Here is a 72,089-nt window from a genome sequence, read left to right as displayed (position 1 = left end):
TGTTGTTAATAGGGGCTGTGTCCACTACTTCAAAGTCCATAGGGGCTGGCTGGACTGTGTTGTGCAGTCAGTTGTCCATAGGGGCTGTGTCCACTCCAAAGTCCTGTGCAGTGTCCCAGTCCTAAAGGGGTGCTGTAGTGTTGTCCAGGGGGTGCTCTGTTCGTCAGGGGTGCTGTAACCCATAAAGTGCACAACTCTCCAGCAAAAATAAAAAAATATTTTCTGTGTTTGTGTGCGCCTTAGCCGCGCGTATTTATCAAATCGATATAACATAAATGGAGGACCAAACTTTCTCCGATAAAAATAAAATAGAGAAAGATCAAGAACCACTTCCTCCTAGTGCTGAAGCTACTGCCACTAGTCATGACATAGACGATAACATGCCATCAACGTCGTCTGCCAAGGCCGATGCCCAATGTCATAGTAGAAGCCACATACAATCCCAAATGACAAAGTTCAGGAAAATGACCTTAAAAAAACATTTAAATCATCTGAAGAGAAACGTAAACTTGCCAATATGCCATTTATGACACGGAGTGGCAAGGAACGGCTAAGGTCTTTCCCTATGACTAGTGTGTGTCATACTAGTATGACTAGTATGTTCATGACTAGTGGTTCAGCTTCACATGACGATGGAAGCCCTCCTCCCGCTAAAAAAATCAAACGAGATAAGCTGGCAAAAGCACAGCAAAGAACTGTGCGATGCCTGACCTTCCCAGCACTGGACGGGAAGAGGTGGCTCTTTCCACCATTTGCACGCCCCCTGCAAGTGCTGAAAGGAGCACCCACAGTCCACTTGCTGATATGCAAATTGAAGATGTCACTGTTGAAGTACAACAGGATGAGGATACTGGTGTAGCTGGCGCTGAGGAGGAAGTTGTCGAGGAGGATTCTGATGGTGATGTGGTTTGTTTAAATCAGGCTCCGGGGGAGACAGTTGTTGTCCGTGGGATGAAAAAGCCCATCACGGTCATGCCTGGGCAGAAGACCAAACATTCCACCTCTTTGGTCTGGCAATATTTCTATCCAAATCCGGACAACAACTGTCTTGCCATATGTACCATATGTAAAGGTGGAATAAGTAGGGGTAGGGACGTTAACCACCTAGGAACATCCTTCCTTATACGGCACCTGCAGCGCGTTCATAATAAGTTACTGTCAAGTTCAGAAACTTTGGCTAAGACCGTAAGCAGTCCAGGGACACCTAAATCCCGTTGTCCTGTTGTATCCAAGCGCCTGCAAACCACACCGTCAACTCCCTCCTCGTCAATTTCCTCCTTAGTCAGGATCGGAAGTAGTCCTGCAGGCCATGTCACTGGCATGACTGACTCTCCTATCCGGGATTCCTCCGGAGGATCCTGCATTGCTACGCCTCCTGCTGCCGCTGCTGCTGTTGCTGCTGCTGGGAGTCGTTCATCATCCCAGAGAGGAAGTAGGAACACCACTACTTTTACTAAACAATTGACCCTCCAACAGTCCTTAGCGAGGAGGATGAAGTACGACAGCAGTCATCCTGAAGCAAAACGTATAACTGAGGCCTTGACTGCTATGTTGGTGTTAGACGTGCGTCCAGTATCCGCCATTAGTGCAGTGGGATTTAGACAATTGATGGAGGTAGTGTGTCCCCGGTTCCAAATCCCGTCTAGATTCCACTTCACTAGGCAGGCGATACCGAGACTGTACAGAAATGTCAGAAAAAGTGTCCTCAGTGTCCTGAAAAATGCCGTTGTACCCAATGTCCACTTAACCACGGACATGTGGACAAGTGGAACAGGGCAGACTAAGGACTATATGACTGTAACAGCCCACTGGGTAGATGTATCACCTTACGCAGCAACAGCAGCAGCGTCACCAGTAGCAGCATCTCAGAAACGCCAGCTCGTTCCAAGGCAGGCTACGCTGTGTATCACCGGTTTCAGTAAGAGGCACACCGCCGACAACCTCTTAGAGAAACTGAGGGAAATCATCGCCCAGTGGCTTACCCCACTTAGACTCTCCTGGGGATTTGTGATATCTGACAACGCCACCAATATTGTGCGGGCATTACATCTGGGCAAATTCCAGCACGTCCCATGTTTTGCTCACACAATAAACTTGGTGGTGCAGAATTTTCTGAAAAGCGACAGGGGCGTGCAGGAGACGCTTTGGGTGGCCCGAAAAATTTCTGGCCACTTTCGCCATTCAGCGACTGCATGCCGAAGACTGGAGCACCAGCAAACACTCTTGAACCTGCCCCGCCATCACCTGAAGCAAGAGGTTGTGACGCGGTGGAACTCAACCCTCTATATGCTTCAGAGGATGGAGGAGCAGCAAAAGGCAATTCAAGCCTATATATCCACCTATGACATAGGCAAAGGAGGGGGTATGCACCTGACTCAAGCGCAGTGGAGAATGATTTTCGTGTTGTGCAAGGTTCTCCAGCCCTTCGAACTTGCCACACGTGAAGTCAGTTCAGACACGGCCAGCTTGAGTCAGGTCATTCCCCTCATCAGGCTTTTGCAGAAGCAGCTGGAGAAAGTGAAGGAGGAGCTAAGACGGAGCGATTCCGCTCAGCATGTGGGACTTGTGGATGAAGCCCTTCATTCGCTTTGCCAGGATTCCAGGGTGGTCAATCTGTTGAAATCAGACCACTACATTTTGGCCACCGTGCTCGATCCTAGGTTTAAAGCCTATGTGGTGTCTCTCTTTCCGGCCGACACAAGCCTGCAGAGGTGCAAAGACCTGCTGGTGAACACACTGTAAGCTGAAGCGGAACGTGACACGTCAACAGCTCCTTCTTCATTTTCTCCCGCAACTGGGGCTGCCAGGAAAAAACTTAGCTATCCTAAGCAACCCGCTGGCGGTGATGCAGGGCAGGCAGGACCAAGTTTGGACATCTGGTCCGGACTGAAGGACCTGGCAACAATTTCTGACATGTCTACTGTCACTACATATGATACTGTCACCATTGACAGAATGGTGGAGGATTACATCGGTGACAGCATCCAAGTAGGCATGTCAGACAGTCCATACCTGTACTGGCAGGAAAAAGAGGCAATTTGCAGGCCCTTGATCAAACTGACTCTATTTTCCCTTAGTTACCTCCCCTCCAGTGTGTACTCTGAAAGAGTGTTTAGTGCAGCCGGGAACCTTGTCAGCGAAAGGCGTAGGAGGTTGCTTCCACAAAATGTGGAGAAGATGATGTTCATAAAAATTAATTATCAACTCTTCCAGGGAGACCAGCCTCCAGAACGTACAGAGGGACCTGTGGTGGTGGATTCCAGTGGGGACGAGTTAATACTCTGTGAGGATGAGGATGTACACAACACTGAAGAGGGTGAGGAATCGGTGGATGAGGAGGATGAGGACGACATCTTGCCTCCGTAGAGCCAGTTTGTGCAGGGACAGATTAATTGCCAGCTTGTTTTGTGGGGGCCCAAACGAACCAATCATTTCAGCCACAGTTGTGTGGCAGACCCTGGCGCTGAAATGATTGCTTTGTTAAAGTGTGCATGTCCTGTTTATACAACATAAGGGTGGGTGGGAGGGCCCAAGGACAATTCCATCTTGCACCTCTATTTTTTCTTTGCATTATGTACAGTTTGGGGCCTAGTTTTTCAAACTGCCATCCTGTCTGCCACTGCAGTATCACTCCTAGATGGGTCACGTGTTTGTGCCGCCCACTCGTGTCGCTTAGCATAGTCATCCAGCTACCTCCATGCAACCTTTTCGACATAAAAACACTATTGTGAGGTGTGAGGTGTTCAGAATAGACTGGAAATTAGTGGAAATTAAGGTTATTGAGGTTAATAATAGCATAGGAGCAGAAAAACCAACACATTCTGTGATTTTAGCTGTTTTTATGCTTTTTAAAAAAAAAATACAGATCCAAAACACAAAACCCAGAACCCAAAACACGGAAGGGTGGTTTTGGCAAAACCAATCCAGATCCAAAACACAAAGAAAGATCCAGATCCAAAACACGAAAAGTGGCCGGTGCTCACCCCTAATATATATATATATATATATATATATATATATGAAAATAGGTGCGGCACTCAGGGCTAAGCACAGTAAAGAAGCTACAACACCACAGCAGGTTGCATACATTTCAATCTTACTATGATTCTCGTGGGAGGTGGCCTGAATTGAATGCAAACCACGGCCGTCTCATGCTATAGGAGTGTCGAGGATGTGTCAGTAAACGTGGCTGTTTTCCCAAATACAGAGCCGCAGCCACAGAGGCCATGTTTAGTTGGAGTTCAGAAGGAGATACTGTGCCAGCTGGTGTAAGTGTTGATGGTGAATACCATGGTGTGCCAATGGTAGAGTGTTTGGAATGAGCGGCACCATCCACAGGCATTGAAAGTGGGCATCTCAGAACTTGCACTGTCCAGCGCACACTAGTGCACAAGGGGAACACTGAAATTAGCATTTGCATATTACCGCCGCTGCGCTGCTGTAGATATATATGCTGTCCTGACCAGCTCCATCTCCTTCCACTGATGCTGGGAGGAGGCATGGCCCTGCTGGAACATCCACACTGCTAAGAAAGGAGACATCACCCACACAGCTCAGGAGGTGAGCCCCCGGCTCACACTGAATAGTGCATGGCAGAAGATGCCCATGAAAATTTTGCTATGTGGCCCATAGAGATCGAGTTATGCCTCTGGCCCAAGTCTTGGAATTGTCAGTATGCTAATCTAGCATGGACTTCTACAATATGGCAGACCGCAGGAAGCAAGATCAGCAGTAAAAGCTGACTCATATAAAGTGAGCTAAAAGCTTCTTTTTAGGGGCAGTGTAACACAAGGATCCTTAGAAAATCAGAAGTCTGTCTCTCACCAGACTTCTGAACTGTTCCCCAGGCAGTGAGAGAGACTGACTACAGAGACTGACACACCCTTTATCAGCCTCTCATAGGTGGTTTAGCAATAAAGTTAAGTTGGGGTTTTAGCAAACCTCTGCCCATGGTGTATCCAGGATACTTCATCTCTTCCATCCCTAAGCAACACTTTTTTGGGATGACTGTCAATCCTGCCTCACGGATGGAGTCCAACACTGCTTGTACCGTGGTTGAGAATGCCAATCAGGACTATAGATGACTACATAAGCAGCAGCATACTGTCTATGGGGCTTTAGAATTGTGTCCATCGTCCTCTGAAATATGGTGGGTGCCCCATGTAATCCAAATTGCACCATCTTATATATTGGAACAGATCCTCTGGTGCAGAAAAGCTGTCTTTTCTTTTGCCTGACTGTCAACGGCACTCCAATATCCTTTGGTTAAGTCTAACGTGGTTAAGTACCCTGCTGTTCCCAGCCTTGCAATTAGTTAATCTACAAGAGACATGGGTAAGCATCAAGCTTAGACACACAATTCAATTTATGAAAATCATTGCAGCAGCGTAAGTTCTTGTCGGGTTTCAGAGTGAGTACAATGGCACTTAACCACTCACTATGTCCCACTTCAAGTATACGTAATTCCTACATTATTTTAATTTCTTTAGACACCAATTTACTATTGTAGACCCACTGCTGTGCCTTCTGGGCCTGTTCCAAGTGCTCTCTCCATATCGGCAGCACTGCAGCTATTCTTTCCTGCATCTGAGGAACATGCTCAGAAACTATCTTATAAGGACTGGGTTGCCCCTCCCATGTCTCCTTTGCAATATCCAGCAATCCCCTTGGGTGTCTCCCATACAACTAATCAAAAGACAAGAACCCCGTGGAAGATTGTGGAACCTCTCTAATGGCCCGCAATGTCAGAGTCTGTATTTGTTGTGGACCCGGGGTGGAAGCAGGAGCAGACACAGGTTTAACCTGAAAGGTGGGTTGTTTAATGTGACTGTTAGAAGACATGAATAATGATTAACTAAAGTCCAGTAATAAGCAAATTGACATATGTGGCTGAAGGGAGCTGTAGTAAATGGGAGTAACGAATGTTCAGATCAGTGACAGAGATGAATCCAGATAAACTGAGAGTGAAGTGGGATTCCTGGTTTGCTGAATAGTGGCTGAAGGGGATATCCAGTACTGAGGTGATGCAGGCTGAAATGGAAATCCGGAAATGCTGTGATGGGTTGACTGAGGAAACAGGTTCAGGCAGGAGTGGGTTAACTGTGGAGACCGGTTCAGGCAGTAGAGTGTCTGGTGGAAGGTGCAGGGCTGATCTCAGCAGGAAGCAAGGCAGAGTGGTGCAGGCTATGCAGGGAGCCAGAGGCTGACAAGGAGCTGGAGCTAGCACCGGCACACGTCTAGGTCTCAGGAGCGTAGAGAAGTCTCTCTCACAGCTACGTTGTGAACATGTTGCACTGACAACTACAGGGAGCTCTAAACACCCTTAAGTACCCAGTAGCAGAAGGTGATAAGCCAGAGAGAAGAGGTGACCTACAGACGATTAGCCTGCTATGTCACATGGCCAAAGACAACATGGTGGCGCCCAGACACCTGTGACACAGAGATGCCCCTGGACTTACCCTTGCCAGGACCTCTGCGTACAGCCAATGCCAGTCTCCACATGCCAGCCCCCTCGACAGAAGGACCGCGCCACAGCGCCCTCACCGGTAAAGGCCGCAAACCTCCACGCCGCGAAATCCTGGTCATGACACGCAATATAAAAGGTAACAAATAATCCAAATCTTTCCTATCTTTATCCACAATTTTCTTTAGAATATTCTTTAAAGTTTTGCAAAACCTCTCCACTAAACCATCAGTCTGAGTGGATGTAGTTATCAGACCGGCGGATGGGATGCCGTCGGTCTGAATCCCAAGGCTGGAAGTCCAACACGGGACTTAAGATAGGCATTGAAATACCGACGCCTACCTTAATCCCGGCACCTGAACACAGAAAGACGCCAGCCCGAACCAGGTAAGACCGCGGCGTCTTAGCTGTTAGGTAGCGTAGCAGGGTTATCGTTTTGGGGCAGGGAGGTTAGGGTTAGGCACCCCTAGGGGGAGGGTTAGGCACCACTAGGGTGGTTAGGGTTAGGCACTAATGGGGGTTAGGTTTAGGCACAAAGGAGGGATACTTAGGTTTAGGCACTAACAGGGAGGGTTAGGGGGAGAAGGGGAGAGGGTAAGTATACTTACCCAACCCGTCGGTATACCAACCATTGGGATGCCGCTGTCGGTATTTTGACAGGAGGCATTCTGACAGTCGGCATTGCATACTGATTTCAATCTGAGGGTGATACATGGAGGTCCTTAAATAGGCGGCACAGCTCACAATGATTTGTGACATAAATGGAGTACCCTGATCAGTTAAGATTTCCTTAGGTATTCTCACTCTGCTAAAGACTTGCACTGGTTCCACAGCAATTGTCTTTGTTGACTTATTGTGCAAAGGTATTGCTTCCTGGTATCTGGTAGCGTAATCCATTATCACCAAAATATACTGACCCTGGGCTTTATTAGAGGTTCGACCAAATCCATAGCTATTCTCTCAAACAGGACCTCAATAATGAGTAATGGGACAAGCTGACTTATATAATTTGGCCTGGGAGCATCGTACTGATACTCAAGGCAGGATGCACAGGTACATCTTTATGGACACCTGGCCAGAATAAAGTATTGAATTAGATGTTTTTTTCTACCCTAAGATGTCCTGCAGCTATGTGACCATGAGCCAGGTCTAACACCATTCTTATATATGCCCATAAATTGCACGATATCTTCTTTTTTAGACATTTTTAGACATTTTATACAACAAATCTCAATGTACTGCCATGTGAGGGTATGACAATCTATTAGAAGGCTCTACTGGGTTTCGATCAACCACATTTACATTTTCTGTAGCCTTCACCAGAGTAGGGTCTTTTAATTATTCTGATACAAAAATATATTTTTTCACTTCAAGATCAGTAAACCCGGTCAACAACATTTTCTACTGTAGTAAGGGGGTACATCATTCTGCGCTCCACTGCTGCTCTTGTAATTTTCTGACTCCCCCATCATGCTTGGTAAAAAGGAACTCTTTTTTCGCACTCTCAACGGAACGGGTCTGCAGGAGCCATATACTGCTCTTTCAACAGCAGAAGCACTCATTAAAGAGTAATGTGAGGTTTTCCATATGTACTGTCATATTTCCTCTGCACGGACATTGGACGCAAAAGACATGAAAGCAGATGCATAACCTCATCAGTTTCTCTCTATTCTTTACATCTGCTACTTACTGTATTTTTCTCACTATTATAACTGCTACAGGGGATGTGGAGCACTCATTTATCATAAGATGCATTTAGCAGATGATAGAAACTAGAATCCTGCTCCTCTGGATAAACAGCTCTTTTAGACCATGCTTATCTTATTATTGTGTCGTATCTGTGAGAGACATTATTGAGCCGCCATTGTATTCATATTAGTAAATGAAGAAAATTATGGATAATCGCTTATATTTACGGAACCTGTAAGGACTGATCAACATATGCATGCTATTCTATGATAGATAAATTGATTACATCTACTATATTTCACCCTTTGACTATTATTGTGATCACATTGATTATTATCTCCAGAGATAAATTAATACAGATGTATAATTAATTATGAGAATGATATCCTGGAACTTTGTGATGATGTACTTATGAAGATTTTTATGTTTTTTTTCTGTGTGACTTAGATTATTTTGAATTTATTTGTTTTTAATGTAATATAATAAAGACTGTTTTTAACAGCAATTATTAAGTTTGTGCCCCCAGAAAAAAGAATTTGTAAGTGAACAATTAGCAGCAATAGCAGCAACATGGCCCAAGCCAACACATCTAAAAGATCTGATCATATTTTTATCAAGTCTTATACACATACTTACCGACTTTACTAATCTGCTCCCTGGGAGACGCTCGGGGAGCAGACAGTGGTGAACGCTTAGGGGGGCGAGGCCGGCTTACTACATCATTAGGCCCCGCCACGGCAAATTGCTGTCAATCGTGGGAGCGTGATGAGGGGGCAAGGCTAAATTATGCATTTTTTTCCCCAGAATTTAGCTCTGCCCCTCTATAAAGAGTCGCGAGTCATGGCATTTATCTCCCCATCCTGCCCACTTCACTAGAAAGTGGGAGATGTGGATACTCTTCCTGGGGTGCGCGGGCTCCTCGACATTTCTGGAGCCTCCCGACCCTTCCGGGTGGGTAGGTAAGTATGCTTATACGAGGCAGGAACCTCCCAGTCAAAGCTGGCCAATCTCCAGGTTTTAAGCCTACAGCATACTTGCCAACTCTCCTTCATTGTCAGGGAGACTCCCTGAATTTGTAGCAATCTATATGTCTCTCTGAAGAGTCTAGCAATCTCCCTGATTGCAACTTACCCCAATTATTAAGCTAGTATATAAAAAAAACAGAGATACATACATTCAAATTGGATCATTAGTATCTATTCCCTGCATTGGTTATAATAGGCACAATGATCCCTATGGCTACATGCATTTTCTGAAAAGTGTCAGTGTGTTTTCATCAACAAATCTTACTAACTGCTTTGGGGCTCATTTACATATGGATGTAAATCAATTTTATGACACACCTCTCAGATGTAGCAGTACACTCTCACTTTACCAAAGTGCTCATAGGTGTTGCTTTCACAATCTTCCTGAAATACTTTTTCAAAAGTAGGCAAGTATGGCCTACAGTCTCTGAGTGTTTAAGTTCATTCCACCGTCCAGCACTATTTTCCCCTGGAACAGTCTTACCAGAAGCGACTAGAAATCGCCGTTGCAGTACTAGGGGCAGTTGGGGTAAACTCAACAGTTCCTCGGCCTCCACATACCACTCCATGATTTCCACAAGCTGGTCTGCTGTTTTAGGGTCCCTGTGGCTCACCCAGATGCACAGAGCTGCAGGCAGAGGTCCATAATTACCCTTTCCATGATCTGTGGCCCTGTTAGAGTCTCTAGCTGTAGCCACATTTTGGTGAGATGAATGAAGTCATGTATTTGAGACCGGGGATGTTTATCCACTTGGTGTCCCCAGCAATTAACTCCTTGTGCTTGAATAGACATTGTAACCTCCAAATCATTTAAACTTTCGGTTTTTCATTTCTCGTAGTCCTTGGCATCAGTAAGGCTCAAGTCAATATATGTCTTTTGTGGTTCCCCTAACAGGAAGAGTGCCAAAAGGCCTGCCGACTGATTTTTAGGCCAAAGTTTCCTCTTAGCTGTTCGTTCAAAAGTTGTTTAAAAGACTTCAACATCATCGCTCTTTGTCATTTTTTGCAGAAAATGACTAGCCCGCATGGAGCTGAAGCTATTTGTGACATCAGGGAATCATTTCCAGACAAGGCTGCTAGATGCTGCACCACCTTTTTTTAAGGCCTCTCAGTGTTGTAGCACCTGGATCTCCTCAACATCAATTTGCTGTTGCCTTTGGCCTCCTCAATAGCCAATTGCTTCACCCTAGTGGCTTCCTGCTGAGCCCTAATGGATTCCTGCTACACCGATCTAGCCTGCAGCAAGGCCTTATATATGTCCGTATTATCTCTCATATTATCTGCAGGTGAGAAGCAGAATATGGCTTCCCTAAGCATCTGCTGATGACACCACGAAAACGTTCACAAAATATAGCAGAGTTTTTCCCAAAAACAAAACAGAAAAAGGAGTAACTTTAAATGTTTCAAATTGATTTTTGTTCCTGCAATTAAAGTGCTTGCATTCCCAACCATGTGTGGCAAGATCAGGGTAAGGGTGTCGTCTCCTTGGGTAAATTGTTACACTTGTCATGCAGCATCCAAGTAGTAGTACACCAGTTCAGGGCCTTGCATCTGCAACTAGATTTTTATAGTAGCACAAAATTAAACAAACATCAAAGTAAATCCTGGCCTCTCCGGAGCTAACTAAACAAAATGATTCCCCTTTCTCAGAGTTGAAGGACCTAATGTCTCTCTCACAAAACAAGTGTTTAGCACAGCACTTACATTCAGTAATCACAGTGTCTCTCAACAGGCCTCTGACCTGTTCCCCAGGCAGTGATATAGCCTGACTACAAAGACTAACACACCCTTTATCAGCCTTTCATAGGAGGTCTGCCAACATGGTGGTCACACCATTCATCAGAACTCTCCAGAATGCTCCTCGAACCAATTCTGGTCAACTTGGGACTGATGACACAGTGCATTATCCTGCTGCAATATTCCATCGTTGTGAGATATATGAAGTCTATGACTGGCTGCAAATGGTCATCTAGCAATGCAGCTTTTGGTTACCAGACATGTTCAGGCGGTCCAGGGCACATAACCCTGTGGGGTGAACACAGCCCACACCATTATGGAGCCACCACCAGCCTGGACAATGACTGTTGACAACTGTTGGGACAACAACTGGAACTGTGACTCATTGGACCATGCCACATGTTGCCAATCTTACAGGGTCCAATTAATGATGTCAAAAAAGTCCAGGTGAGACACTGTGTCTGATGTCATAGTGTTAACAGGGGCACTCTGGTGAGTCTTCTGCTCCCATATCCCATGGAAGCTAAACAACACTGCACTGACCTGCTGGAAGTGTGTCTGGTTCCTCCTGCTTTGAATATGGATGTAATTTGAGCCAGTGTCCCTAGTCTGTTACCACAGACAATTCTGTCCAGGCACCGCTGGTCACGGTCATTAAGCACCTGTGGTCGGCGACTGCACTGTCCACAGTGGGTGGTAGTGCCTTCTATTAGATTTCCCAGTACACACGTGACACCGTAGAAGACAAATATCTGGCAATCCTCCTATATGTTTTTGATTCAATCTGCATAAGATTACTGTGACTGGATGATCTTACCAGGCGATCACAGATTATTTTGATCCCACTGGATCTTGGGGTATTAGGGATTCCTTCTTAATGTCAATAACTGCCTGTTACTGATTCTGCCCACTGTGCTGTGTAACTTCGCTGCTACCACCAAGTTCCTTCACTGGCACTTGGAAAAGCTTACTTCCACCCAGGCTCCTACCATCAAAACCTGGAACCACTTACTTCTGGGTGTGGGCACACTGCTGCAATACTTCCTTGATAGTGTCAGCTAGCTTCCACTGGTCCCTCACCATGGACCAGTCTCTGCAGGACCCAGGCATTGATTGCTGCCATGTCCACGATATTGTAGAAAACTGCAACCTTAGTGACGTATTTATGAGTCATATGGTCAATCACATCTACCCCATACTTTGTGGAATTATAGAAGGTTACAGTTTCTGTTTTCTTCTTTCTTTCTATGCTCACTGACTCTTCAGCATGCAGTGTACTGAGAATAGTGTTCTTATTTTTCTTTTCTTGGTATACAATAAAGGTGTAGTCTCTTTGCATGATTCCGATCTGGGCACAATTGCATTTGTGATTATACTCTCTCTGTAATTGAATATGCTAATGACTCAGAAGTTTACCTAAGCTGCCTTCTCACATCCATTTTATGATGTGCAATAATGTAAATATCAGAAATATTGATGCACATCGGTCGCCCATTGACCTTCTGAGTAAGTCTGACCTGTCTCAAACAGAGCAGTTCTCCTGACATGCATAGGGCCCTCCAGGTGCAAGCCAGATCGCAATGGCTAATATATACACTCTAAAAAACAATGTTTAAATGGACCCGACATGCCTTCGCATTTGTAGCCAGCCCCCGTTACCTCCCCCAAACGCCGACTACCTGTCAATCACTTTGCGTGTAAATCCTCTTTGTGCCCGAAATTGTAATTCAGTGCGCAGTGTGGATTATATGCATGCACAATGAAGGACAATCACTCAATCTGCATAAAACTTTGACTTAGCGTCCAGATTGTAATCAAGCCCTCTGTTGCAAGATGGTAGTGGAGTATATTTCTGCATTGGGCTTCTTCACCTCATCAGAGATTTCACAATGAATTTGTTTACTGATTTCACCAATATGTTTTCTTCTCTTACAGCTTCTTGGCAAGTTAACGAGATGTGAAGAAGTTGTCTGTCATCACGTTTCTTCCATGGTTTAGGAATGGCTCTATGAGAACTTCGTATTCCCCCTGGGGCTGCCTGTCTTCAGCGTGACTGGCAGGTGGCGCTTCCAATGGGAAGTCACCTCCAGTCATAGTGGAGCTGCTCACTGAAGTGACTGATTTTACTGGGGGGGCTGTAGCCTCACAGCCCCTAGGTATAATCCGCCACTGCTCCTTACCAAGGTACAGGAAGGCATTGCAGACATACTTTATCAGTATGTCTGCATTGATCCAGAATTTGAGTCCATATTTGTTGGGCTTCTGTCACAGACAAAGGGATTTGAGGCTGTTTCCGGGCTGGGACTTCAATCTGTTTTGTTTGATTCAGGTGCACTCAGGAAAGATCTGGGCTTGATGAAATTCCTGCGCATGAAGTATTAAATTGGTAGAAGTAGTCTTGGGACCTCATTCAGAGGCGGTCGTTAGTTGCAAGCGGTCGCCCTGAATCAGGGCGGCCGCTTGCATCCTGAACGACCGCCTCCTTGTCGATTACTAAGCTGTGGGTTAACACCCACAGCTATAGCAACCAACATGGGTGATGGTCGCGATGGTCAAGACCATCGCCACCATCGGGGCTTACGACTAGACCCTAAGGTTGGGTCTGGGCACTCGTAAGCCCCAGGAAGCTGCCCACTGACATCAGCAATGATGTCAGTGGGGCCGCTCGCAAATGTCAAGCGTTCCGGCAGGAACGCCTCCGTTTGGGCAGGCACGCCCCCTGCCCGCCTCCCAAACGGGGCGAACTGTCACTCACCATCGACAGCTCGCCCTGTCTGCTGCGAGACCCCTAGCGACGGAGCGTCCATCACTAGCCGGGTCTCGCGCATGCGCACAATGGAGCCGGCTCCATCATGCGCATGCCCAGTGGGGCAACATCGAGTCGGTTGCGAGCGCTCAGCGATTGCGACCGACTCTGAATGACCCCCTTTGTGTGGATACTGAAGGACGGCTGAATTCTGGTTAGGACCGAAGGGTAACTGAACTCCAGGTGTAATGGAGGATGGCTGAAACTCTGGTTAGGACCAGAGGGTAACTGAACTCCAGGTGTAATGGAGGACGGCTGAAACTCCGGTTAGGACAGGAGGGTGACAGAACTCCAGGTATAATGGAGGATGGCTGGAACTCCGGTTGGACACTAGTTAGACTAAGAGTCCTGTTGCACTGGCAATTTGATACAGTAACAGGAAGTCCTTTTATATGAACTGCAGAACGCTGATTGGGTTAGTGCTGAGGGGAAGCTGTACTATTGGTGGTCGTGGGGGCATGTAACACTGTACAAGATGGCTGTGCCCATCTTCCCTGAAGCAAGCCAGCCGGACCACGTAGGATGCCGGGCCTGCTACTGCCGAGAGACTGCAGACACCTATGAGGAGAGACACCAGAGTGAACCGCCGGAGAGGATGGAGCCGCTGCAACACGTGAGTGCCTGAAGACGCCGCGGGTGAGCGCCCGCAAAGGTAAGTAGCGGGATCTCTGTAGGGAATTGTGAGAAGCTTCTTTGGCATGCATTGGAAAAAATGCACCTTCTTATGCTTGGAAGTAGTTGCTCATCAATAATAATATTTTTACCTGGACGGTAACAACGAAGCAGTTTCCAACACACTTCTCCCAAATTTCATAGACAAGAGCGTTCAGCTTGAGTTGATCTCTCATCGAAATGGAGAATCTGAGAAGCTCCTGAAATCTGTCCTTTGGCATTGACAAATTTTGGACCCCAAGAAAGCAACCATATCATCCACAGAGATACTACCTTTCATAAGGGATGTAGTCAGCTTGCCTCCACATGGCATGCCGACTGACTACATCCCGGTGCCGGAATTCCAATAGCAGTCGGGATCCTGGCTCCAGAATACCGACCGCCGGCATCCCAAAGGTAAGTATCGGGGGGTTAGGTTTAGGCTCTAGCGGGAGGGTTAGGCACTAAGGGGGGATGGTTAGGCACTAAGGGGGGAGGGGGAGGTTAGGTTCAGGCATTAAGGGGGACGTTAGGGTTAGGCAACCAAGAGGGAGGGATTAGAGTAGGGAGATGGTTAGCATACCGACCAATGAGTGTTGGTATGTTAACCCTGTCGGGATTCCGGCTTCGGGATCCCAACTGTTGGCATTACAAACCCAACCCCTTTCATACAAACACCCTGGGCGTACACAATGGCAATCATTGTCTCCAACACCTTGGCGTTCTCCCACTTGGTTCTATCTCTGGCTACCATCTTCACTGTTGAGGCATTTGACTGAGCCTGCTGAGACGTTTGAGGAGTTCGTGTCCTCCCCCGCTGACACCTCCTCACTAATAATACGATCTTTATCCTCAATTGTCTCTGGCACAAAATAAATATCTGAATTGGATATGTCACTTTCTGGTTCAAGATCTGAATTCTCTAGAAACTCAATAGAAAGGCCAAGCTGATGCAACATGATTGAAGATGCCCATCATCTAAATAATGAGGTGAATACAATGAGAGCAAACTCAGACAAGTTTGAACCTGCGCATGACAAGACCCAACATGCACCACTTTTATATTCAAATCAGCAATCTAAAAGTATCATACTATCTAATCAAATCTTTGAATATAATATATCAATTCCAAAACATAATGTAAACTAAAATAAAGTAATTATGTAAGTTGAATGTGGACATTTTTAATGCATTTCTTATGGGGGGAGAGGTGGTGTCAAAATGACCAGTTCCCGCTGTTCTTGGTATACCATATGAAATGTCAATGCTGTGTTATATAAGAAACTGTTAATAAATAAATGTCCATGAACACATAAATATTTTGGAGATTACAATACATCATCGTAAAAAAAGAAAAAAAAACAAGGAAAAGGAAAAAAGTACAAAACTGGATAAATTAAAAGCGCTTCACACATTATGAAGTTTATAAACATCAGGTATTGCATCCACTGGCAATTTCACGGAGTAGATACCAGAATGCCACAGCCAATTTAAAACAGGCCAGCAGTATAGCGCAATGATGCTCGCGTATCTTTGTTGGGACCTCATGTGTCTGTGTACCATTGTTCCCACACAAGAGGTTCCCAAGGAAATGTATTGTGTATATAACAACTATGTGACCCTAATTGGGATACTGACCAGATTTTACATCTCTGGTACGAAGGTCCCAGAAAAATTTTGCATTGACAATTGAGTTCACCAATTATCAGTGCAACATTTCCTGGTACCTCAAAAGAGGTGATTCCTATTAAAATGTACTGCATATATTTATTTATTAACAGTATATATATGTAAAGTGTACAACCATATTCTGGACACCGGTCCCCGTCTAACCCACAGACTGCACCATGTAGTTCAACACTGCACTCTGAAATGTTTGGTAATACTGGTGGAAAATGATTAGTCGGGACTGCATCTTTTTACGCAGCATGAGTGCGTCTTTATACTAATGCCGTAGCCGATGGACTTCCAACTGAGACAGCCACCGGCTGCAGTGTTTAATCGCCACTATTTATACAAATAAGCACTATTAACATTGCAATAGCCCTATAGAGGCATGTCTGTCTGAACATGGCTGTGAGTGCCAGTGCAACTGCAGAAAAATTTGCAGTCGCTGGCCACGACATGCCCACATATGGCTAGCCACCCCCCTGCAACCTCCCAGAAATGCCCACAAAAACTGCCTCTCTCTGCGTCTCAATTTGTTCTACGTCTCCTGACAGTAACCACTGGGGAACATGCACAGTGCGGCTCAGGTACATGTGCAGACTGAAAACATAGGCAACACCGTCCACCTCTGAATGAGGTCCTTTATCTTCACATATCAGAATTCAGGGTCTGATTCAGAGCCGCTCGTTCGCTCCAAGCGATGTTCGCACATCTGTGCATGCGTATGGGTCGTAATGCACATGCGCCAACCAGTCAGTGCGGTCGGAAATCGTGTGTTCGCAAAATAGCGAGTGCCTGCTAATTTGAGTGACAGGATGAGGCGTTTGTGGGTGGTAACAGGGGAAGGTGCTTGAAAACGGGGAGTGGAGGTCCGAACGCAGGCGTGCCAAACGGTCAAAACGGGCGTTTTAAGGGTGTGCATAATTAACAAAGCAGCGTCATCAGCCATGTCACTTGGTTGTCTCTTAGCCTGAACTGTTCGCATGATTGCGATAGGAAAATCCTACCACAAGCACTGTGAGCAGTTCAGACGCCTTTCGATGTACTCGATTAATCTAATAAATAGCAGAGATGACGTAGGATGCGAGCGGCCAGGGGGCGTTTTTACAAAATAGCGAGCGCATATTTCGTTCGCTCGCTCAGACATAGAGGCGTCAACAGACCGCAAAGAGCGAGCGCTCAATTTAAATAACCAGCCCCTTTTTCTGAAAGAGCGAGCGCAAATAGCGTCCGGCTCTGAATCAGGCCCTCAGTTATCAGTAATGTCAATGAGGTGCTGACATTCCGTTTCTCCGGGACCTTGCGGCCAGCAACATTGCAGATTATTCCTCACAACCTGTATTCCTTCCTTAATCACTTAACTGACGTAGTCGTATGGGATGTGAACGCAGCCAGCTGTGCTTCAGCTGACAAGGTGAGACCACACCGCCTGCTCTGTTTTTGAAGAGTAAATTTGTTCTACATGTGTGCAGAATGGATCTCCTCTGACCGCCCAGACTTTCCTGCGGACCCAGCAGTTTCTGACCGGCTTTGCTGGAAAAATTAAAAAAGTGGTTAAAAGAGCTCCTCTGAAAACATAACATTTAGGGCCATGTCCAATTCTCAGAAGATGAGCAGTCTCAGGGCCTGTCAGAGGTGGTCACAAACATGGCCGCCTCGATTGGTGGTGACAAGTTTGCAACTTCCACTACAGCAAATGCCACTACAAAATCCTTTCTTACTATAAGTAAGAAAGGTATCCATATTCGTGGTAGGGATGGATATCGGAAGCCGATGGTTAGCAACCATCAATGTTTACGATTCAATGGAAGTACTTTTTCCATCGAATACCGGTAATTTGATGGTGGCCAGCCATCGGATGCAGCTTTCCGATGCCCATCCGATGGCTGGTTGTTTTATTGCTCAGCTAAAACATGGGTAAGCAGGAGAATAGATGCCGTGCGCTATCCCGTTTTCGCAATGGTTATACTATCGAATGGTTGCGATGGCTTGTTACCATCGTATAGCTGGATTTGCTGTCAGAAGCCCAGCAACCTTTCGATCCCGGGCTTCCGATGTCCATCCCTAATTCAGGGCCAATACTGGTCATGGACTAGGCCGTATTGGCCATCTTGCACTTCTGGCATTTGCCAGGAAGAGGGGGGCATGCTGTGAGGCCAGACCGCCGGTAGGGTAGTGTTATTCCACCGCTACTGAGACTATGGTCACAGCACCCCAGGGTAGGGATGGGAATCATTTGATGTTTCATCAGAACATCGGTCAGATGGTTTTGATGTTCGATGTTTAACCCTGCAATGTTTAGCATCCAATGTTTCATTACCATCGCTAGATTTCTCCCCCGATGTTTTTCCCTACTTTTCCAATGTTTTTTTTTTTTTTTTTGTGACAATGTGTGGTGCAGGACTGCTGTGTGACAATGTGTGGTGCAGGACCGCTGTGTGACAATGTGTGGTGCAGGACCGCTGTGTGACAATGTGTGGTGCAGGACTGCTGTGTGACAATGTGTGGTGCAGGACTGCTGTGTGACAATGTGTGGTGCAGGACTGCTTTGGGCTGCCAGCTGACTCTCATGTTTTTTAGTCAATTGCAAAGTAAGATAAGAGTGTTCAAAACACACTGACTGGGTTACTGCTGGTGGGGGTTGTGGCTGACAGAGTGAAAAACACTCTGATTAACCAACTAGCAGCAGCACATAGGACAGTCCCACCCCTGGCTCACTGTCACTGGTGCTACTCTCAGTGAATACGGATTGTGTGCTGGGGTGTCTGGCTGCTGCAGCTATTGGCAATATGGTAAGCAGCAGTGAGATGATTAAAGTTTCATTAGTTAATGCATCACATTTTATTTCTTTAAAAATATTGATTAACCACAAAACATGTTTTACTTCTACAAATGCATATATCCTACTTTTTGCACCATTTGTGTGTGTATGTGTGCACCATTTATGTTCTCTGTTTGCCTCCATGAAGATAGACATAGTAAACCAATTATTTTAAATGTTTATTAGCCTATTTTATGTTTACGTACAGACTTTGCATAAAAAAAACAGAAACATCGTTAAACATCGGTTCCAGAGAACCAATGTTTATATCTAAATAATGTTTTGGATTCAATGTAAAAAACATCAGTACTTCCAATGTTTTGTTTCGATGTCTCATCCCTACCCCAGGGGGCGCCACTGCGAAAGCTGCGCCGCGCAGCTCGCTCTCCGCCATATAGAGCTGCTGCTGCTCTAAATAAACCCCGTGACATTACAGAACTTCAGCCTCATACCTTATTCAAGCCAATCAGTAAGAGCAGCTCTGACGTGTGCTCAGCCAATCAGTTTACAGCTTTTAGTTTGACTCGTCCGCTCAGCCAGATAAACTTTACGCTGGGATCGGCCGTGGGGGACCCGGGGATGGGGCGCTCGGTGTGACGTCACGGAGGCTGCATCCAGTCGCTGTCCTTGTCGTGCTAGATTGATGAGTTCGGCAGCCAATAGGGAGCAGCCGCTGGTATTTCCTGTATAGTAGTTTTTAATATGGCGAAGACTTACGATTATTTGTTCAAACTGCTGCTGATCGGTGATTCGGGGGTCGGGAAGACGTGCGTGCTGTTCAGGTTCTCAGAGGATGCCTTCAACTCCACGTTCATATCCACTATAGGTGAGGAGCGACAGCAGTGTGGGGAGCAACTGGTGGGACTGGGAGAGGGGACTGACAGGGAGGAGAGTGCCGGGGCCAGTGTCAGAGTGCAGGCTGTAGTACAGCACAGGAGGCACACACCCGGCTCAGGCATGACGTCAGGAAGTAACAGATCATTAGTTCGTGTCTGGGATACTGGATACTGTATGTGTATACGTGTATGCAACAGCTATAGTTACTTCTAGGTTTTGATTGTAACCTATCACATGCTGTTCTTACGCTATTTTGTGCTAAACTTTGGACTTGGTTTAATTGAGGAACATCTGACACTGTTTTGGGGCCAGTTGTTTGTATGCTGCACTGATCATTTGTTATATGTCCTTGATGCTATTTAGCTTGTAACGACTAATGGTATGACATAATAGTACATACATGCAGGTCCGACGGGCGACATGGTCAGCGAGGGCCATGCTGGAGAATGCCCGCTTTGCGTACTATGATGCTTACACCATACCCTTAAATCTGTACTGTACAGACAGAATGACAGATCAGGTGTGATTTGTGCTAACATTTGTTATGTCTTTTTCTGTTACTCCAATGCTGGGTACACACTGGCGGATATATTGGCCGATCAATTGTGCGTCGGCCAGTGTGTGCCAGCAATATGTCTGTGAACGTCATTCACAGACATATCGCGTCAGCTGTGTTGCGCAGCCGACGCCCAATATATCTGCAGATATATTGGGGCAGACTGACCGCTCGTACACTTGCAGCAGGGCCGCAGGGAGGGGGGCGCAACACACCCTCCGGCCATCGCGACCTGTGGCCAGATGACAGATGATGGTTGTTCAGTGTGTATGAACAACCATCATCTGCAAATCACTAGATCTGCAGATATATCTGTTAGGTGTGCACACACTGGAGTGACAGGCATTCGTTAAGCCATCGGAACGAATGCCCGGGAACAGTGATTGTGCGTCCAATACTTTTTCTTAGCTTCTCTACATTGTTGAATACATTTAGCTCATCATGTTCTTTTTGGGTTTTGCTTCAAACTAATGTACATTACAGCATTTATATATGTGCTTTGTCATTTTTACTTTTACTGGAATCTTCCAGCTGCCTTGACCAGCATCATTTTAGTAACAATGACTAGTTTCTTTTTGTGGTCTTGGGCCGGGTGCACATTTGACCAGGGTTTCCCAAACTGTGTGCCGTGGCACCCTGGGGTGCCTCAGGTTGGTGGTCCAGCACCAATTCAAATTATTTATGATCAATGTAATGTAAATATGTGGACAAACACAAGTGCAAACCTATCCACCACCACATAACTGAGCCTAAGGATGACAGGTAAGCACAATTTACTTCACTTTACTACATTTTTTCCAGAATTTTTCAATAACCAACTTTTGGCTTAGGGGTGCCGTGAAGACAAAGCTGATACTCTAGGGCGCCGTGATTCAAAAAAGTTTGGGAACTAGACAATATATTGGATGATACATCGTTCCGATGTGGATCGGAACGACATATCATCTAATATGTACGCACAGTCATCGTCAGTGACGTCGTCCCATCAGCAATGGTGCACGTCTGATGGGACAACGGCATGCAGGTAATTGGAGGATGAAAGGCTATATCGTGTGGTTGTACACCGGATTGTGCAGTGTATATGGCCGACCGCTATATCATTCCATCAGGCCTCAGGTCAGCTGTGATACACAGCGTTCTGATAGGCAACATGCTTTATTATTTTGCTGTGTTTATATCGCAATAACATATTGCACAGCACTTTATAGAGAATGTTTAATCAATTACATAAATCCCTACCACAGTGGAGCTTACAGCATAAATACTCTACCACAAAGCCACACAATAACAATAATTAACCAATATGTTTTTTGGCTGAGAGACGAGCAACAAAAACACATACAGACATTCATATAAGTAGTACCCTGGTCAGAATAGAGCCCATGCCCCCACCAAGGCAGCAATACCAATACTGTGTCATTCATGCTTTCTAACCTTTTATAAACGCAACCATACTAATATTTTAAATCATTGCAGAAGTGGCTTATGCTGTATTTGAGTGCTTGCTTGTTATATGTTGGCAATCCGGTTTGAATTTAATGGGTCTAAATGTCACAGTTTTTGCATACCCACAATAGCATAGATCAGAAGGCTATAGGAAAAGTGTAAATAAAGATAACATGCAGATTTCAATAACATTAATTACAGAAATGAGGACCATGCAGATGTGTCCTCCTACATCTAGCCTCAATACGCCACACAGCGTGACTTGCCTGGCGTGAGTGAGCCGCCCGGTCCCATGCTACTCTGCTAACGCCTGGCGTCTTTTGGTTTTGCGAAAATGCATCTAAGTCGCAATGCGATTAGAACGCACCAGCAGTCTATGCTGATTAATTTGATTTGTGACACTTGTATATCTGTGTGCATCTGAGTCGTCTTTTTTTTTTTAACGCATAATGGAACTTGGAATGCGAAAAGCTTAGGCCGCTACATTGTAGCACTTCGTATACGGATTAGAGACTCGGTCACAAACAGATATATAAGTGTCGCATATCAAACTAATCAGCACAGTCTACTGGTGCATCCTAGTTGCGTTGCATGTTCAGTGAAAAAGACTCCAAAAAGACGCCTGGCCCTAGCAAAGTTTCACGGGACCTGGCACGCAGAGAGGGCCTTTTCAGTGTGACTGCAGCAAAGATGTGTAAGGACACATCTGTACATTAATTGTACTACAATAGGGTGGGTATGATGTCTATGTAAATGCAGTATCGAGTTAGTGACCTTGTACATCATTTCTGTTAATAACTAGCCCAGATTGGTTTTAAGTGATCTTTAAACATGTCAGTACAGTACACACAAGCTGCCATTGCAAATATTACATCGTTGGTTAATTTTAGTTTTGTGTGTAATGCCACTCACGCAAATATAAAATGCTGGAAGGCTGTGGATACTTCCTCAATAGCTGCATTGTCAGCAGGAAGTATACTGTTATCTGAAGCTGCAACGTGTTAAGCGAGCAGCAAGCATCTACTCGCCTGTGTACCATGTCCTGCCTATAGCTATGTGTAACCGTATACATTTTCTGCTGAACTTTTGCTGTTACAAAATGCATTAATACATTTATTTACGTTGTGTTGAAAACCATAATGATCATTTCTAAAGGGTTTAGCATTGAAAAATGTGTAGGGTAGTTTTTGTTGTGGGCATACAGGTGATCTGCTAACTATAAATTTAAAAGCAGAAGTACATTTTTTAAAGTTTGCTGTGTTTTTTTAATAAACACATAATAGGGTGAATCGTCCAGTTAATGAACAATTAGGGTAATTCTCATATTTAAGGGTATGGTGTATGTAGAAAATACAACATAAAACTATTTTGAGACATGTGCCATCATTATTACAATGTATACTTTTAAAATACATTTTTGGTTTAAAGATTGTAGGAATAGAGATTTACAACCAAAAAACAGGAGAGATGTAGAAATTACCAGTGAATGAACGCACAATGCTAGCAAATGAACAGACAGGTCCAGTAAATTAATAATGACTTGCATCAATAAAACATTGTCAATAGATCTAATCTTAAATTTTGTATACTAAAATTTACTGTTACTGCAATAAACCTGAAAATGTGAATTCGCTGGTAGTGTTCATTCTCTGGCTGATTCACCCTAATGCATGTTTTATTTCCAGGAGATATGCAGCCTTCTCTTCACATCCAGTAGCATATTGGAATAACCTTTTTTTTTTTTCCAATTATCAGTCCATTTTTGCGGCACACCCAGCCTAGTGTGGCAATATACCACGTCACACTTGTTGTAAATCTCTGTATTACATTCATTTAGTGAATCAACACCTTATTGTCTTTCATGCCATTGTGACTGTCTACAATAAGGGACAGGAAAGAAATGACTGAAATGTAGTGTGTCATCATATATGGACTATTCGTTGTAGGTAAAATACAAATGTCACACAGTATTAAAGGGACACTATGCTGCAGAATCACCCTCCTTACCTGTTTCTATAGCCTCTACCCCGTGTTTCTCCAGGTTCATGCGCCCCCTTTCATGTTGTTCTCCAGCCTCATGGCCCCCCTGTACCCCCCCCCCCATCCCTTTCTGCCCATCCCTATGTTTCTCCAGCCTCATGCCACCCCTGTGTTGGCTGTTTTTTTTTTTTTTTTGACACATTACTTTCACCCAAACAACTTGTAGGACTAGCTTTGGCAGCAATAATTAAATAATTTTTTTTCTGTATGCGTGTCAGGACCTCCTGTAGCGTTGGATGCATTTTGTACAAAAAAACGGTGTAAAATGTACCTTTTATAAAATACACATTTATTGTAGTTTGTAGAAATAAACAAATGTCACGATGCGTCCTGCTCAGCAAGAGTTGCATATATGCCAGGTTTATTCCAGACTCATTGCTCCCAAACACCGGAAAATGGTTGTTTAGGCAAGTCGGCTAATCAAATTTGTCTGATTTTGTTTTTGTGATTGATTTTTGTTTTTTTGTTTTTTCTGGCGTTTCTGAGCAAATGGCTGATTGTCATTTACTCACATACATTACCAGATTTTCGTCCCTGTTGCAAAGATAATCTTTAGTTGTGTGGCCAGTTTTATTCTCGGAATTTCATTAAATGTGTTCAAAAAGTTTATGTCTGTGATTAATTTTGACATTGTTTTTACTCTAGGTATTGACTTTAAAATCAGAACTATAGAATTAGATGGCAAGAGAATTAAGCTACAGATATGGTAAGTAGTTAGCATCTCAATCTTGTTTTGTCCCACTCCTGTATTTCCCACATAAATAATGGTGCTGCACCTAAGCTATGTAGGTACACACCCGATGAAGCGGCTGACTGAGCTGCCAATTGGTAAGCTATATGCACTTACCAATCGCCTGCTCAATATGTCTAGCCAGACATCACAACTGAGTGGGCATTTAAATTTGCCCGCCCAATTGTGATATGTGTCGGTTGTTCCTGTGACAAGTGTATAAGCTGTCGGCGGGTTGCCCGTACCAACATGCAGTTTCACTGATATATCTGCATTGACTGGGCTATAGGGCCGACCTGATATGTCTGTGAACGACATCATTCAGACATATGGGGTGTTCACACCTGCTGATCCGCTACTGATATATCGTTCGCCGTTCGAACAAACGATACTCTACAAGTGTGTTCCCAGCTTTACAGCCTCATGTAACAATTTGTATAGTTGCCTGTGCTTAAAAAATTAATATAATTGTTCTGTGGGTCATTTGTCAAAGATAATACTGCAACGCTGTTTTGTTTACTGATTTTTCTGTTTAATATTTTTCTTTGTGGTAAGATACTTTTGAAATAAAATGTGTAGCCGCTAGCATAATCGTATGGCTGTCTTCTAAGTAGAGAAGGAAGGGCAGCAGTCAAATACCACACAACCCTTACTTTTTAATTTTTTATGTGGTTGAATCCTGGAATACAGTATGTAAACGGCAAGCTTGATTTAGAGTCAGACCAAAGTGCTTGCAGGCTTCAATTTAGTAGGGAATTTATTTTCCTTCTGGGCACCACATGTGTAATCTGCTACTTTATGCATTAGAGGACTACATATTTTATACTATGCAGGTTGAGTATCCCATATCCAAAATGCTTGGGACCAGAAGTATTTTGGATATCGGATTTTTCTGTATTTTGGAATATTTGTATACCATAATGAGATATGTTGGATGGAACACAGTCTAAACACAGAATATATTTGTATATCAGTGGATCATTGTATAGAGGGGAGGGCGAGGGAAGACAAACTGGGGTAACGGAGCCAGGGAAGAAGCAACACGGCTATAAATGGGTCCCTTTACCTAGTGTTACATACAAATGTAACTAGCATTCTCGCTAGGCTGTTTTAGTGGGGTGCTGCACCCTGCCCAATTTTAAAGGGGCAAAATGTTTCCTGCCCTGCTAGTGGGCGTCCCGCTAAAACATCCTGCCATCTTCCTTTCCCACCCGCGGACCGCAGTGTACTACGGGTGGAAAAAGCTGTGGTAAACGATCACCACTGGGTGAATAGATGCCGTACGCATGCACACGGCATCTTTTCACCGTGAGGGGAGAGCTTGGGAGAAGCCTAGGACCTCCGTAAGTGCTGAGCACGCCCCGAAGTGTGACAAATTGTGGGCGTGTCATAAGGACATGCCCCTCTGCTTGGCCATGCTCCCTTCCTGTAGCGTGCGCACCTTAGGCGTGCGCAGATACTGCATTCCTGGACCCTTCGCGCCCTGCCCGCTGGCTAGCTGGAACACTAATAATCCAACACATCAGCTAACATGTCTACATGAGTCATAAACTGCTTGAGCATTACCATTCATTTAGTGATAACTTCGCACTCTTTACACATGCGCATCTAATCGACAATAGAATTGTACTTTACGTAATGGCCGCACTATATTGAATCTGACCAATAAATAACCATATTTATTTACATAGTATTGATTGGTATGTTTTCCACATACATTTTTAATCAAGAATGTTTCAAACGTTTACTAGACACTTTCACATATATGAAACTGAAAATACTACACTGTGTAATAATTTTTTACGACCCCAAGTGTCAGATTGCCATTATTTTTGGATTCCAAAAGCTGTTTTTACCCATGTGCCTGATTCTGAGTTGGAAGCAGCTCCAGCTGTGGTCACTTCTCACTATAATTAGCAGACGCAAAAAGCAATTGCAGAGTGTGCATTCGCCGCACCATGCAAACGACCATTGACTGTGGAAATGAGAGCAACCACATCTCTCCATAAAATGGGCGCTTCTGGGTGGCAACTGGCCGGTCACCTTGCGAATGCTCAGAAAATATTCGTCTTGTGGGATTGTCATGAGCAAGTAGCTAGACTTCCATGCTAGTTTCAGGAGTGCGTATAGAGAAGGGACTCTTTTGCACCCAACATGTGACTGGTAAGTGCAGACCAAATATATGTTGTATACCCATATGCCAGAAGCAGATGCTAGGACCCTATTTTATAATTTCCAGTTATTTTTCTTTCTATAAGCTGAGGTATGTCTAGTGGTTTTTGAAGTAACAAAACTAGAACTGTGTAAACATTATTTTCTATTTCAATAATCCTATGCCTGTCCCAAGATAGCAGAAATGATCTGGTGGGCACTTGTCACTACTGGTGTCTCACACCCTGGTGTGTTCCTGGACCTGCACAGAATGGTATTTTAGGCGCTACTTAATCCCTGAAAACTGCATTAAAAATAGGATGAATCGTCCGAACATTGCATTCTAATGTAGGATACACATTTGAATGAAAAATCTCCAATTATTTCAGGAACATGACAAAGAGTTCAAGGCGTTGACTTGGCTTCCAAATTCCCCAGATCTCAATCCGATCGAGCATCTGTGGGCTGTGCTGGAAAAACAAGTCTGAGCCATGGAGGTCCCACTTTGCAATGTACAGCTCTTAAAAGATCTGTTGCTAACATCTTGGGACCTGATTCAGAGATGTACGCCAACCCAGATGGTTTGTATACATCTCCGATGGTGGGGGGACTGTGCACATGGCCCAAGCAAAAGCATGATTGACATGCTATGGTCGTTTGGGAGCAGGGACAGGGTGGAAATATTTATCGGATCCCAAGTCTTTGGGCGAAGGCATCAGATCTAATCCTTCAAATGCCTTTTGCAGGCGTTAGCATGTATATGCACAGCAGCTGCATCCAAAGATGCTAGTAGTTGGTCCATTCACTTGTGTTAAAGTTGCCAATTTGCTTAGGCAGTCAACTTGCAACTAGTTGAACGCTCGTCAACGTGTTTCATTCATTCATACTTATCCAGTAACTTTATCAGAACAACAATAAAACTTCAAACCCTTGTCTAAAACAGCAGAAACTACTCTCTTGTCTTTGTATCTTGTACAACCAACTAAAAAAAAGAAATAGAGATAATATGCACACACAAGCATAATAAATGCTCAAGAAGTGAAGAAATAGCCAATCATAAGGGTTCACTAGTATTTGCTATGGTCATCATCCGCTATTTGCACCTGCCTCTGATCACCTGATAATATAGCTTTGTCAGGCACACAGGAGACTTTGGGCCTGATTCAGAGCCGAACACTCTGACCAGAGCGCTCGCTCTGAATCAGTGCCCTCCTCCATGAAAATGGAGCGGCCTCCTGGCCGCTCGCATAGCTGTGGGTGACCACAGCTATGATGATGGTCGTGATGGTCTTGACCATGGCGACCATCGGGCTTGCGACGGAGAGCCTCCGGTAGCGTCTCGCTGCCGCAAGCCCAGGAGTGATTTTGGCTCTATCAGAAGGTCAGATATAATAGGAAGATGAGAACAATGACGATATTGATCATATCGTCATTGTTCATATGGTCCTGTTTTTGGGCCCTTCCAACCCCCAAATGATGGTCGATGCGCAGGCACGGATGGTCGCTATCAACCATCGCCCATGCATGCAGGCCAACCTGGTCGATATCAACCAGGTTAGCCTGGTTACGATTGTGGGTCGTTATAGTTGTTTGGGGGTTGGTGCATGTGCTGGCTGTTCGATATCGAACATCCAGCACATGCAGGACGATCAGACAACGATATCTGATCGTTGTCTGATCACTCCGTGTGTACGGAGCTTTAAGCCTCGTATCCACTACGCGATATTAATGGACGACTGAACGTTATCGTTCAGTCGTCCATTAATCGTGGTTGAATCGAGCAGCAAAATGTCATCAATGACCAGCGATGCGCGTTCACGCTGGTCGTTGCCGATATCGCTCGAACATGCTGGTCAACCTGACGATATCGTGCGTGAAAAACACAGCAGTTTCTGAGAAAAAAAAACCTACCTCGTTTGGTATTAACAGTAATTTCAAGGTCAAAGTCACCTAGGCTACATTTCTCATTGTTATGCGGCCCATACACTGTGATTTATTTATTTATTTATTTTTTTTGCACAAAGTGGACGATTTCGATCAATCGTAACGATCAATCGCGAACATGTTGATTGTTACGATGCCCCGCCGTCGTATAGCTGGATCGTGGATCTTACTGCAAAATCGTAAGATTGCGATCTATTGTGTACAATGTGATACACATGTAGGCACCGTATCTTATGATCGGAACGATCAATTGTACACCATTTGACCACATCGTATGGAGAATTTCAAGGGAAATCGTACAACACATCTTACGTCAGAAAAAAATTGCACCATGTATGGCCGGCTTATGTCTTCAGTCTTTGTGCCCATTTAGGTGCTTTTCTGTTTATAAGGCTACATTGTACATAGTTACAAGACTGCATGTATATGTTAAAAGCAGAGCTACCACCCACATACCCACATTGCAAAAGAATCTTTTAATAGCAATTTTTGGAATTTTTGTTTATGTTAGTGGGGTTTTTTGTTATTGGGGGGGGGGAGTGAATATGATTACTCTTCTGTGTTGCAGTTTAGCTCATCTGAACATCAACCTTTACTGTCACTCATTTAGCAACATAGATTTAACTACTCAAATTTGGTATTCAGGCCACTGTGGTGGGATAATGGGGCTTGAGTGAATAACGTTTCATGTACGTAGTGAACTTTTATTGCTATTTAACAAAATAAATTGCTTCGTAAATCTATATATAATATCAATATCCTATTTGTAGATATTCTCATTAGTAGACAAAGCTATATGATTTCCTTTCTCCAATTATGAGTAAGTACCCAATTACATTGCCTCAGATGGTCACCTTTGTTGTGCATAATTCTACAAAACTTATTTTATCAAGTAATAATGTATTAAGGACTTGCCTGGCATGGTCGTAATTTTCTGACCACACCAGGCAGTTCTTTATCTGTTCTGGACGTAAAATTTTGTCCAGTCAGATAAACATGAGGGCGGCTGCAGGAAGAGAATCTTCCAGCACCCTCTCCCTCTCTGTCTGCTGTGCTGCCAATCACTAGTGATCAGTCAGCAAAGCAGGACCACCTACCCAGCGCCTGCAGAACTGAGCAGCCGCTGGTGAAAGTAAGTTAACCTCCCCCTCATGCCCCTGACATACCTGGTTCCTGTATCCGGTCTCAAATTGAACGTCGCAATGTTTCCGATGGTGGTTCTGATCAGTTATTTTAAAAAAACGATTTTTTTTTTTTTGTAATCTATTTATTTACAAGTCTTAAAAAAAAACTTTTTTTTTTTATGAAACCATTTTGGATAAGTTAAAATGGATGTTCCTCACCTAATTCACTCGACCATTTTGGAGCGGTTTTTTTGGGGGAAAAAATCGTCAGTTAAATGGTTAATAAAATATCTCATAACATCTATGCCAATTGTGATATTTGTTGATTTTACCTGTTAATTATTCTGTTCTACATTCTTGAAAATGTGCACCAAACCATACAAACAATATGAGGTTAAAATTTACTTTTCAGTTGTGCTCTGCTAGTGTGTAAAAGTCTAGATTTTGAGCTCTGCATGTCCGTGCTGTTACAGACACCGAAGAGATGACATGTGAAGAAGACCCCAATGTAATGTGACGATTTACGCTACAGTAGGACCAGTAGAGGTTAAAAGATAAAAAAAAAATAAAGTTAAATGTACTCACATGTGAGGGGACATCAAAGACTCTGGCTTGGTGAATAACATGATCATCGAAGAAATCTGTAAAACGTCACTTAGCCATGTTACACAGTTGCTTGCCTTAAGACTTTTAACCACAAATATAATTAGGTCAAAAGCTACTCTTAAAGAAGACCTGAAAAATATAACCATGTAAAACTGAGGTGCTCAAATTTTGTTTCTATATATAGTGCCAAAGCGATCAGCTAGCTGCCCCCACCTGTTTTTCTTAAACAAATTTACTTCATTGCTCATGGACCTGATCTAACATTGAAGGAGAATCTGACCTGGTTTGACGTTGAAAGTGATTTCTACGGAACGGGTATGAAGTCCCAGGGGTTGAATAGCCTCCGGGTCATATCCTGACGCCGGCAGCCCTAAGGGAGAAGATCCCGACAGGGCAGGTAAGTACCCTATCCCTACCCCTCTCCCCTCCCAGAAACCCTAACCCTCTCTTAGTGGTGCCTTACTCTAAACCCCCAAACCTAACCCCGCTATTCTACCTAACCCTTCCCTCCGCTGGCTCCCCGGACTTGCCTCGTTCGGGCTGGCATCCTTCGGCATTCCGGCACCGGGATTAAAATAGGAGTCGAAATACAGATGCTTATCTTAAGTCCCTTGTCGGGATTCCGATGTCGGTATTGAGGCCTCATAACTACATCCCGATTTCTACTATAACCAACTCAAACTCTAGACCACCCCACTCCCACCTTCCCTCCCTTCCCCAGTCCTGCATTCATACCACCACACGCATCCACTTCTGGTTTACGTTCTATTAAGTCAATATGAAATATTTTGTTTTTTCACTTATTAGGTATCATTGGCTATGAGAATTTTTTTTTTTTAAATAAATTTAAACTTTATGAGAATTTTTTTTTTTTTTTAAATAAATTGTAGGAAGTTTTGTTCTGGTTTGTGAAAGGTTGTAAATATTGTCTGTTTTTAGCAGTGGAAGTTTGTTTTTTTATTGTTTCTATGTATTTTGTATTTTTTTAACCTTGAAGTGTGTACACACTAGACGATTTGCTCCATGAACGACATCGTCTAGTGTGTCCCCGGCAGGGATGGACAGGGGTGTGCTCAGTGTCGTGTCGTTAACTACACTTGAGCACGAACACTGAACGATATCGTTCAGTACTGGGCTCCCTCCCTTATTCCCGAACATGCAACAACCTGACAATATCATCAGGTTGGCCTGCATGTTCAGGCGATGAACGTCAAAGACCACCGACCAGCGGGAGCGTGCGTTGCTGGTCGTTATTGTTGATCGTCTTTGCGCAAAAACTGAACAATATTTTGGATGACTGAACGATATTGTTATCGTTCCGTCGTCCAAAATATGGCCCCCAGTGTGTACGCACCTTTACCGTATGCTATGAAATTGTTGCTTGGCAGGCTTGTGACAGATAACATTCTCTAATAGGCCTGACCTTATCCATATGTGCCTGTTAACAGCGGTTTTGTACATGTGAGACCAATTAACTAGTTGTGAGCTTTAGCTGTTCTTTTAAATCCTCATAGAATATTTCTTAATAAATCACTGATTGATATGCGGTCATCACTTTAGCCCCACCAGCTAACTCTTGGGTCACTGGGAGGCTCATGAATTCTATGGCAGACTTCCAGTTATAGATTACAAACTGAATGTTTTTCTGCTGACTCAGGAATTTGTTTTTTTGGGCCTTGGTGGGGATATAGCCTTTGGCCAAGGAAAATAATTGTTAATAAAAGAAAAAAATGTAGTGAAATAATGAAAATATTTATTCATAATGTTTTTCATACGATATTGTAAAATTATTTATTTTTATAGTATAACAAATTTCAGATTAAATTTGGCTTTCATCAATGTCTCCTCTTTTGGAGTGTATCACTGCTTCACATAATTTGGCCATTCTAGACACCAACTTTTCTTTCCAGGCCTCCTTCAGACATTACCATACGTTTTGAGTATTTGTTGGAGCCATTACACAAACTTTTCTGCCTAATTCATCCCAGAGTTTTGCAATGGGATTGAGATCAGGTGACTGAGGAGGCCATGTCATAATCTGTAGAACTTTCTGCTTTTCATTACTTTTCAAATAATTGATACACAGTTTAGATGTATGCTTAGGGTCGTTATCTTGTTGCATGTATATATTTAGAGTTCCACTTTGTATAGTGTGATGTATTAAAATACTGTGGTATTGTTTCTTATCCATAGTTGATGTTGTTTGAACTAAATCTCCAAACTTTTCTCCAACCAAAGCCTCCCCAAATAATGACATGACCACCGTCATGTTTATATATGACTTATACAATTTTCTAACACACATTCTCGGACCATTCTTCAAATATACTTCAAATTATATTCAAAATTCTACTCTTCAAATATACGTCTTCTGGTTTCCGAAAAGTTCGGTCCAAAATACTTATTTTTTTCACTGATCCAGTATACAATATCATTGTTCTTTGGTCCATCGAAGGCGTTTTTACTTTATTTGCAGACCTCAACAATGGTTTTCGCTATGCGACCATTTAGACCTACACTACGCAGACGTCTTTTAACTGTATCAACTGATACTGGAGTTTGTCTAATTTTATTGAGGGGGGGGTTTATTTTTTTTTATTACAGTTGCTGGGAGTCTTCGGTTTCACTTACTCATTACGATAATGTATTTATGTTCCCTTTTTGATGTACACCTGGGTTGTCCAGAACGTTTTTTAGTCACGTTTGTACCTGCTTCTTTTTATTGAGCTAATGTATATGTTACAATGACCCGGGTAGGCTGATGTGTGAACGGAGCGCCCGGGTTATCCGACCTGGGTCACACTAAAAGGATCAGCTGGCAGATCAGGTAAGACTTGCGCATAGGTGCAGTCTTAAAAGGGATGACTCTGCAATAACCCGGGTCCAGCCTACAGTGTGAACACAGTTTCAGCAGCTGTGGCACGGCTTGAAATAGTTTTCAATAACCCAGGTTGAACCTGGAATTTTGCTGTGAAGCTGCTTATAAGTGTTATTTTGTAATGAAAAGCTCATCTGTTAAACATGGCTGGATATTAATTATCTGTATTATCTGCTGCTAACTTTTTTTAAATCATGTAGGGATATTACATCCAAAAGTGAGCAGCTACACATTCTGCCTGTTTCCCAAATTCTTTTACACAAATGTTTTGCGCTTGGTGTGGCAGATCACGAAAGCCAAGGAATAGGACAAACAAATGGGTGTTCAGAGTGGAGCAAAAAGTCAATTTAGTGGGAATACTACTGATGTTTGGGAAAATTATAAGAAAATCCACTTTGCAGTGTAGAATGTTTTAGATTATTAAGTATTACATAACAATTACAGTCCTAACACAGCAGGAAGAGGGGATCAAGAGATCTAAAAATAGGATCCAGTCACCATGTCGACAGTGACCATGTTGACACCAGAAGGTCGATATCCATGATGTGACATGGTTAAAATGGCAACACCTGGAAAATATAAAAATGTCTATATTTGCATTAGGGTTACATTTGAGGTTAGATTTGGGAACACAATCACATCAAAAAGACTCTGTCGACATTCCGACCATGTCGACATCCTCCCAGCTTTCACTTGCTAATGTTGACAAAACCATTAAGTTTAATCTCTCTTGAGTTTGGCTACATAGGAATTTGTCAACCTTTTGGTTTTTCAAAATAGCCGATTATCTGCGATATTTTCCTCTGGACTTAAAGTTGCAAAAAAGGATAGGGTCCCCCTCTAAACAAAACTAACATTAGTGCTTCTGCCTAGGCTGTTCTTTAAAAAATGTAAGGTGAATGAGGCCCCCCCAATTTTTCCATTACCAGTACTAAGATTGACCAGCCAGGGCTAGTGGAACTATAGAGGGGAGACCAGCAGTGTGGAAGTCCTTCCACCCTTATTCCACTAACCTTAGGCTAGTTTTCACAAGGGCTGGTTTCTACAGGGGTGTGGGGACCGCAAAAAGAAACATGCAGTCCACCCTCTCTTGGGTACAACCAGCCCTAGTGCCAATAGCACTAAGGCTCTTCACCAAACTCTCCGTTCTCTCGCCTATTCCCATGGGGTTTGGGTATGGAGGTAATGGGTAGTAGTTTAAATAATAATGTTTTTTTACAGGTGGATTACTGGCCCCATCAACGCTGCCAGGGCATGATGGCACTTGGAGAATCAGAAGTGTCAGTATGCACAGGCATCAAGGGACCACTGTCACCTGTAGGCTACCTTTAAAAAATAAATATATTTGTATTAAAATAAAGCCGGGACATCTACACCATAGCTAGAAATGCGCCCCCAAACCCCTCGTCTACCCATTTATCATTCACTTCATCCAATGGGAAAGGTCCTCTTTGTTCCATGTAGGTATCTCTGGAACTTAGTTAAAAAAAAAACTAAAATATGGTGCGATTTGTCCCTTTCGGGAGCCTACCATTAATGAGAGGACACTCATAAGAAAGCATATGGCCATGTTGATTGGTCAGAGCGTAGGGACTGGCACACTGACCAGTGTGGTCCTATGCATTCTAATGACAAGTGTCCGCGAGTAAACTCTCAATAGTGGTGAACCTCCACGAGACAAGTAGCGTTTTTTTTAAGTCCCCAGGATGTCTACATGGAACGAGTAGTACCTTTTCCCATTGGATTAAGTGAGTTATAAATGGGAAATGGGTAAACGAGGGGTATGGGGGACTGATTGTTCCCTGTCCCTCATCTCCTAGTTCCTCTCAGTGACTGATAATGTTTGCTCACCCTTCAATGGGTAAAGGCTCATTGAGTGCTGAATTGACTTAATTTCCCTTTGACTTGGCTCCACTTGCCTCTCATGTAACTGTGTTCCCAACCCTTATTGGCTAGTCTGCGTCCTATGTAGTTTATCAGTTTGTTACTCTGTATTGTCCAAATATATGTAATTTTGACCCGCCCATCCTCATTTTTCAGCCTTCTCAGATCACAGAAGCTTGAAATGTATTCAGATTTTACATATATTGCGTCACTTACATAGGAAAAAAGGGGGGGCTGGGCTGCACATCCTAATTTACCCATAATAAGAGGTGCTACCATGCTGAGACTTGTAGTTCTAATGCAGAAAAAAGGGGGGAAATGCAGATGCATACTCTAAGGCTCAGCACTAAGAATACTAAATATCAAAATATATTGTGTCACTGTCATTTTTTTTTTTGTAAACCAGTGAGAAGCCAGTGTGTCTCAATTTAAAGTGTTTTGTTTAACTTCATTTTCTCTTGTCATTTTAAAATATATTAACATTTGTCTTTTATAAATTAGCGTGTCCACTGTTGCAGTCAAACGTGGAGTTTCGATATCTCTAGAATTAAACATGTTTTATTTTTTTAATCTAGGGACACGGCTGGACAGGAAAGGTTTCGTACAATCACAACTGCATATTACAGAGGAGCGATGGTAAGTAACGCGAGTATATCTGAATGTAGTGGTATCAAAAAACCTATTTAGACATTATATTTTAAGTCTCCCTCTTGATTCAGAGCTTCAAAATGGCATCTGCCACCTAGCCCTTAATTAAGTGGCATTAAGTGCTATACAGACTTAAAACTGTTCTTCCCTGAACAAAAATAATCCACTTGATCCGCACCATTTGCCCAGCATGCGATCTAGCAACTTACATGTCTAGTCTGCTCACTGGACCTCCCCCCCTTTTTTTTCATCTCTTCCTTACCCCTTAAACTTTCAGGATAGTTCATGTGAAAACTGACTAGTTCTTTTTAACAAGCTGGACTACTCCTGGGCACAACTATGGCGAAGGACGAAAGTTTGTTATCTGCATAGAGCAATAGTTTTATCAAGGTGTATCACATCCCTTTACAATTATTCATACTGTAAATATTGACTAATACTGCACTACAAATCGCACCTCTCCCTTTATCTGTAGGTTACTTTGTTTGTGATACTCTGGTCCTAAATCTATTTTTAATCATTTGACTGTTTAACTTTACAACCGTATTCATTTGGGGGAAAAAATGTGTTATTGGACATTTCTAAATGATGAAAAGCCAAGTGATATTTGTAATGTGAGTGCCAATCTTCACTCTTATTTTTCATTGCACTTTTTTGTTGGGTTTAAAATGTTTGGCTATCACATGGATATGCCAAAGTACCATTTTAAGTAATCTGATGTTTTAATAATACTGTTTCATACTTTTTGTAAATTTGTTATTAAAGGTTTTTTTAATTACAGGGTATTATGTTGGTATATGATATCACCAATGAAAAATCATTTGACAATATAAAAAACTGGATACGAAATATTGAAGAGGTATGAATGCCAATATTCTGTGGTTGATTGGATTGACGTTTGTTTTATCTTAACGTTCTTTAGAGCAAAGTTGTCAGCTCAATTACCTACTTTTTTAAGTCACGCTCTTACAGAGAATTAAATGGGAATGGAGCCTGTTCCCAAGTTCATAAATAAATGAATAATCCTTTAGTAAAATTTATACAATATTAACCTATCCAGAATATATGAACAACAACAAAAAAGATACACAAGTGTGCAAGAAAATGTGATCTGTTGTTTTCTAATAATCAATTTATAAATAAACAACCACTTTTGAAATATATATATATGTCTCTTTTGGAGAAGGCGGCACTCAGATGACTTTTGAATTAATACAATCATACAGCCCAGTGATGTCAATGTTTCAGAACATTTAATGTAGTTCTTTCGTCAGGATAAACAAATAACATACAAACACACCTTTTATAATCCACACCAAGTGACGCCGCCGGAAGTCTGTGTGCAACAAAGCTGATCGGCGTTAATTGTGGTGCATAGCAACCATCACCAAAAACACATAGCAGCTGCCTATGATTGCAAAAAAGATTACATGTAATGATAGTATCCAAATATCCAAATCACTCAAAGTAATGGTAACAATACATTTCTAACCAAATTCTAGAATATAAATCATGTAGCAACTATGTTTGATGCTTGCTGAAAAAATCTGCTAAATTGATTACAATAACTATGACGTGCCACATGATCATTTAAACATAGTTGTTCGCTAGACTTTTTCACCAGTGTTAACCTGATGGCGCTGCGATGCAGCGCCATCCGCTCTTTAAACATGCGTTCACTCTTTCCAATGTAGTTTTTACTACAGGGACAAGTAATCATATATATATATAACAAATTTTGAAGTGCATGACAAAAAGTGTTTTGATTTGGATGTTTTTACCTGTCAATGGATGTCTAAAAGAACTTGCACTCACCATATAATTACAGGTCGTGCAGTTCGGACGCCTAAAACAACCTTTTTTCTTATATATATATATATATATATATATATATATATGTGTGTGTTTAACGGAGAAGGAGGGCACTCACCAGGTAAGGTAGTAGACCTCTCCACAGAGACCTGTGTGTTTGTGTCCTGATGATGGTCCCTAGGCGGATTGAAGCGTCAACTCTAATGTTTTAATCAAGATAAGTAATAAAGATGTGATTTTATTCTACTACCTTACCTGGTGAGTGCCCTCCTTCTCCGTTAAACTCTATGTTTTGGATTCCTATTGGATCTTTGAGGAGCACCACACTGCTGACTTACATTTGCATTAAGTGCGGATATTAACATTTCTTTTTATATATATATATATATATATATATATATATATATATATATATATATATATATATTATATTATATACTGTCTATTATCAGAATAATAAAATAAATTGAAAGTATGTATACATAAAATTCCAATTATAACATATTGGTATAGAAACATTTTTCACCCTTTTAGTGTTATATTTTTTTTTTTTTACTTTCGTACTATGACAATTTTACTACATACTAGGTAATTGCCAAAATGTTCAGCATTTATGTAATGTACTCAGACAAGTCATAACTCCTCTATTTTTTTTTTTTGTTTTAATTTTCTTTTTTCTTAAGAAAAAAAACAAAACTTTTGTTATCGAATGATGCGATTAGCTTCATTATAACATATCTCATCTCCTATCTGGTAATGATTGTCTTTTTTTTTTTTTTCGCTTGTTAATATCCACATAGATTTTCTATCTTGCCAAAGTTGCAAAATTGGGAATATAACAAGTCTATCTAATACAATCATTTACTGTATAGGCAATGACAAATTTTACATTTCTAGGGAGATGTACTTACCTTGCCACTATAGCTCTTCCTGCTGCGCCTCTTAACAAGGCAAAGCACAAATCAATATTCCTATCTCGGCCGCCAGAGTGGAAGAGAGAAAACTCCCACCTCTGGCGATCCCTGCAAGACCCACAGCGCATCAGCCTAGTGCTGATTCACTGTCATGCCTCCTGGACGGTCCCACTGCGCATGCACAAGATCTAGCAAACTTCACAAAGAAGCTGCCCCGGCCACTGCAGGTAGGTACACATACCAGCAGGTAATCTGGTCTATATGTGAAAAAATTATACGCCCCAAAAGTGCGCATATATATATATATATATATATATATATATATATATATATAATATATATATATATATATAAATATAATTTTTTTTAAACCTCATTCATTCCTATGGCGGTGAGCAAAAGATGTTTCTTGAAAATTTTCTCTTTCCAACAGAGGAAGACATGTGACAGGTTATCCTAAATTAGGTCAATTTACTCCTGTTATGATATAGGTTTCCTATATCTCTTTCAAGGGGAGTTTGTGACGTGACTACAATTTTGCAATAAAAAAAAAATATATATATATATAATATAGACTTGAAAGCTAAGAAACATGATGAGTTGATTAATTATAGCTGTGTTACACAAATAACAAAGCTGTTGGAGTGCAGCATAAACAATGTATTGATAACACCGTTAAAAGTTTTTTTTTTTTTTTTTTTTTTAACATTTCCCTTTTTTTTCTTTTTTGGATACTACATATTCAATTATTCTAACCGATTTCGTTGAGTTTTAATTATTTCAATAATTTTCCAGGAAACTAATAAACATTAAGTTTTAAGTACTGTACATCAAATTCTGTTAATCCTATTTTTTTTTTTTTTTTTTTCTTGCTTAACAAACCAGATACTTAGGTAATGAAACTGCATTTGTAATGAAGTTAGCCAATCAAGGAAAACAGAAAACAACTGCAGCAATCTTTTTATATAAATTATTTTTGTTTATTTCTGCACCAGAGTCAATTGGCAGCAGCCTGCTTATTGCAATATACCAATGGCTCACAGACTTGTGCAGTTGTTGTAAAGACTGTATTGTGATATTCTACTACTTTGTTGCAGAAGAAAATTAGATGATTAATGATGTGTTTATCTTGCAGCATGCATCAGCTGACGTTGAAAAAATGATTCTTGGGAACAAATGTGATGTCAACGATAAACGACAGGTTTCTAAGGAGAAGGGGGAAAAGGTAGGAAATAAAGGGTTGCCTAAAATTAATTTACAAAAATATTTACACTGACAGTACAACAAATATTAGGTATTTACTTTTATTGTTTTGTTGTGACACTACAATAATAGGGTAAACGTAAGTACATAATGCAGAACATGTGTTACAGGATTGTACGAATAATATTTGACAGAGATTGCATTCATGGATGTGTTTAGCAATTGTTCATGTTTGAAAAAATCACCAAAGGCAAACACGGGTGTAAAATCATGATTCTCTCTGCAAAACATGGGTGAAAACACAAATAAAGATAAATACACCATTGGCCATTCACAAGTACTTTCCATAGGCACGAATACAATGTGGAAATTTACCAAGTACCATGATTGCAATCATCGGTGTAAATTACACAAACTCAGGCCAAAAAAGAAGCTTAAAATCGATTCCTACCTGAGCAGCGTGTTTAGCAGAAACCTACACAGATCAGTCGGATCCGTGCATGTTTCTGACTGTTAGCAAGCACATAAAGAGTTAATTAAAAATAAAAAAAAACGGTGTGGGGTCCCCCCTCTTAAGCATAACCAGGACCTGGCTGTTTGAGCCAGCACTAATTCAAAAAATAAGGTAAACAAAAGATGTAGGGGTCTCCCATATTTAATAAACCAGCACCGGGCTCTTGCATCCGGTGCTGGTTTTAAAAATATTGGGGGAAAATTATGTAATGCCGCAGCTGGGGGACATGCTTCACTGGGTCCCCCGGCCAAAGCATTACATATACATTCACTGAATCACTCACACTAAATACTTACTTTGTCCCTTGTGCCGGTCTGTCCCCTTGTACAGTAGAATCCACAATCATACCTGTAAAAAAAAAAAAAAAAACAACAAAAAACATACTCACCCACCCCTTGATTTAGGTCCTCTTCATGTAGGCATCCACGGTCTTGGAAAAATAAAATAACAGAAGCACGGTGCCCACCAGCCAGAGTATTCTTCCTGAATCCTGGTTCAGCCATTGCATTTCCCATAGAAATGCATTGACTCAATGCTCAATGGTCGGGATGTACTAAGGTTGCGGTGACCTGTGTATATTAAGAGCATTAGTGTCCCCCTACCCATTTTGAAGTAGAGCAGGCATGCGCTGAAGATGCGCCCCCAAAAAAGGGTGTGGTCTCGCTGGGAAGGGGCGTGACCACACAATAGTACCGCCAATTCAACCTTAGTCACATTACTCCACACAGTAGTGTCTCTTATTCACGTTACACAACACAGTAGTATTTATTATTTATTACCAGTTATTTATATAGCGCACACATATTCCGCAGCGCTTTACAGAGAATATTCGGCCATTCACATCAGTCCCTGCCCCAGTGGAGCTTACAATCTATATTCCCTACCACATGCTCACACACACATACGCACTAGGGGTAATTTTGTTAGGAGCCAATTAGCCTACCAGTATATTTTTGGAGTGTGGGAGGAAACCGGAGTACCCGGAGGAAACCCACGCAAGCACAGGGAGAATATACAAACTCCACACAGTTAGGGCCGTAGTGGGTATCGAACCAACGACCTCAGTGCTGTGAGACAGCAATGCTACCATTACACCGTCTGTGCTGCCATATAACACAGTAGTAACCCTTATATCACATTAGGCAATGCAGCAGTAGTGCCCCTTACAGTATAATGGTGCATACACACGGTCAGATTTTCCTGCAGATTTGTACAATAACTATTTTAAAAATCGTTCATATCTGAAAGAAAATCTGACATGTGAGCCTGCAACGATGAACGATGCGCGTTCCCGGTTGTCAAATAGCGATATCTGACATCTGATGTGTTTGCAGTCAGTAATACATTATGCCGCGCACAGTAATGTCACTTACACATTCTGCCACAAACTGTAGTAATGCCCCTTACACTTTATGCCATACACAGTAATAATGCCCCTAATACATTACTATCTACGTGGGCATAGAGTAGGAATATAAACCTGTGGCAAGTAAAGCAAGCCACTATGCCTGAAGCGAAGTGAAGTATGTAGTCCAAAAAATTGTACATCAGAGATAATAAAGATGGCATATTAGGGAGACAGGCCTGTAGGAAGTCAGCGCCAAACGCTCTGTTTCCTGAACAGAGTCCCTCGTGGCAACCTCCTTTTGGAGACGCAGAGGTAGTGATGCCATCAGCTAGGGATGGATATTGGAGCACACTTAAAGGATCTGTAAAGCTGTGACTCAGGAACCTGAGAATTGGTGCTGACTTATACAGGCTTGGTTCCCTGACATGCCAGCTTTTATTATCTCTGATATACCATTAATAAAGAAAATCATTGTTTTAAAAATACTACACTAAGGCACTCATTAATATGTCCCTACATCAGCTGCCACATGACATTGCTACACCACCTGCGTACACTCCATGATCTCATTAATATACAACCTATAACTTAATACATCCCCATACCACATAATATTACACCCCTCAGATGACATTAATACACTCCATACCACAATATATTACACCCCTGTGATTACATTAATACACCCCCATACCACATATTACACCCCTCAGATTACATTAATACACCCCCACACCACATATTACACCCCTCAGATTACATTAATACATCCCCCACCCCTGAGATAACAACATTAATAACACACTCTCACATTGATACACCCTCCACCCCACATAATAATATACCCCACACCCTTCAAATAACAACATTAAACTCCACCCCACATAATACATCTCAAATGGCATTAAAACACCCCCACAAATAACTTGTATTAAACCACCATCTCACCCACATAGAGCGTGAATACACCATTCCCCCTCCCAGATACTTACTAGCATTCCTGAAAGAGGATCTCTCCAGCCTGGCGACTGCTGTCTTCTGGTGGTTTCACACTCTCTGGACACTGTGCAGCTCCTATATATGACCTACAGACAGGAGGAAGAAGGAACCATGTGACTGGGGGACAAAGACAGAAGGGCCGGGGTCTTGGGGAGGGTAGGGAGTAGTGACTCCTCAAAGCAACCCATGGGAGGCTGGCTAGTCTTGGGGGAAGGGCCAGCCACCACGAAGCACACACAGTGCCAACTATGAGCTTATGGCAAAAGGGTGACAGCTCTGTCTTGTGTCCCTAAAGCTGCCGGTAACAGAGCAGGGGAGGGATTAAAGCAGCGGGTTTTTTTTTTTTTTTTTAATCCTGCAGCTGCTCTCTCTGGTGCTGCCTGCAGTCAGCACGAGTCACTGGTTCCAGAGAGTGGCGGCCGTGCACTGCCCCTTATAGGCATGCCCTGTTGCCGGGCGGACCTGCAGATGGTCGGCCCCGCCCATTTGGCCATCGGTCCTTCTGGCAAATGCCAGAAGTACCAGATCAGTCCGGCCCTGGTTACGTCCCACCAGCTGTAACCTGGACCTTGGGTGTATCAACATAATTGGCCCTGTATTTGCAAAAATAGTACAGTGCTTTTTGCAGAAAGGCATTTTTTCCAAACAACTACAGGCAGGTATCAAACCTTCCATTTCTAGGAACGGTTATTGAGAAAGTGGTTGCAGCTCAACTTAAAACCCATCTGTCAACCCATGATATTTATGATCCATTCCAGTCTGAATTTAGGAGAAATAGCACTGAAATAGCCCGGGTATGTGTGCTTAATGATCTACTGGTGGCAAGAGCCAGAGGCATCTGTTTAATCTTAAGTCTTCTGGATCTCTCTGCAGCATTTGATACTTAAGACCATGGGATTCTAATTGAGCGTCTGAAAAATTTCTGTGGACTGGATTGCGCAGTTCATGGCTGGTTCAAATGTTTATTACAGGTAGATCACAAAGATTGTCTTCTGGAGTATACTCCTCGTCACCAGTGCCACTGCCATGTAGTGTTCCACAAGGTTCTATACTATCTCCCATGCTTTTTGCAATATACATGCAACCGCTGGGTGAAATAATCAGACGTCATGGCCTGGTCTACCACTGCAATGCAGATGATACACTACTGTATCTGCCCTTAGCTCTGGAACCTAATGGCAATCCTAAATAGCTGCCCTAGCTGAGCTCCAGGAGTGGATGAGTGCCAGTTGGCTGCCACTGAATCCTTGTAAAACACAGTACCTGATTTAGACCCGTTCGCTAGGATGCATTTGCAAGCAGCCGTCAGCAGCCAAAGAATGCAAATCCTGCGATCGCTAGCAAGGCATTAGCACGCCCACTATGTTTTGCCGTGAGATCGCGGTATGTATTTAGACTCCCACCACCCTGACACAAGACGCCCACTTTCCGTTCGTAACATACGTCATCTCCAGGAAGTGTATTAAACAATTGGTAACATCGGGTAACTTCGGACCCATACACAGCACTTGTGGCTGACCATAGCCTACCGCAATCACTGCGAGTGCTTCAGTGTGTATTTCAGCCATGTGACGTGTATGCAGATGATGCGTCTTAATTATGCACGCCCCTGAAACAGCGTCCAGACGCACAGACTCCTGCGTTCGCACCACCACACCCCCGTTACCATCGACCACCCCCTGTCACCACCCACAAATGACATGTCCTGTCACTCATGCTAGTGGAGTGTCTGTGTATAGGGTACGAACGCTTCCCGATCGCATTTACTAGTTTGCGCACGCGCACTGTCTTGCACGCATGCGCAGGTTGCAAACATCAGCAGGCTACGTGCGAACGCATCCTAGCGAACAGGTCTGAATCAGGCCCAGAAGTCCTTTTTATAGGAACATATGTTAAAGGACAAAAATACAGCTTTGCCATTCAACTGGAGAGGGATCTGAGCGTTGTCCTGAATTGTACAGATGTGCCCACATACATCTAGCCTCCTTCTAGTCCCGCAATGCCGTCGCGTGACTAGCCATGAGCGTCTTTTCGTACGACTTTTTACCTTCAAATGCGTCTTATTCGCAAAGCAGCTTCTGCTGTTTAAACGAATATTCAACCTGCCTATGGACCTCATTCAGAGCCGGACGCTATTTGCGCTCGCTCGTTCAGTAAAAAGGGGTGGCTATTCAAATGAACCGTTCGCTCTTTGCGTTCTGTTCACGCCTCTAGGTCTGAACGAGCGAACAAAACTTGCGGTCGTTTTTTGGAAAACTACGCCCCCTGGCCGCTCGCATCCTACGTCATGTCCGCTATTTATTAGATCAATCGAGTACATCGACCAGCGTATGAACTGCTCGCTATTCTTGTGGTTGGGTTTTCCTACCGCAAACTTGCGAGCAGTTCTGACTATAAAATAACCCAGTGACGTGGTCAATGACGCTGCTGTTTTAATTATGCACACCCATAAAACGCCCGTTTTGACCTTTAAGCACGCCTGCGTTCGGATCTCCACTCCCCGTTTTCAAGCACCTTCCCCTGTTACCATCCACATACGCCTCCTCCTGTCACTCAAAATAGCAGGCATTCGCTATTTAGCGAACAAACGATTTTCGGCCGCACTGACTGGTTCGCGCATGCGTATTACGATCCGTACGCATGCGCAGTTGGACAAACATCGCTCGGAACGAACGAGCGGCCGCTTACGAGCGGCTCTGAATCAGGTCCTATGTTCTGTGTGCAACTGCGGGTGTATGCATGCGAAATACTACATTACAGTGTCATAGCCACTGACACCGTAATGTAGCATTTCGCATGCAAATAGCAGTCGCACACAAAACTTGGGCATGCTGCATATCATTTCAATCCCCTAGATTGTAAACTCCTTGGAGCAGGGTCCTCCTCTCTACTGTCTCACAGCCCTCTTCTCTAGCACTTCAGTGACAGCCTTCACCTTCCCTGCTGTATTGTGTGCTGAGAATTGTGGTGCTAATTGTTACTTGTGCTATGTCTATGTTTCGGTTACTGTATTGTATTGTAATGTTCTGTCTACCCTGTACTGTCCTACTGTTTACGTATGTATAGTGCTGCTGACCACTTGTGGCGCCTTATAAATAAAATGGAATATTAATCGGCAGAAGCTGCTTGTGAGTTAGGTTCACATTGCTGTACGAATAAGACACATGTGATGCTGCCGAGTCACACTGCACTCACGCGTTATGTGTAACACGACTTGTAACGCACAGAGGATAGATGTATGTGGACACATCTGTAACTTGAAACTTAAATATCGGGCTTCAGCCACAATCAAATCCTCATTCTTTCACCTGAGGTACATAGCCAGAATCAATCACCCTCAGAAGATCTGCCTGAAATCATACATGCATTTGTATCATCACACTTAGACTACTGCAATGTCCTCTACCTGGGTCTCCTAGCAAAAGAATTGCACCACTTGTAGCTGGTACAAAATGCTGCTGCCAGGCTATTCACTAACCAACCACATTCCTGCCACATAACAGCCATTGTCTACTACCTTTATTGGCTGCCTGTAAGATGGCAAATCTATTTCAAAATTGGCTTAGGGACTCGTTTACTTCGATCTGTAGATGGACTATTATCATTACCTAAAATCTTTCTTGAATCCATGCAGTGACTAGGACAACATCTAGCAGAGCTGTGTTAAACAGATGTATAATCTCATATAGGCGCTATCAGAATAAATACAACTGGTAGTCTGCCTATACAGTAAAACATACACCACATGGTGGACCGCGGCTAAGACTTACCGTTTCCGGTGTAATGGGCCTTTGCTGACTCCAGGTAATCTTGAAGCTTATCGCAGAATGAAAGAGATACAGACTGGCATCTTCCCACATAAGCTGAGCTGGCTTCCTCCCTTTAAGCTCTGGCCATGTGATCAGCTGAGATGTCCTTGTGTTGTGTATACTTGTCCACATGGCCGTGTAGAGCAAAAACAATTGGAACTCCTTTTTAGAGCTCTTCAAATTGAAAAGTCAACTCCTATATTTGTTTGTCTGGATCTTGTATTCTACTTAATTTTTTCAATACGAACCTCTTAACTATGAAAGAGAAATAAAATTGTGTCTTCACTAATGAGTGTATGAGATTTACTGTTGTTGATATCTATTCCTCCTCCAGCCTGCACACAGTCCATCTTACTTCATATGAGCCAAGCTGGTGAGGCTGTGGCCAGGCAGCCACATATAAACCTATTTGGTGGAGCTGCCAAAATAACTTGCTTGCTCCCCCTCCTGGTACAGTACATGGTGTCTCCAAATATGCTAATACATTTTTCAGGCCTATCCATTTGGTGACCACCTGCTTGATTGCTTGTAAATAGGAAAAAAAGCCTCCTCTCTGCACTGATTGGCAGAATCTGGTCAGTAACTGTAATGGAGCTTCCCTTCCACCTGGAATCTGTGGTTATTGCATGTTTATCACTCCCTCTACGCTCGGAGTTTTCCGCTTGTGTAAATAGTATATTTGAAGATCTCCTTCACTTATTAGATGTTCAAAACCTTCCCCTACTGTGTCCAGTGGTTGTTTTCAAGACTGGCTCCCTAGCTCCCAGTTGTCCTTTCAGCTTCTACCCATTTTTACATTTAATATAAAAAAATCCTTGCAGACTAGTTGGAACACTTTTCTGATGTCTATGATTATGGATATCTGTTATTTAAATATAACCTTAGCATGTCTGTACCTTAAGTTTAGTGGTGCACCAACACTTGCTGTATAAAAATTGTCTCCATATAATATAAAAAAATAGTTGAGAAACAAACACAGCTGAAGTCCTTCAATAGAACTAGCTGTTTTACTTTTACCCTTGCAGAACATATAAGAAATTTCTCGTCCTCCTTCCTGACTTTGTTAACGTTTTTTTTAAATATTTCACTTTTGCTGCTCACAACATAGGGCCTGATTCACTACCAATCGCAACTGCGATTACGCACACAATCCGCTGATTGTTGTGTAGTGCGCATGCATGGCAGTGCACAAACTGGCCACTGAGGTGGGGACTGCGATCACAGTGACTATGCAGAACCATCGCAGACTAATTGACAGGAAGTGCCGTTTGGGGGTGGTGATGGGGGTTGTCTGAGAAACTCAGGCGTGCCAGTGCGTTTGAACGCCGTTGCATGGGCATGCAGAAATTGTCCTCTGCGATGCCCTACGCAGCCTGAGGTCTCATAGTCTGCGATGAAAATGGCAAATCCTGAGTAACATCAGAGCTTGTGCAAGTTTGCGTGAGGCTGCGATGGTACTCCATTGATGGTTTTGCCGTCTTGCTAAACATAAGGAATACGTGTAAGGTAAAGTAAGGCGTCTTTATGTTGTGCTGCGACGGCATAGCGATCGCAATGGATTAGCATACTATCGCAGTTGAACTGCATGCTTAATCGCTATTGCAATCACAGTTGAGATCGGTAGGGAATTGGGCCATAGTCCTTACTAGACACCTACCGGGTTAACTGACTTTGTTTTTATTTTTTCTGTTTAGCTGGCTCTTGAATATGGAATTAAGTTCATGGAGACCAGTGCAAAAGCCAATATCAATGTGGAAAATGTAAGTAGATGTGTACAAAGCTTTGATTACCCTTTTTCTTATGAAAATAATAATAATGCTGCATTACTTTTCATCTCTATTGTTTAGAATGTGTACTATGCATACAATGAGCAGCATAAAAATTGGAGACATAACGCCTGACCGCATTGTTATAAGACAGGGATAGGGATTCTCAGGCCCGGGGGCTGTGTAAAGCCTGTGGAATCATTTGGTCTAGCCCTCAGAGTTTTTATTTGCTAGCCTCATCTGGCTAGCAGGGCACCCTGCAGCCAGAATTTATGCAGTAGTGTCTCCTGGAGTTCCTGAGGACGCTTCTGAGGGTCACACAGCTGCCATTACAGGTCCCCAGAGCATACTTAGGATGCTCTGGGCATTTCTGTAATCACTGGTGATTGTGACCCCGCCCCATGTGATGTCACACGTAGGGGCGTGGCCTACACCGGGCCTGCGAATAATGTTATATATATATATATATATATATATATATATATATATATAATCAAAATGGTCCTCGGCAGAAAAAAGGTTCCCCATCCCTGTTATAAGACATAATAAATTATGAACCTGTTCTGTCTTTGCAATATTTAGGTTCATTTTTATTGTGAAGTCCCATGGAAGCCCATACTAGAACATTTCTACAGAATATGTAGGTGTACAGAAAACATGGTAATATGCTGGTACTCACCCAAAATAACATTTATATTGGTAATGAACCTCCGTGTGCAGAACCGATTCTTGTGGTCATGTAACGTAAATGAAGAAACAATTGGTCTGAAAACCCCAGTAATAAGTCCTTTTTATACATAGTTTTCAGTCATTGGGGGAGATTCAATTAAGCATGAGGACAGTGTGTGATGTTACTGATACTAAACATCACTTATTTTTGAGGTTCGAGTAAAAAATAAAGAGTATTGTTTACAGTACTGTACTATTCAGTAGTGTGCACAGAGTTACATCGCACAATGCTCCTATGGGACCTCGCGCTTAGTGGAATCCTCCCCATTTTGTTCATTACTGAGAGAAAGTAAGTGATGCTGAGTAAAGTGTTGATATTTTAGTAAATTGATTTTTTTGCACTATCCTTATAGATATTAATCCTGTTAGGACAGGTCCATCTTGTTGTTTTTTTGTTTTTGGCTAGAAATAAATGTATTGGTAGATGGTATTAGTGCTTTATAGACATTGGTAGTAAAAGATTGAGTTAACAATCTAGTAAAATGTATCCGCCATTGGTTTCATTGGCTGGAAATGCTCCGTAGCAGCCATAATTTAAGGTTCACTCCATAGTACAGGTAAGAAAAATAAACTACTGGGAAGTTATATTGTGCGACTCCTGAATCTTCCTTAGTGGTCTTAAAAAACCATTAATGGACAGCTCTGCTGTGTGTGTCCAGCCAGCAAGTGGGGCAGTATCTGGTCAGCTCTTAAAAAATATTTGTGTGGGCTGTTTCGTTGTATTTGAAAAAACTTGTGCTGAAAATGTGCAAAGACTGGGATGCCCAGATTGTGCGACTTTAAATTAATTTTTGATGACAAATTATGTTTTCTTTCATAGGCATTTTTTACTTTGGCACGAGACATCAAAGCGAAAATGGACAAGAAAATGGTAAGAAAACGCTTTATTTTCTGGCTTGATTTGATTTTTAAACAACCGCTTAACTTAAATGTGTTATGCTTTTCAATGTGCAACCAACTATGCTAGCGATAAAATGAAAGAAACAAGCTCTGATGTAAAGACCCAATATCCAAGTCTTGAAGACCACGGGCCGAGTGTGAAGATGCAGGAGAGATAAAAAGGGCTTTTATCATAGTCTTATATTGAACCACTTTCTCTTTCGTCTGGGCTGGGGGACACTGGACCATTGGTTGTCGGTGGGAAGGCGTGGATTTGGCACTTACCCTGAAATCTATAACTCCTCCCCTCTGCAATTCCCTGACTTCAGTGTAAGTTTAGTGCCTGTGGAGAGAGGCATGTTTTTTTTTTTTTTCATGCAGCCCTGGTTTAGCTTAGGGATTTTTTCCTTTCTTTGTAATGTTATGTTTTTTTTATAGGTACTGTGCACTACTTATAGCAGCACACAGCTGGAGTGTTAAGTGGCGGTGAGAGCCGCATCTAAGGGGGGGATGACGCTGAGCGCTTCCCCCGTCCACGCACTCCGGTCTCTGAAGAGACCGTCTGGGCCCGGGTATAGTGCGCTGCTGTTACCTGGTAGAGGTGCAGTCAGTTAGCGTGGTCCTGGATGACGGGCACCATCGGTTTCTTGTCGACGGCTCCTGTGGGGAGAGCGCCGACTACAGACCGACCGCAGGTGAGACCTACAGCAACACCACACTCGACATGCTGTTCTTGGAAACTATGCAGTGTCGGGCCTGGTTAGTACTTGGATGGGAGACCACCTGGGAATACCAGGTGCTGTAGGTAAATGCGGGTCAGTCCAAGTTCTTTGCCCACTGAGGGGAGTAACACTTGAAGGAAGGAGCAGTGATGCTCGCTTCAGTATGACGGGGGGAGGAGCCATAGCTGCTGGTTCCCCCCGCTCTCCAGTGGCAAAATGCAGGCTTCCAGAAAGTCTGATCACAGCTTTTTAAAGGATACAAGCCTGAACAGCATGGTGGGAGGACAGAGCAAGCTCCTTTACCTCTGCAGTATACAGCTAAGTAGTTTTCAGTATTACTGTAATCTGTTTTTGTGCCTGCTTGGAGTGTTTGCATATTCATTGCCACTGTATTTTGTTTTTAAAAAAAAAAAAAAAAAGCTTTTCCGGGCTGACTGCTGCGGCAGGGCAGCGCAGGAAGGGGGGTGCTCTAATAACGGACAAAAAGTACACAAAGGGCCAGTACCCCACTATGGCTATAATGTTTTACATGTGCCCAGTGTCAGGCTAAATTGCCGTGTGGACAACTAGATGCACTGTCAGCTTGGGGCCCACGTGTGCGCAGCCAGCTGGGGGAGCCACTCCGTTTATGGAGGAGCCGGCATGGGCTCAGGCAATGAGCCGTTCACTCTCTGACCTGTTGACGTTGCTCCACCATAGAGAGGAATTAGCCCAAGCAGCGCCAGCACCTGTTTGGCCCTCTCCGCCTGCTGTTGCAGGGGGTGGTTACCAGGGTCCTGATCCTCCTTGGGTCTGTACCATGGAGCACTCAGCGGTAGGGGTCGAGAAAGTATCGGTCTTTATGGAATGCTTCTTTGAGGAGTCTATACTACGCATAAGCGTCCTCCTCCATCCAGTGTCTTGTTGGAGTCAGATCCCGAGGGGGAGGAAGAAGATCCCGAGGGGGAGGAAGAAGAGGAGTAGGGGGAACTCCAAGAGGAGGTTCTGCCCGACGAAGGTTCCATCTCTGTGTCAAGTCACGGCGCAGAGGACCTTATTATGGCAGTACGACAATCTTTGGACTGTCTGGACCTTGACACCTCAGCTAGGGCGGAAGGGCCGTTTAAGCGGAGGCATAAAAGGGTTGTTTGTTTCCCAGTGTCTCAGGATCTTTCAGATCTGGTAGAGGAAGCCTGGAAGACCCCAGATTAAAAGTATGCTACTTTTCTTAAGTTTGTAGCCCTTTATCCCTTTCCACAGGAGCAGGTCGCTAAGTGGAAGCTGCCTCCAAGAGTGGATGCGGCTGTGGCTAGTTTAGCAAAACACACGGCTCTGCCGGTCCAAGGGGCGGCCTCCTTTAAGGATCCGCTGGACAAAAAAATTGGAGGGATGCCTTAGAAGTATTTTTACGGGCACCGGAGTGGTTATTTGCCCATTATTGGCATCTGCATGGGTCTCTCGAGCCATGGAGAAATGGGCTGACAAATTAGTGGCAGGCCTTGCCGGTGACTCATCCAGAGAGGACTTACTGGTACTGGCGGAACAGGTGGATGCGGCTGCAGACTAGGTGTGTGAGGCCGCACAAGATGGAGCGCAGATTTCCTCTATAGTCTCAGCCACGGCAGTAGCGACACGCAGAGCACTCTGGCTTCGCGCCTGGGAGACAGACGCCGAATCTAAACGTGCTTTAGAGTCTCTGCCTTTTTGTGGAGGCATCCTGTTCGGCTCTGAGCTTGATACTATTATATCCCAGGCAAAAGGTGGAAAGAGCACTTTTCTGCTAAAGCGCTCACGTTTCCGAGTCTTCCGTTCTTCCTTTCGAGGAGGGGGAACGATTAGAAGTCAGGGGGCCCGAGGACGCTCTTTTCCCACTAGGGGTTCTGCCCCCCGGGGTAGATTACCCGGCACATTCAGGCACCCGGGTGCTAGGGCATCTGAGAAACCGAGTACCTGAAAAGGATCTTAGCCCATCCAGCCTCAGGGAAGGTAAGGGGCTATCGCCTTCTTTTCAGAGACAGGTGGGTAGCTTCGGGAGTAGATGCCTGTGTAAGGGGCATTGTCTCACGAGGTTATGTGATCGACCTAAGGGGGCAACCGCCACAACGCTTCTTCGCTAGAGCATTACCCAGGGAGCCGGAGAAGATATCAATGCCCTCTGTTCAGAAGGGGTTATTATTCCGGTTCCACAGTCTCAACAGGAACAGGGGTTTTACTCCGACTTGTTCCTAGTCCAGAAACCCAACGGCACTTATCGGACGATTTTAAATCTAAGAGCCTTGAATGCCAGCCTGTTGATGGATTCTGTTTCGCATGGAGTCGCTCCAATCAGTGATCCAGGGTATGTCGGCAAACAAGTTTCTGTCATCTATCGACATCAGAGATGCATATCTTCACATACCGATTTGGGCGGGGCATCAGTCTCTACTCAGGTTCGCGGTCGGATGAGCCCATTACCATTTCCAGGCTCTGCTGTTCGGTTTGGCTACAGCTCCACGGGTCTTCACAAAGATCATGGCAGCAATGGCAAGCTTACTGCATTCAGAGGGGATAACAGTGATTCCCTATTTGAACAATTTGCTAGTAAAGGCGGATTCCACTGCCCAACTTCAGCTCCACCTGGACCACACAGTGCAGGTGTTACAGCATCATGGGTGGATACTGAATTTCGAGAAGAGTCACCTCAGGCCGTGCCAACGTCTGACGTTTTTGGGGGTGATCTTCGATACAGCACTGGGTTGCTTGCCCGGGCCCTTCAGGACTTAGTCAGGAAAGTGCTGTCTGCCCCTCGGCCATCCATTTGGCTGGGCATGAGGTTACTAGGCACGATGGTCTTTACCTTCGAGACCATCCAGTACGGCCGCTTTCATTAACAGATTCTCCAGTGGGAGATTCTCCGGAATTGGAAGGGCCGCTCAGACGACCTTTCTTCTCAGTTGCTGGTTCTGTCAGACAGCACTCGTCAGTCACTTCGCTGGTGGCTGATTACAGATCACCTTCTCCAGGGTCGGTCCCTGGTGACTCTCAACTGGATTATTGTCATCACAGACGCAAGTCTCAGAGGTTGGGGAGCGGTGACGGAGAACCTCTGTCTCCAGGGGACCTGGTCGTCATCAGAGATAGGTTTCCCAATAAATATGCTGGAGCTCCGGGCCATTTATCGGGCACTGTGCGGGGCTCAGGCCCTCCTGGCTGGCCGAAGAGTGAGGATCCAATCGGAAAACGCCACGGTAGTGGCATATGTAAACCAACAGGGCGGAACCAAGAGCGCACTTGCCATGGCAGAGGCAAGTCTCATTCTCTCTCTTGGGCGGAGACGTTCATCCCGGCAATTTCGGCAGTCTTCATACCGGGGGTGGAGAATTGGGAGGCGGATTACCTCAGCAGGACTACGTTCCTGCCAGGGGAGTGGTCTCTCCACACAGAGGTTTTCCAGCAGCTGGTCCAGAGTTGGGGGCTGCTGGAGGCGGACCTGATGGCGTCTCGCCACAATTGCAAGGTCCCTCAATTTTGTGGAAGGTCCAGAGATCCATTGGCATTTGCAGTGGATGCCATGACAGTTCCCTGGAACTTCCGTCTGGTCTACATTTTTCCTCCAATTCCGATGTTACCAAGAGTACTCCGTTGAGTCAGGGAGCAGCAGGTTTCAGTCATCCTAATGGCTCCAGACTGGCCGCGCCGGTCATGGTTCGCCACGCTTCTCAGGCTAGCCGCAGAGCCGTCTTCTTGGAGTCTGCCTCTGCATCCAGTGGCCATTTTGTCACGAGGGCCTACCTCAGTTGGCTTTAATGGCCTGGTTGTTGAGACCGGGCTCTTGAAGGCCAGGGTTTTTTCCCCTTCAGTCATCAGGACCGTGCTCCGGGCGCATAAGCAGGTTTCCACGCAGAACTACCACAGGTTTGGAAAACCTATATTGTGTGGTGTGAGCAGCGGGGAGTACATACTGCCCAGTTCCGCCTGCCAAGGTTTTTAGCATTTCTGCAGGGCGTTCTGGAGGCCGGCTTACGATTTCAATGTTTGGAATCTTTGGAATCCATGGACCTACGGTTCGTAACGTGGAAAGTGATTTTTTTTCTGATGTCCATTGCCTCGGCTTGGCGGGTCTCTGAGTTGGGGGCCTTGTCCTGCAAACCACCTTTTCTTGTTTTCCATGACGATAGGGCTGTGCCCAGGACAGTTCCTTCTTTTCAACTGAAAGTGGTTTCATCTTTCCACTTAAACCAGGAGATTTGTTTTTCCTGTTTTCTCATCTTCAGAGACGATCTATAACTGTTGGATGTTGTCCGGGCCCTATACATTTATTTAGACAGAACTTCGATCTTGCGTAAGACGGACTCTCTATTGGTTCTCTACGACGCCCCCACAAACGGGGCTGGCCAGCCACAGAGCAGACCATTGCAAAATGGTTCCGCTCAGTGATTTCAAGGGCTTACTCAGAGCTGGGGTACCCGGCACCAGCTAGGGCAGCGTTTTTCAACCACTGTGCCGTGGCACACTAGTGTGCCGTGAGCATTTGTCAAGTGTACCGCAGCTGTCAGCTCAGCGCACTTGTACTGTAGTGTATTTTATTCCTGTGGAGGCCAATGTGTGTGTATTTTGTTTATGTAGGAGCCAGTGTGTATGTTTTTTCATTGGTCACACTTGGTGCATCGCTGGATGGTGTGCTTTGGCAATTTTGTGTAGTGTGCCTCGAGTTGAAAAAGGTTGATAATCACTGAGCTAGGGTGTTGGTTCATTCCACTAGGGCTGTGGCGGCCTCCTGGGCGGCGCATCACAGGGCCTCTGCTGAAGAGGTTTGTCGCGCAGCTACCAACTGGTCCTCTGTCCACACGTTTGTGCGGTTCTACAGGTTTCATGTTTTTGCCTCCAGGGACGCCCATTTTGGGCGTACAGTTCTCCGGTCGGGCAATCTGAGCATTCTCTCCCATGGGGTCGGCTTTTGAACATCCCATGGTCCAGTGTCCCCCAGTGCAGATGAAAGAGAAAATAGGATTTTTGGGTACTTATCGTTGAATCCTTTTCTCTGAGTCAGACTGGGGGACACTGCGTTCCCTCCCTCACGCTCAGTGGTATTGAGTATGAGTTATGATTTTGGGTCGTAATTACCGTCAATTTAATTTTTATTTTTCGGAGTGACAGTGTCACTGAGTATTGCTTCTCCTTACCAGGCACTTTTGAAGTTGTACTGAAGTCAGGGGTTGCAGAGGGGAGGAGTTATAGATTTCAGTGTTAGTGCCAAATCCACGCCTTCCCACCTACAACCCATGGTCCAGTGTCCCCCAGTCTGACTCAGAGAAAAGGATTCAACGGTAAGTACCCAAAAATCCTATTATCAGTCATTTTGTGCTGACCAAAATATGTGCATGGTTAATTTTCGTAGCTAAATAAAAATCCACTGCAACTATTAACATATTTGAAAATTTTTTTAATTTTGTCATCTAAAATTAAATATACGCAATTATGTGCAAAACTTTGTCTGCACACAATATAAGATCAATATTATCAAATGCTTGACTTAAACTAGAGATGTGGGGGTTCGGTTTTACTCTGTTCTTTTCGCCAAAAGTAATGCAAGTTCGGATTAGTTCGGATTTATTTTATTGGCTATTAAAAACACGTGATAGCTGTTAGCCAATAAAATGCCGTTTTTGAGATCCGAACATATCCGAGTAAAACCGAACTCGCACATCTCTAACTTAAACTTGAGTTGTATACCTAGTTATAAAAATGGTGATATTTTTTTTATTACTATTAATTTATGTTTGTATTGTAGGCAATTGTCATACCTATCCAATGTCAAATCGCTGACATCTAATTGGGGAGATCTGTAATCTCTCTTGACATCATTACCTGTACAGCTAACACTGACTTGACCACCAGGGTTGCCAAGAGGTGGCTAAAGTGGGTAAAAATGACCAATCCAGACCCCTGTTGGGGCCCCAGAAGTGCAGGGGTGGTTTATCCATGCCCCCTCTCCCCCAAATGCTGCGACCAGGCTTCATGGTGGTGCACACCATAGGAATGTATTTCAGGACATGGTGTAGCCTCGCTAGACTCCACTGGCCACACACCCCCAGTGCAGCGGCACGCACGACGTCTCAGTGACCCTGATCGACACCTCCCTGTCTAGTTACTGTAGACTCATGCTGTTGTATTGTTTTCTCATAATATCTCACATAAAAATAATAAAGCTGTTATTGTGACTGTTGGTCATAAAGTACAAATGCTAAAGGTTTGAGAATATATGGCTATCATTCCACATAGGTTTATAAATGTTGTAAAGTTCTTACATAGTCCCAGATGTGTCCTAGAATTTCTTTGCAGGCTGAGATATCATATGTAACACTCTTGTTTATTTCTTTCAGGAGGGAAACAGTTCCCAAGGTAGTAACCAAGGAGTCAAAATTACCCCAGAACAACAAAAGAAGAGCAGTTTCTTTCGATGTGTCCTTCTGTGAGGGGCATTGCCTTAAAGGAGTACTTTGCTCCATCCAAGGGACTGTGCCTGTATCTGTTTTTCCATCATCACAGATCTAGAACCTTAAAGCACCAGCTCTGCCAAACTGGCTACATGAATGAGAGTGACAAACTGTCTGCCGTAGTAACTGTTTCATCTAGCCGTACTGGAACATGTTCTAAGTTTGTACATTTCTTCTTTTTTTGTTTTTGTTTTGGTCAGAGGTGGAAACCTGACTTTTTTTTTTTTTTTTTTATGCTCCAGGCCCAATGTTAATAATTCCAGTCATTTATACAGAGCCATAATCTCCTTTTTATATGTCTTTTTGTTGACTAACCTCAAAGTGTGTTTATTCCTTTAAACTTGGGTATACATACATATGATATAGATATATATACACACTGACACAAGTGTGTGTTAAATATTTACACACACATGCACATGTGTATGTATAGTTGTGCACCTTTTGCCTTGCATTCCAAAACTAGTCTTCCATGTCAATTCTGATGGCGGAACAGAAATAAGTTCCTTTGCTTTAATTTAATGAGATTTATGTTTGTGCTCTATATTTAAGCACTAAAGAAGGATATTGTCAGCAAATATTGGATATGTTTAGTGATGTCTACTCCTATTCCTAAAGCAGACCTGGTATGGTACACCCATCAGCATGCCTATATCAGATGTCCCTGCGTACTACTTCTTGAGTTTAATGAAAAAAAAGTTTTTCCTTATGTCAGTAAGAGCAGTATTTCTTTTGAAACCACCATTTTCATGTTATGTAAAGGCTTTCATACAAGCTGCCATTGCTGAGAAAACTGCATCTGTTCATTAAGCCACATTATGTAAGGAATGACTGATGCACCTGAATATTGAGGCCTGAAACTTGCTGTCAGCACAGATCTGATCTAGAGAATGGTGGTGATCCGACATGTTTTGTTCTAGATAACTGTGATGCCCCCAAGTTAAAGGTGCTTTTTCTGTAGCTGAAATTACATTACAAGAAATATGACTGCTTTTCTTTATTGTGCAATGTTTTCCAGAACCCATAATTTCAAAGTTTTTTTTTTTTTATTCACAGAACTTGTCACTAAAATAAGACTGCAAGGAACAGGCATTCCAGCTTTATTCCAGAAATTATTTGCAGTAGATAAATGGCCACTGGAATTAAATATTGGCATAGAAAATGTTTTCACATTGCTTTCTTCTATAGTTTTCAATAATGTATTTCATCAGGAACAGGTGCTTTATTAGTTTGTCCCCCTAGGACTGATATAAATGCATTTCTTAAAAGCACAGGAAGAAGCAAGAAAGACAAGGCTATATATTTAGAAACCGTTAAAAAAAACATGTACTGAACAAGCCATTGTATCATTAACAGTAAAAACTTTTATATGTGGATAATTCTGTCCTCCTGTATGGAGCATATGAAAAGTAAGGCAATAACAAATGGGTAATGGTTTCCCCGGTCCATGTTGCTTTTACAATTTGGCAAACTACCGTAAAGCATAATGGTTGATTCTTGCAGTTTGATTTGGTGATTTTACATGTGAATAACAGACAATTGCAATAGAAAAATCAGAAAAGTGAATAAACTGAAGGGGGTTACCACTTTACAAAGCTCTGTTTGCTAAATCCCTTCACAAGATCAGTACTTTGAGCTGGTGGCCCCACCATTTTCTGAGTTTACCAGGGTCTCTGCACTTACATATACAAAGTGCTGTTATTGACAAGGGAATTGCTTAAGTGAAATTGAGTTTTAAAGTGGAAAACCCATTTAATTACATGGTAATAAGCTTGCCACATATTGATCATTTCGATTTCTAATATATGGTTCTCTTAACACAATAACTATTTTCTGAGTTCTCTGCTTCAGGATATATTGGCGATTCCTCTAGAACATGCCCTAAAAGACAACTACTAAAAATGCTCTCTGCTGTAATCTGGATTAATGTTTTATTTCAAGAATCAGGAAGAATCTTACATTCCCACATGAATAGCTATAAATACCATTTTTATGACTGTGATATATATGTTATTCCTTAATAATCATATTCAAATCTTTATTTTTTTGTATTTAGTTTTCATTGATATTTATCTCCCATTAATGCTGGTTATTAAAATGAGTTTTCTGTCCTTGTGTGAAATGTAAAGCATGACCAATTTTACCCAGAATGCTTAGTGGCTGTGTATGAAACCTCGAACCACTCTCCTGATTCAGGCTATGTATTATATTAGCCTTGATGGACTGTAGCTGTATATTTTAGTATATTCTGCTGTTTAGCAGAAAGCAAATTTATTAACTCTGTATAAGTCTCAGTTTTAAACTAGGAGCTGTGGGGTGTAAATTATGCCAGATTATACTGTTTAAGTCTACATGTGCTTTTCATAACCAAAGAGTGGACCTGGTGGATTTGCAGCTCTTCACATGAGGTAATTTTTCTTCTAATTCATGGACCAGTTTCTCTTAAAACTGGTCAAACCTAGCTAAGAGGAGCACTCCCTTACCTGCATATATATGTTTATGATTTACCACTTTAACTTTTGGACATACACTTCCACACTGACTATCCCATCCCCAGCTGCTAGCACCTCTTGTGAGTCTGTGCTTAAAGCCTTCTTTAGTTGGCAGTTGATTACATTGCAGCGTGATCTGATTTTTTTTTTTAGTCTATTAATAAAATCTGAAATTAATGACATGTTAAAATTGCATGCAATATCCAACTTCTGTTATGCAAGCTTAGTTCCATAATACTTGGGACTACATCAATACAGTTAGCTGTTGGGGGACATTTGAATTCAGACCAATGCTGGCTTATCTGCTGTGAAAATTGCGTGGGAGTGCCGCTGTTTCTCCTTGCTCACCTGCACAGTAAAATAAGTGATGTTGGGCTAACCTAGACCTAGGTAACGTGAGCAGCCGCACCTCAAAATCACTCCGAATGAAATATACCCTTTAGCATCAGGCCTTTAGAAATATTCTGTTCCCCGCTACAGTGTCTATATGTGCTGAACTTCTGCCATGGCAGGTTGGGTTTTTGTGGCTGCAAATTCATATGGGCAGTACTATAGCCGATCCCAATTAACATCTGGACCTTTAGGAGGTTAATAAGACTGGTAAAAATGTAAAATATGGTCAGACGGTGGCAGCGTTCATTGTCTGACCACACTAATAGTCACTGTATGATGTGGCCATTTGTCCCAATTTGCCCTATTGAGCTAAAAATGTGTGTCTGAAGTAAACTGCAGTATGTATAGATTTCATTTCCTTTTGGACACTGATCTGAACAGATAAATCTAGCTTGTAAAATGGTTCCGCTGTGGAAGATTCCGTTGTTTCAGTGACTATAAAACACTGAAATTTGCACTTTTCCGAAGGCTTTAATTACAGCTGGCAAGATTTGTTTACAACTAGTGCAGCATGACCTTTTCATTAAATGTAATCTACCATTAATTGATAAAATATCTTACGAGACCTATATATCAAATACATTACTCTTATGTTTGATAACCGGGTATTTACTATGTGCAATCTTTGCCTTCTTGTTGTGTTCAACGTAAAGCGCAGCCGATCAAATGTTCCTTGGGTATGGTGCGCTGCTTAAACCATTTTACTATTAGATTCCCTAAACAAAACATAAGCATATATAGGGTTCCACAGCCAGTGGCTTGGTCCCTTCTCAACTAGACTTTCACGTTTACAACTGTAAGAAAACATTCTGTGAATAACTAGAGGGATTAGATCAGTCCAGCAGACTAGGATGCCTTCTGTAATGTTCCTAAAATTATTATTTTCCATTCTATAATGCAAATACATCAAACATGTCCTGCTGGGTATCTGTAATAACTTGCTTTGTTTACAATGACAACTGCACTTCAGGAAAAATAAAAATTAAAGCTTATTTTAAAGTTAAATATTATGTTTTGGTTTGTTTTCTTATATGAATTTATTTTACAAAGCCACCTGTACTGAAAACTTTGTCTAATATTTGTAATACAGGTTGAGTCTCCCATATCCAAAATTCTTGGGACCAGGGGTATTTTGGATAACGGAATATTCCGTATTTTGGAATATTTGCATATCATAATGAAATATCTTGAGAATGGGACACCAATATACATACAGAATGCATTTATGTGTTATATACACCTTATACACACAGCCTACAAGTAATTTTATACAATATTTTCAATAATTTTGTGCCTCAAGCAAAGTTTGTGTACAGAAGTGAAATTCATTTATGTTTCATATACAACTTATACACACAGCCTGAAGGTAATTTTATACAATATTTTTAATAATTTGTGCCTTAGACAAAGTTTGTGTACATTGAACCATCAAAAATCAAAGGTTTCATTATTTCAGTCCTGCCAAAATTATTCCGTATTTCGGAATATTCCGTATTTCGGAATATTTGGATATGGGAGACTCAGCCTGTACTTGTTTCTAATTAATGGAGCTGTTGCTTTGTACATAGAATCCATTTGTCTCAACCACTTGTCATTTTCTAGTGTGCTGCATCACAAAAGGTTGCTATATTGATTATAGCTTTTGCTGGCCTCAAGCTAATTAGACTGATTATTGTTTTGTGTGGAACCTAAAATTAATTGATAACTGATAATCATCACTGCTGTGCACTTACTGACAGAATATGGAGGCAGCCATGTAGGATGACATGAGAATGGAACCGAATAATTCACTGGACTATTTAGTGACTTCACAAACTGTTTTATTTGTATTGTTCTTATTAGTCCCCTCCTCACAGCTTCCACAACTTTGTCTTCTTTCAGTAACACTGTACAACAAATATTTTTAATTTGTTTCCTTTCTAAAAATAGTCACACTTTGCTGTTTTGTGGTCAAGAAAAAAAGTGTGACTTCAGAATGTTTTAGTTCTAGTTTTTGAGCTACACTACCTGCACTATATATACAGTAATAAAGTCATAGTGAATATCAATTTTAAAATCTGTTATTGTCTTGATACAACATAAATAAGTTGTTTCAATTCAATTAATTGCAAATAATGGTGCATACACACGGTCAGATTTTTCTTCAGATTTGAACGATAACTATTTTAAAAATCGTTCATATCTGAAAGAAAAATCTGATGTGGGCAATGATGAACGATGCGCGTTCCCGTTTGTCAGATAATGATATCTGACATCTGATGTGTTTTCAGTCAGTTTTGGACAATTCCATTCATTTTAATACAGTAAAAAAATCGTTTGCAAATCGTTCTTCTGACATATCTGACCGTGTGTATGCACCTCAAGAGCACAAAACAAAAACAATATACAGCAACTGAAAGCACAATCTCAAATAGTGGCCTATTCATGAGAGCGCTTTCTTTTTGCTTGTACTCCTGTTTTGGGGCATCTATTGTCACTGTCCAACAGTAGTCAGCAAGCAAAGAAGTGTTCCACCTACCCTGATATCTTCCTTCCACTGCAAATATGTCTTGGTGGAATCGCTCACCGCGCTCGTCACTCACTGCACCACAGTTGTCAATAAAGATGTACAGATGAGAGTTTAGAAAATGGATTCTGAGTGACATGTTGCAGCCTAATTGATGATACTTTTCTAGAAGGTTGTTCACAATGTCAACATAGTTTCCAGCTCTTCTGTTACCCAAGAAGCCACGCACAACACATTTAAAGGCTTCTTAAGACTCTTTCTTATTAACCTGGAGGACTCTGACATTTTCATCCTTAAAAAGTTGACCAATTTGTGGACCAGCAAAAACCCTTCCTTAGCTTTAGCGTCACTCAGAAGTGGAAATCTTCCTCTTGGGTACTTGAAAGCTTCCCCATCTTTGTTCATCCTCTTTACAAAGTTCTTCATAAGTTCGAGTTTGATGTGTTAAGAGGGAGGAAGAATTATGCTTTCATCATCCAGATGACTGTAGGCCATGGAAAAAATGTCCATCACAATGACTAGATGGCCTACAGTGACTCAGCATTCCTGTATTCAGGTTTGCCAACCTATATATTCCCTAGATTCCAAAATTCACTAGTATTTAACAAAGTACCCCTACATCATTATAAATGTGCTATATACTGGAACCAAGAGCTGACTGTGTTTTAAATGTCATATTTGCTCTTCGCATGCCGAAATCAATCAGAAGTAATTATACATCAGAAACATTTTCACTGATAAGCAGTGTAATCTGACAACATTTCTCAAGCCTGCATGCTGTTCACTCTATCATGTCTGTCCCCTTCTCCTTTTTATATGTTTTTTTTTCAGTCATACTCTACTGCCCCCCACCCCTCTTTCTGTTTTTTATTTCAGTTTCTTCCCCTTTTCCTCCAAGTCTTTCTTTTTTCTGTACCAATATGGCTGCATTATCATTTTTCTCCCTGCCTCTTCCTATGTCGCCAGTCTTCTCTGTTTTCTATGCATGCATGTTTCCCTCCAGTGTCTACTATCTTTCGGTCCCCATCTTCTGGCCTCACCAGCATACTGGGCTGTCTGTCCACATCGTGATCTTACCCCTTACTCCCTGCATTTCCTTCACAACGTCCCCTGCCAGGTTTAGTGCGGTTCGTCCCCTTCTAGTGTGAGTTCAGACGTATACAGATATTGTTGGAATTTGCAAACTGTACAGAGTACTCACTGGTATATGTCTCACAGAATTGCTTTCAACCGCTCGTCAGTGGGAGCACGGGCCAGTCGCAGATCCGTCGTTCGGTGGAATATGACAACCGGACTGTGTAGTGAGCAATAGGTTTTCAGGAATCTACTGGTGTACCTGTTGATCTGGCACTGAGTCAGCCGCTCAGTGTTTTCTCCTGGCTTAGTTTAAAGGTGCAATAAGTAGTGGGTTTGCATAAATGGAATAGTTGAAAAGAAGCTTGAGCAGAGTATTCTCTCCGTCCTTGATGCGTTTCTCCGGGTGTTACAGCCCCAGTTTTATAAGAAGGTATATTTTTTTTTTTTTTTTTTTTTTAGAGCTTGAACAGATCATTGCACTGTTTTATTTTTGCTATATTGTTATTCTGGATCGCATGTAGTATGCAACAGTGATATCAAATTATATATATTTTTTAATACATGTGGTTACTCAGACCAGTGCTGCATCCACATTTACTACATAGGGCAAGATGCTGGATCCTCTCAGCTGCTGCAGTCTTCATTCTGGTGGAAGCGGAGGAAGAAGAATTGAAACCTATGGAGGGGGGGTGGGTCTAGATTATTCCTTTTAGCAGGCAGCAGATCCTACTGGTAGGAGTTGCCAGTTTGAAACCACTATATGTAATAACTGATTGTGGAGTGCACCTATTTTTCTTGTCTTGCCCTATGTGTTGACTGTTGTTGAAGTTGGAAACGTCAGGGGGGGTTTGCATGCAGCGTAGGTACACGCTCTGCTTCCCACTGCGACGACCGAGATGAGACAACTAACAATATTATATGATAGATAGTTGTTTCTCAGTCTTTAAGTTCTTTCAACTTTATCTATTGCTGCCTTTGTTCCTTTGGAGCTGAAGGCACAAAGAGGATGCACAGTATATATTTAGTAGACCTTTGCAAAGTCTAATAATAGTTGTCCAGAAAGTAAGTGATCACCTGTAAAAATCAGTGAAACTTGCATTTATTTGGGAAGGAAAGAAGTTCCAGTACTGTTTAGTATTACAGAGTTGGTCTACTTCTACTCCCTTATTAGCAATCCTATGGAATGTGCTATCAAGGTAACATAAGATTCTAGATTGTATAACAAAAAATCCCAGAAAAACAATACCTATACAAGGTGCACTGGCTTATATATGTGTTAGAACATTGATATGCTTTGAATTATGGATTGATGGCTATGTATGGAAATAGTGATATAAAAGTTTTATATATTGCAGATACTGGATCTTATACCCAAAAAGTCTAGTCTCTTAACAGAGAGATATATTATAAACTATAAATGAGTTTTATTTGCCCACTATCTAATTCTTCTGTCCTGTAATTTCTATAGAAGTTGTTTCAAACACAGGGCATGATTCAGGGATGGACACTAATACTATTGCAGCTGCCATTTCTTACAGAACGTAATTGCGAAAATATGCTAATGACTCACTCGCTATCTCATACTTAGAGACTTCCACTGAAAGCATCTCACATCCGCTGCTCATGCACAAAACAGGAAACATCGAATGCAGGTCAGGCAACCATCAGCCTTCTGAGCAAAGTCTAAGATGCCGTAGACCTAGATGGTATCCAGACACGCAGTAGGCTCTCCTGCTGCCAGCAAGGATGCAGTGGCTGATTTATGGACACCCAGTTAACAGTGTTTAAACTGTCCGACACACCTGTTTTTCGAACCACCCCTTAACCCCCCCTCCCCAAACACTGACTACCTGTCACTCACTTTGTGAGTGAATCCTCTGTGTGAGTGTATGCACAAAGTGTTTCGCGTGCGCAGTGTGGCCAACACGCGCAATGACAAATAATAACTCAATCGGGCCAACAGTGTCAAAGGGATTATTCTAGTGTGCTCTGTTAATAACCCTGAAATAGCATGTTGGAGTAAAATGAGATACCTTTTACGCCTTGTATGGGAAAGTGAATTTACAGGTGGGTTTCGTTCTGATCAAAATGAAGAGTACACACACGTGACCATTTGAGTGAGTATCAATGAACACACTATTTACAAGTAACAAACAACATATAAAGTATACAGTATACACAACTTTTGTCTAGGTATTCAGATGACACCGGTAATTCATCATCTTCAACATAAGATGTACTTCATCTTAATCTTCTGGGGAGCCCTCGTTTCAATAACGCCCAGGTAGTCCAATATACATTGCAGGCATCGTACTGCAGTCTCAGGTCCGTGCACGAGCCAAGAGCCTTTGTCTAGCTCTTGATTTATATACCACAATATGGGTGCTGGTTTTCTGGATATTAAGCCCATATTAGTTACATACTCGGTATCAAGCACTGATTGGTAGAACGTAGCATTGGCCAAACTTATCTTTTGCACATGCTCTGGAAGCACTAAGATATACTCAGACAAAGTATATCTAGAAAGACTTGTCATAATGGCTGGAGATAAACTGTCCGAATGCCTCTTTGTGTAGGGAATCTCCCATAATGCTTAGCATCTCTACACATCTTACAATGGTCATTCTAATGGAATGTGGCTCACTGTCTACTGATGAGACCATGTAAGCTATGTATGAACGGCTCATTATACATCTCTAATAGTAATGACAGGTACAAGCTAGGGCCCCTCAAATTATGTCTTGTTTGACCTCAAAAGGTTATATATGACCAGTATGTGCAGACTGCAGCTATATGAATACAATCTCTTTTCAAACCTCAATGGGGCGTAGCACAGGTTGTGTGTTACAACTTATATAACTATGTAGAAATTAATTATTTAACCCACTGGTTACAACAGGAGCATCTCTACAGAGGGAATTAAGTTATTTAAGGCTGCTCTAGCAGTATCTTAGGAGAAGTTTAAAATCAATAAATAGGTTTATGGCATTTCTCTTTCTGCTATGTGTAGGGTTGCCATATCATCCCTTTAATTCAGGACACGTGAATTACGCAGGTTCTGTGGCTGACTAAAACCTGGAGAAATGGAGACGTGATCCTGTGTAATTCATATGTGTGCCCAATTAAAAGGATGATATGGTGCATTTTCATCCAAGTCTGATAAAATAGGCTGAGGGGTTTCCAGGGGCAATTTCTGAACCGGATGTGCTAAATAGGCAATTTCTACAAAATTAAATGAGCTACAGCAGAGGTTCCCAAACTCCGTCATTACAGTACAGGTTTTTAGGATATCCATGATTGAGCACAGGCGACTTAATTAGTGACCAAATCAATACGATTTAACCATCTGGACTCAGGCATGGATATCCTTAAAACCTGGAGTGTAATGGTGGAGCTTGGGAAAGTCTTAGCTACAGGATGCATTTTTTCCAATTCAGCTCCAGAGCACTGGCTTGTTTACAGGGTGTGCTGGGGAGGACCGTTAGTGTTTGGCCAGTACAGTCAATCTTGGATGAAGTGTCAGCTGACTGCTGTGGACAGCTTTGGTGCCCCTGTGGCTCGGAGCATTGGCACACTGCCTGTCTTCTCCAAGGGTCTCCCCCTTTCGGAGACGGCCAGCAGACCTCTTTTTCCAAAAATATTTTAATGGAAAAAAATATTTCTAGAGAATGTCTAGCAACCTTGCCCCCTGTGTTGGTTCCCATTGTGTAAACATTACGCACACAACCCATCCATGGCAATAGATTACATACCCAGTGGTAATAGATCTCAGAGTGTCATAGACCCAATTGAAGATTAATACCCAGGAATAAAGCATGCACATGATACTGTACTAATCAAACTAACCTGGAAATGTTTAGTTCTAAAAATTGTTGCAGGCAGTTTGTGCAGTATACATATAAGGTCTCTTCTGTTGGAGTTTGTTTAATATGACCGAATTTCACCCAGCAGGCACAATGGCAGCTTCCACTTGATGTTGCAAATATGCAGATAAAAATGGTTCCCTCTACTGATTAACCTGTGATCATCTATAGCTATATGAAGTAAATCAGATCCCTTTAAGAGAAACTTGTACACATGTAACTGTGGAATAAATGTTCTGGTGCCTGCAGAGTCCCGATTGCTTGAATTTTCTAAACCATATTAGAAAATTACAGTTTTTATAATTATTTTTATTTTTTCATGGAACACGTATATTTCCAAAGAACAAGATTAGCAGGTTTTTATTGTAACAGAAAATACAAGTCTATCAATGTCAAAGTATATTTACTGCTACTTACTGTATGTAATTTTTTTTAATAACCACCATTTCAGAATTTGTGTATATTCTCTTTGCCCAGACATTTCAAGAGTCTGAAGTACTAGGTTTTTATAATTTTTTTGGCTCATTTATTATTTGTATTACCCACAGTGAAGTAAAAGTTACTGTCTGAATCATATTATGTAGAAGCAAACATTATTTGAAAGTTTAAACGTAGGCAGAATGGATGTGAATAACCAACAGAATTGTTGTACAGGTAAATAAATATATGCCAACATTGGTGCTTCAAAATGTAAATGACAATCACAGGTGAAAGTCTTTGTAGTAGAAAGTTCTAAAATGATGAACAAAATTAGTTATTGCAATCAGGGTGTCTATAATTAAAGTTCTCCTATTCCAAGCAGTCTAGAGCAAAATCTACTTATCAGAATCTCCGAAAAATCAGTACGTCTTAATGAGGCTATGGGAAAGAAATTCATGGCAAACAAGAAAAATAGTAAAAAAAAAAATCACCACCAGGGGCGGTTTTCCACTTGCAAGGTATCAGATATGCAAATTCCCTTTAGCATGTCATCCCTCTTATCACCATTCACCAAAAGTAACAGTTTGGTGCGGTTTTACGTCAACATTCATTATTGGACTATCTTTCTTGGGCTCACAGGTCCCATTGCATGTACCGTTACTGGCAATCCATACTGATAAATTCCGTAATTCCAGCACTCCAACAACATCAATGACTTTAAACAACAGTGTTCATGCAGGATGGATGTTGACGTAAAACCAAACCAAACTGTTACTTACCTCAGAAGATGCAGTATCGGATCACTATCACGGCCATTGGTCCTAAGGCTACTCAGATTGGCAGCCTCATCTGCACTGCTAAGGCCAGCAAATTTGTGTCTGAAGAATATGTGGGCAACATGCCCCCGTTTTCGGGAACACTGCCCACCACGCCCCCTCCCCATCCCCAAACATCCGCAGCCAGTCAGCCTGTGTTGCGATGACTCTGTACCCGTTTTGCACATGCGCAGAACAGATCAATATGAGCAGTCCACCAACCATTGGACCATCGGGTTTGCGTACAAGTCTGAATCAGGCCCTTACTTTACAATCTTAATTTCTCATGGCAAGCTCTGAACTCTCGTAAAGAAGGATATGTATAGAGAAGGTGCCCATAGCAGTCAAATGAGCTTCTAAAAAAAACTCCTCCCTTTTCTACTTGGTATTACCCCTCCCTTTCATGCACCTGAAAAAAGTACTACCAGATTGATTGAGCAGTTGCCATTTTTTTGTTTGTGGTTATGAGATGCATGAATGAGCCAGCATTAGCAGGGCATGCTGGTTCTAGTAGTGTTAGTTGGAGTTCCATGGGGTGACTCCCAGGTAAACTGGCTCTCAGTTTGGATGCATTTATGTACTGTATGTGCCTTTATCATGAGGCCTTACATATACCAAAATATATATGTGCCTTTTATTATGAGGCTTTAATTGGCATATATTACATTTGGGGTGAGCGTTTGGGTGTGGGGCACCCGAGGCTACTCTGGCTGGGCCTCCTCAGGTCATCACCAATTAATACACATAGTTACTTTTCACATCACCTTATATGTTTGTTTTTTATTCATGTATTTTTTCACATATATTTTAATCTCTTTCATCACTTATTAATTACTCGCACACATCTATACTTTACACTGCACTGTCACTCTTTTTCCATTTTCGTGTGATGCCCTGGTGAGGTCCTGGGCTGGACGTTTTTTGGAGTGCTCTGTGCCCCGGATGTAAACCCTTTAGTGTTAGGGACTGCTAGTGACAGAGAAACCATGACGTGGCCTAGCAACTTCCCATGTATTTGCAAATGCATGCAACCAACATCTCTGAAATTCTATTACCATATAGTGTTCATATATTGTTGCTAGTATAATTCAGTGTGCTGAGGAACAACAGGGGGTTAAAACCCCCTCCCTTTTCTACTTGGTATGACTCCTCCCTTTCATGCACCTGAAAAAAGTACTACCAGATTGATTGAGCATCTGCCATTTTTTTGTTTTTTTATTTTATAGACTCTGACAGATAAATAACTAGAAGCGGATTGGTTGCTATAGGCAACTTCTCCATTTTATCTCATTCAAAGGTTAGATACAGCTTTCCTTATGGCCGTGGGACAGTCCTAGCCAACCTGTCAAACAGAAGCATCCTGTGGCTTAACTTTTGATCATTAGAACCACATATGCGCAACACATATTTAATTATCAGTAAGGAGTTGTTCTTTGTAAATTTCAATGTTTAGACATTTATTTTTTATCATTCTTCACATTGGTTTGTGGTTTACCAGTTCTCACCTTCATGTCTGTAACTAGGGTAGTGCGACTAGTGCCATGGCACAGAGCAGGGCAGAGGGCGCTGTTTGGCCCTGTCAGTTTTCCTATTATCATTCTCACTTGTAGCTTCCTCTTCTTTTATCCCCAGCATCTCCTGGCCTCCCCTATCTCTTCCCTGGCCCTTCCCCATGAGGCCATGGCCTTTTTCACGTGCACTATTTTATGTCCCTATTTAAAAAATGGGAAGAGGGGGGGCGCCAATGCTTTTCTCTGGCACAGGGCACCAAAAAGTCTAGTTACGTCTCTGCTCACCTTAAAATGTTCTTTGCTAAAACCTAAGGTGACTCTGACCTGAGTGAAATTCCGTGTCGCTAGTATTTCATTATCTTAACCCTAGGCTCTTAGCAGTATGTACATTTATTATACATAGGCGAAACTAGAGATCTGGTAATGGGTGGTCCCAGTTTTAGCACCATATCAGATATTGGAAAAAAAAACACCACTGGCGTCCATCCCCATGGTGCCGCCAAAAAAGGGGGCATGACCTCATGAACAGGGGGCGTGGTCACTTGAGAAAGGGGAATGGCCTCGCAGCTCGAACCTCAGTGGTCTGGTGTGTGGAAGAAGTACGGGTGAGCACTGTGCAGTGCTGGCTCCCTCACACTGTCAGGAGCCGAGTGCTGCACTTAATGCTACAGTGCAGCACCTGGCTCCTGTCACCTTGGTGTCACCCCTAGGTGGGTTTTTGGGACCCCAGTCAGTTTGAAAGTCTTTTCTTACCTATATGGTGGTTTCTCTGCAACTGGAAACCTCTGAGGAATTTGAGCCTCACTGGGCAGCGTCTTCAGCGGGTATTCACTATTCATGTAGGAGATCACATTGTCTGGAAGATGCCTGTTTACGTAGAAATATAACCCATGTCATCATCATAACCAGATAATATATACTGTAGTAACAGAAGTTTTTGTGCAGGAAAAATGTGAATTTCCCTGGTCAAACTTCTGTGTCTCTCCAGGCTCCCCTGTGTTACTCCAGACACCCCAATGTCTCCATTCCCAGGCCCCTCTGTGGTTCTCCAGGCTCTCTGTGTCTCTTTATCTCCAGGCCCCCTTGTCTCTCTCCACCCCCAGGACCCCCTGGGCCTCTCCATCCCCAGGCCCACCTGTGGCTCTCAGCCTTATTTCACCAGCCCCACTGTAACGCAGGTGTCCTAAGGCGAGCTCAGGGAGGACAGAAACCTCCCGTGGAGCAGCCCCATTCCCTCAGCCCCAGTGTGCATCTCTCAGCCCCATTCCCCTGCCCCAGTGTGCGTCTCTCAGCCCCATTCCCCCTGCCCCAGTGTAAATCTCTCTGCCCCAGTGTGTCTCTCAGCCCCACTCCCCCGGCCCCAGTGTGCGTCTCTCTGCCCCATTCCCCCAGCCACAGTGTGAATCGGTGTAATTTCCCAACCCATGTCACCCCAGCCCTGTGTTAACTCCAACCCCCCCCAGCCCTTTGCAGGCAGCTCCAACCTCCCCCCCAGCCCCCTGTGCAGTAAGCTCCAATCCCACCCTTCCCGCCCAGCCCTGTGCAGTTAGCTACAAACTTCCTCCCCAGCCCCCTGTGCAGTCAGCTCCAATCCCCCCCTCAGCACTGTACACAGCTCCAATCCCTCCCTCCTCAGCACTGTGTACAGCTCCAATCCGCCCTCAGCACTGTGCACAGCTCCAATCCCCCCCTCAGCACTGTACACAGCTGCAATCCCTCCCTCCTCAGCACTGTGTACAGCTTCAATCTGCCCTCCCCCCTCAGCACTGTGCACAGCTCCAATCCCCCCTCAGCACTGTACACAGCTCCAATCCCTCCCTCCTCAGCACTGTGTACAGCTCCATTCCGCCCTCCCTCCTCAGCACTGTGCATAGGTCCAATCCCCCCTCCCCCTTAGCACTGCGCAAAGCTCCAATTCCCCCCTCCCTGTAGTTGCCGCCAGCACTTACCTGCTGCTCCATTGTTTTGCTGGTTGTGGGAAGAGCTGCTGCTGGGCATGCACAACAGCTCCCCCGGTGGCCTTTTTTTTTTTTTTTTTTTTTTTTTTAAGCGAACTGGGCCAATGATGGGTGGTCCTGTGCACCCCAGGACCACCCCCCAGTTTCGCCTATGTATTTATAGTTCAGATGACTATACTAGATTTGTTGCTGTTTTTTTA

The 72,089-nt window shown here is 43.0% G+C and overlaps 1 protein-coding gene across 2 annotated transcripts; it reads left to right on the top strand.

The window, feature by feature from the left end:
- Window positions 1-18,777: 18,777 nt before the first annotated feature.
- Window positions 18,778-60,744, top strand: RAB8A (RAB8A, member RAS oncogene family). 2 transcript variants are annotated; one of them, XM_088468957.1, is made up of 8 exons: window positions 18,778-18,831; window positions 24,385-24,445; window positions 35,632-35,692; window positions 36,486-36,563; window positions 39,566-39,655; window positions 47,998-48,063; window positions 49,619-49,669; window positions 56,741-60,744. In XM_088468957.1, exons 3-8 carry the CDS (start codon window positions 35,690-35,692, stop codon window positions 56,831-56,833), a joined length of 381 nt encoding a protein of 126 aa, XP_088325083.1. In that variant the 5' UTR covers window positions 18,778-18,831; window positions 24,385-24,445; window positions 35,632-35,689; the 3' UTR covers window positions 56,834-60,744. The 2 variants fall into 2 exon arrangements, with proteins under 2 accessions (XP_088325083.1, XP_088325082.1); XM_088468956.1 differs by lacking the exon at window positions 18,778-18,831 and adding an exon at window positions 19,398-19,686.
- Window positions 60,745-72,089: the final 11,345 nt, after the last annotated feature.

This window comes from Taudactylus pleione, unplaced genomic scaffold (genome assembly GCF_031769625.1).
Source record: "Taudactylus pleione unplaced genomic scaffold, aTauple2 ptg000087l, whole genome shotgun sequence".
In the NCBI taxonomy this organism is placed as follows: domain Eukaryota; kingdom Metazoa; phylum Chordata; class Amphibia; order Anura; family Myobatrachidae; genus Taudactylus; species Taudactylus pleione.
Note: the sequence above shows the minus strand (reverse complement) of the source record. Positions and strands in the feature narration are given on the sequence as shown.

Excerpts from the sequence above, each read along its gene's own strand:
- RAB8A (XM_088468956.1), top strand. The coding sequence starts at position 19,563 with ATGGCGAAGACTTACGATTATTTGTTCAAACTGCTGCTGATCGGTGAT. Across the intron at positions 19,687-24,384 it reads CACGTTCATATCCACTATAG|GTATTGACTTTAAAATCAGA; the intron begins GTGAGGAGCGAC and ends TTTTTACTCTAG. Across the intron at positions 48,064-49,618 it reads CCAATATCAATGTGGAAAAT|GCATTTTTTACTTTGGCACG; the intron begins GTAAGTAGATGT and ends TTTCTTTCATAG.